Source organism: Mytilus edulis, chromosome 12 (genome assembly GCF_963676685.1).
Source record: "Mytilus edulis chromosome 12, xbMytEdul2.2, whole genome shotgun sequence".
Taxonomy (NCBI): domain Eukaryota; kingdom Metazoa; phylum Mollusca; class Bivalvia; order Mytilida; family Mytilidae; genus Mytilus; species Mytilus edulis.
The window spans coordinates 13941633-14013721 of NC_092355.1; the positions used below are offsets into that span (position 1 = coordinate 13941633).

The window sequence follows — 72089 nt, forward strand, 5'->3', positions numbered from 1 at the left end:
AAATGCAAAAAAAAAAATTACGAAAACTGAGATCGCGTTCGCTGCTGAATTAGGATTACTATTTAGTAGAAACAAATACTAGCAGAAAGATTTAAAATAGTCGTTTTAAAAAATATTAAACTCCTACAAACAGGTGTTTGAGAAACCAACAGGCAACTGACGCAAAATAATGATACAGAATATTAAAGAAAATAAGTGGACAATTGTCTTTTTATAAAACATACATGCCTACGTAACGGAATTACAATTTTGTGAAAATGTTTTGGATTGGTTCAAATGCCTGTAAAAATTTCAAGATCAGCCAAGTACAGGTGTCCTATAGTCCTTTTTCGTATATATTACCGGAAAAGCAATAAACTTTTGTATTAACATGATTAAGGTTAAACAAAATACATCAAGGCATTTTGTTGCCACGCAAAGGAAATTGGAATATGATTAAAACCAAAAGAATTTTTTTTTCTGACGACAAGCAACTTTTCAATAGAAATGAAATGTCAAAGAAATATTTTTTGAGGTATTAGACAAACACAAACAAAATCGGACAACATAAAAATCGGAGTTTTTGCCATTGTTATGACATTGAAAATGAAAATCCCTATCGTGGTAAAAACAAACACGTGCCTATAGCATCGAACTTATAGCAGTGTATATATAAGCAAAAATAATATAAATACTATACTAAAATACTAATATGGGTAAGACAATTAATACTTACGACTACAATCTACTGTTATTATGTTACTTGAAACAAGACCAGCTTCATTAGCAGCAAAACATATATACATCCCTTTGTGCTCTGAGCGTACTTCACTAATTACAAGTGATGGAGAATCCAATTTTCCACCAGTATACCCTGATGTCTCAATATCAGTAATAACAGCATGAGGAACTCGTAGCCATAAAATGGAAGTTGCTCTACCAGATAATGTACATTCTATTGTTTTCTTACTATCAGTTTCAATAGCGTTTTCTTGAAGCCGAACCTGCAGTTTTTCTGTTAGAAACAAGCACATTTTAGACGAATAATGCACATCCTGCTACAAGCATGAAATTTGGCAAAGACCTTCCTAAACTATTACTCTTTTAATTCAGATAAGGAGGCATTCGAAAAGAATGTCTCACTTCCGGTAAAATCTACAAACCTTTGATTTGTACTACTTTTGGATATATTGTATAGATAAGATGTCTTCAAAAAACCTTTTTTCGGTTAAATCCAATATGGCGGACATTGTACTCAAATCCGCTTACTTTTTGGGAGGGTTTTACGTTGCCCTACGTTGGTGCTTATCATTAAAACAATTTATGGGACATATGTCTTTTATACCCCAACTTCCGTTGATATCCAATATGACAAACCTAGAAATATCATGTTTTTATTTTATTATTCATCTTTTTTCAAAATGTAGAAAAAAACTTTTTTTTTGTGCTGTTCATTTAAAATGTAACTTTTGGATTTATGTAATCCTTTAAACCACTAATTCAAAATCATTTTGTGTCTATCATGTTTTAAATGTTTTAATACAAAGTTAACACTTCCGATTGAAAACAATATGGCGTAAATTTCAAAGATGAGTTTTCAATCCATATCCTCGATGTAGAGCTTTGGATAGATTAATTAAAACAAAATAAAGTCACTAAAGCACTAAAACATTTAAAAAAAATCTATTATTTGGCAACAAATACATGTTAAATCACAATAACTACACACAGTAGTGCAGGGGAGACCCGATATTCCACACTTACAACGACCGCAGCATCTTTTTCTTACATCCACAATGTACAAGCTCATTACAAGATGCATAAGAAAGATTTTTCTAAAGGGTTTACATGGATCCTTTGTGTCCCTTCGCCATTTATTAGCGCCTGGACTGGGTAGCATAATAGCCAATTCCTAGCTTGTTCCCCTAATCACCCGCCTTAGTTTATTGCACATTCTACATGCTGGAAAACAAGACCAAGTTGATAGAATAGCCTCAATAAGCCTTCCCTTTTGTGAAAATGGTTATTTTATTGCTTCGTTAACCCAATCTTATTCGTTTGTACGATCTCACATTAAAATCACGATGATTGAGGCTCATCAATCATCATTCTGCAAGTTAAAGTCACATCTTTAAATGTCATCAATGTCTCCTATGCAATCTTTTTTCCTTTTCAAGCAACCAGAGAACCGTATCATAACCGGTAAAGGCATGGATCAATGGAAGTGTGTGTGATCACTCGTTGTCTAGTACATTTGAAAAGTCATGAAAAGATATTTATTCAAAGCTTTTTGCCCCTTCCAAACAAAACCATAATGTGTCTACCCCTATATGACGAAATAGCGAAACAGTAATGCCAGAATCATCAGTATTGACTGTTCGAAAAAAAGAATCCTACAAGTTCGTGTTTTACTGCATCAGCCAAATGCATCATGCCATAGTGTCAGCCTCTTAATGTGAACATGGTCGTAACTTGAAACATCAGCATGTGATGGATAAGATAGAACATTCTAGGTATTTGTTGCTACATCTACAATAAGTATCTAAGATGTCGTTCACTCTTGTTACAGTTTCAATGTGTTTCTTAAGTTAAGGACATAATACCAAATCAGCATACTCGTCAGGAAACACATTGAAACTATAACAACAGTTGATGTAGTATCGGATGCGTACATAGTTTGAAGGATGCTACAAGAAGAAAAAGCTAGAAGGGAAATGAATACACAGACGGGTCCAGGGTAAAAACAAATTCCTCAAAATTGTCAGAGTTTTCTGAAGATGACGACCAGAAGAAATATGTTTTTTTGTTTTCATGCACAGCACCTTGTTCAATTACATTTAAGGAAAAAAGGAGTTGTAGCAACAAATGCTGAGGATGTTATGTGTTTCGCATCATGTTCACATGAAGAGGCTGACACTAGAATCATGATGCATGTGTCTGATGCAGTGAAACACGTACTTAAATGAGTCATGATTCGAAAACAGTCGATACGTATGATGTTGTTACTGCTCTTTCGCTATTCTGTGACATAGGGGAAGGCGAATTTAGGTTTTGGAGTGGGAAAGTTTTAAATATACATCTATCGATGACCTCCAAATGCAGAAGGCGTTGAGCGATTACACGTTTGCTGGAAAAGGAAAAAGACTGCGTTTGTGGCATGGATAGGGTTTGAAGATGTAACTTTAGCATAATGTATAATCTAAAAGGTATCGTCTTTTTTTTTTATTCAATAAAACATAAGAGATTACACAAGTTGAAAGTTTTACCTCTATCAATTCAGCAGACCAACGAAGTAAAGTACGGAATAGAATAATGAAATTCTATAGCAAAATCTATTTATTTAAGACAGAAACCTTTTATAATAATGTCCTCATGTTTTTCTATTTGTACAGTCACTACACTCGAAACACTTAAAATGTTATTACGCCATTATGAAATATATCATACACCTACAAAATGATGGAGTGACATTCATGGATACAAATAATATTAGCAGTTATATAATTTGATTAATGAGTTTGACTGTTCCTCGGGTATCTTTCGCCCCTCTTTTATATCATATATTGAAATACAATTATTGTTGGCAAGAGAGATTGAAAACCGGTACGTTATTGTTCCCGGGTATTTCCTGGCTAATTTGAATTTCAATTGATGAGTCATACAATGACAGGTAATATTTGGTAAGCTTTTTTAGGTTCCTCTCAGTCATTCTTATGTAAGTAATTTACACACAGGGGAATATAAAAAGCTCAGGTTCGGTTTGTGGGCTTGGAAAAGGTACATATTTTTTTGGGGAAAGTGCTAGCGATATCATAAGGTGATGCTCGATTTTGAATTGGGAAATTAGTAGACAACGAAATTAAAGGTTATACAATTGTGAACTATGTAAAATTGTACAGATATCATAACCGCATGTAAAAACAACTATAATTAAGCATGTCACAAATGCATTTTTCATCACCTTTTACGTGAATATTTTAAATGTGTACTTTAAGAAAAAGCGTGCGTTTGAACAGAAACAGCAAACATTGCCTCGATCCGAAAAATTGAATATTGAAGTGTGAGCACAACATATGCAATACACGGAGAAGCTACAACAAGCATTTGTATATACTACTCCGATATTGTTTTCTTTCCATAAAAATAAGAAGCTATAATATTAAAAAGAAAGACAGAAAATATAATTTGTAATTTATCATATGCATCAAAGCTTATGTTGGTGCTCAACAGTGTATCAGTATTCTAACGATCTAAATAATCAAAATAAAAAAGGCAAAAGGGTCATTCTTATCCATGACGAAAAGCATTTGAATATGAATTCCAACCCATTCGCCTATCACATTCTCCATAACAAAACTATTAGTATTACTACAGAAGGCACCATTCAATTTCCTTAAATACAATTCGCAATAGAATATGAATAATACTAAAGCTTAAATATCTAATCATTTGAAAATCCTATTTGGAAATAAAAATGCATTGTAATAACAATGGGTGTGACAACTATTTTTAAAATTTCATCTACTCTAACTTTAACTTATCGAGACGAAATACCCCTAGACATTTACATGACCACATCTAAGTTAGGGTTTGAGTTGCTATAATTGTCATCATGCCACATGGACATGCTACTAGGAATTATAAAGCAATTATTACGTAACCCTTTATTCGTTGGCTGAATGTAGCTAAACATTTACCCGTTTTTTTCAAATTATCGAATCAGCAAATTTTCGATTACTACAATATCATCGAAAATAAAACACTAACTCATCAAACGCTTTTTAAAGTGAATGCATGACGTCATGTTTAATTTGCAAAACTTAGCATGAAATTTGGGATATTTTATTCATCAATGATTTGTACATTTATTCAAGCCGAAAAAACGATGAACATTTCTGTAGTTGAAGAGTAGTCGTTGTCAAATTTCATTTGACGGTGGTGGCATATCTTCAACTACAGTATACTGTTCAACCTAAATTCTATAAACGTTTATGAAATTAACAGGACCAATTTTTATTTCAACAATTGATGTCTCTTTGGTAAGTGAAATTGCTTAAGTATCAAAAATGTGTTTTGATGCGAGAGGAAATGATGAATCCTGTGTAGTCGGAATATAAAGCTGATCATATCCAAGATGTAACCCGTTTTTGAAATCGACGATATCGATGTTTCATTTAAGCATCCATGACACACAAAGACATTCACATAATTCGACATCAACAATGTTGACTCCATATCAAATTCCTATCGATTTTTGCGTAAAACATCCATGAAAGATAAAGGCAACAGTAGTATACCGCTGTTCAAAACTCATAAGTCCATGGACAAAAAACAAAATCGGGGTAACAAACCAAAACCGAGGGAAACGCATCAAATATCAGAGAAGAACAACGACCAAGACAAACCAGGTTTTATACATAAATTAGGCTCTTTGTTTTCAAGTTCGATTCGTTTTACATTTGTTGTTTCTGTGATATTATATTCTACTTTGCGTTATGAGTTTTGTTAGTATTAAAGGCGGTGACGTATTTTTTTATGTTTTTTGTCTCAGGCAGAGAGTTGTTATTACATAAAAATGAAAACGACGAATATAGCAAAACATGTAAAAGGATAAACCATTTGTTAAATTTTTAACTGATGATTTGGGCATCATAGACATATATGTGAGATTGGATGTAGAATGGAAATTTAGGCCTAAATATCAATAATATCTCTTTGATTAATCTGTTAATTGTCGTCGTCAACTTCTTAAGCGGAGTGTTTATTTAACTTTAAACCATTGCTTTCGCAAGGAATAAGCATTAGATGTTTCAACTTCAAAGTTTGATATTGACAGATTGAATTTATAACTGTTGTCTTAAACGTACATATAAGTACCTGAAGTAAGCGAGCCAAGAGCAACTGTTATACTACATATAAATTTATTTTCCATTCTCAATTTTATTTACAAGACTCTTGCAAAAAATGGACACAAACAAATTAATAAAGATATAAGAGAGGGACGGAAGATACCAAAGGGATAGTCAAACTCATAAATCTAAATCAAACTGACAACGCCATGGCTAAAAATGAAAAAGACAAACAGAAAAACAATAGTACACATGACACAACATAGAAAACTAAAGAATAAACAACACGAACCCCTCCAAAAACTAGGGGTGATCTCAGGTGCTCCGGAAGGGTAAGCAGATCCTGCTCCACATGTGGCACCCGTCGTGTTGCTTATGTGATTACAAATCCGGTAAAAAGTCTAATTCGGTAGGTCACATTCATGAAAGGGAAGGGGATTGTAGTTACAACGCAAGGAACATTTCCGATATCATTTGTGAAATGGTTATTCCATAACGGTCAACCAACTCGTGATGGCGTCCGTAAAATTTACGAAGGGATGATTTCAACTTCACCATTTGGAAGTCTTGGTTTAATAGCTTCCTTGTAAGCAGCAACCCTCTATGAAGAAATTCATGATAGGAAATGCAAGCACGGGAATATCGTATCAATTGGGAGATATATACCCCGTATGCAGGTGCTGCTGGAATGTTGCTACTTAGAAATGGAAAGTTCACAATTGGAAAGCTGAAATCATCTCTTTTGTCGTAAAGTTTTGTTTTCAACCGACCCTCATTGTCAATTTCTAGATGTAAGTCAAGATATGAAGCCGACTTAACTGTATCTGTAGTATCCTTTATCTCTAGTTCGATGGGATAGATTCGTTCCACATAGTCACCAAATTTTGAATTGTTTAGTGAAAGAACATCATCTATATAGCGGAAAGTAGAGTTAAAGGATATTGCTAACTTCTTATCTTTCTTCCTAAGAAGTTCCTGCATGAAGTCAGCCTCATAATAATAAAGAAACAATTCGGCAAGTAGAGGGGCACAGTTTGTTCCCATTGGAATGCCGACAGTCTGTTGAAAAACACGTCCTCCGAACGTAACACATATGTTGTCAATCAAGAAATCAAGCATCTTGATAATATCAGTTTCAGAGATTTTTTTGTTTGAATCAGAGTGATTCTTTACAAAGTAGGATTTATCCCTCCCTAAGACAAGATACTTGTATCTACGTTGGCCATTCTTTTTTATGAAGCAAAGTAATACCAACTCTTTCAATTTGTCTTTTAGTTTGGAATGTGGAATACTTGTGTAAAGAGTGGAAAAGTCAAATGATTGAATACTGTTACAAGATGAAAGAGAGTTAGATTGTATATACTATAAAAGATCATTGGAATTTTTAAGTATCCACATCTGATTCACGCCACCTCTAGAATAGGCAGTTTCACAATAACTTTGAAGCCCGTCTTTGATTGCTGATAAAATAGATGTTAATAATTTTGAAAGAGGTTTCGATATAAGATGCACGTTTAAGATAAAGAAAAAGAACAAATACAGAATGAGATTTTGCGTAGGCTCATTTTGCGAGGTGAACTAGTCAAAATCTACACTTGCAAAAAACGTGTGCATACATGCATATTGAAAAAAAAACATTTTAACAAAACGAAACGAAAAATCTGATTTTGAATCAATATTAAAACAAATAAACAATTGTTTGAAATGAAAATCAAAACAACGCATCACACGGGAAATTCAAATTTCGACGATATCGACGATACTGACTCTAGTTTGAGATGAATATCACGTAAAATCTATACAAAGTAGAGAATGGATGTTGGACATAACAAGGAAAATTCAAAAGTTGATATCGATTCGATATCGACGCCATCTACAACAAAGTCAAAGAAATAAAACGACAATGGTTTGAAATGTATTGAAAGAACAGGACAGTTATTCACATTACGAGGAGAAATTTAAATGTCGATATCAATTCGATTTCGTGGATATCGTCGATATCGACATTAGTGTAAATGTATAAATAGTAGAAGATTCTAAACAACAAATGAGGATGGAAAATGGAATGTCGATATCGAGTTTATTTCGTCGATATCGTTGATATCAACGCTTGCAGAAAAACCAGTACAACTTACTGGTGTCCATGAAGTAGATAAATGGGGATTTGTAGTAGTTACCTGGGTTGCGTTCAATATCATAACAAATACATAAGGGTACATAGATTTGTGACTACTGAACTAGTAGCTAGCCTACCTGCTAAATAGATCTTTTTAGAAGCTAGGCTATCTACACGTTCTAAAGTCAAAAATCCATGTAGCCCTATTAAGCCTAAACAATATTGAACGCAACTCTAAACATCGAAATCCAAACAAACTGATGAACCAGGGCAACTGATGAAGTATATGAATGGGGTAAAATGGTAAACTTGATATCGATATCGTAACTACATCGTCTCTTGCATAACTGTATATTCATGACATTCACGAGAAGTACCAAATAATACGCTGGGCATCGTTGATGAGTTTTTACACTTCTCCTGTTTTGTATTTGCATTCTTTGTATAAAATATTTATCGTCAGTTATTATGATAAATAGTACTAACCTATACAACTAAGTTGAACTGTATTACTCTCTGATACCCCTGCAATATTTTCTACTCTACAAAGATATTTCCCTTCATCACTAAACGTGAAGCCAATTAAAGTGAGTGTAGGATTATCCAGGGTCCCTGCTAAATACTTTTCTGAATTTCCGCAAGGGTCGATTACTTCTTCTTTACCATTGTTACTAAACTTTGACCATGATAAACGGGTGGCTGGTGTTGTGCCGCTTATGTAACAGTTTATTCTGTGATCACGTCCGTTTGCAACGTATTCGCTTGACGTTTTAATGTAAACTTTCAAGGATTCTACAATAAAAACGAAAAAAACAAAATTCGAAATGTAAATTTGTATATTAAAAAAAAATAGTAATCGACGGCATGTACTCACAGTTTCTACACAAAAGTGTCCCACTTAATAATCGCCCGATTCTGATCTGGGCAATATTCGTTTGAATTTTGTTTTAGGTATATGATTATCATGGTTAATGTATGATGATGTCTCAGATATTTCTCAACCATCTGAATCTCTCCCAATAAAGACCAACCCCTCTGTTGTTGATTCATCATATTCTAGATCTGAGCATTTTTTTTTTCATATTCTGTTTTTTTCTTATGTATTCAAAATTTGTTTAATTGTTTAGACATGCACTGAATATTGTGGATTGAAAGAGTTTTTTTTTATTCATTGCTTTAAAATCTCGATATAAGAAAACAACTGTCCTCTTTCTCAAATGAATAATTCTGCGATTTTACCACTGTTATCTTTTGGGCAAGGTTTTAATTCTAGTAACACTAAAACACATTTTCGATGACAAACAGAAACATCAGCAATGTCTTTAATTTTTAGAGAAAAGAGTATTTATTCTTTTTTTTTATTTTTTTTTTTAATTATTTGTTGCAATTATGCATGTGCAAATGAACATGACATATTTTCTAAACATGAATGTTATGGTCATGCAGATGTTAATTGAGAAAAGCTAATAATCATGGTGTTAATGGAGATATAGTTATAAGCACTGTTGCTGTTGTTTATATTGCACCTTAAACTTCATATGTTTTTAACAGTTTTAACTTTTAGTTTATATTCAATTCGCTATATTTTTCAATCTATGTCTAACTTGATCAATTATGATACTTTCTGTCTTGCAGATTGGCAGTTTTGTTTGTTTTCATATCAAATATGTACCTGATCAAATTCATACAAATATGATTAAACCAGATTAAAGTGGATGAAAATATTGATATTTGCGACATTATATCATCTCTTAGATACTACATGGACGATAGGGACCAAAGATTAAAAAACAAAACATCTATAGGTTGAAGATAATTTTACAACGACATTCAAAAGAAAACACAAAATTTATATAATAGTATAGTGAACAACACTAACCAAAAACAAATACAGAGTAATATTTGGTGTCAAATACGCGTAAAAATTTCTACTCTAAATGAGACTCTTGTCGTATTACAAATTTAAGCTCAAATTCACCGATAAGTCCATTTCAGTGATATCAAATTCGAGGATTGTGGTATTGTGGTTTCGACAATCGGATTATATCAGTTGTCATAAGTGGAAAAGATATCTTATAACAGTCAATTTAACAGCTTCCTTGTATGAAACAAACCTCCGAAATGGAAATGTTGATAGGGAATTTAAGCATTGAAGTATCGTATCAATTTGATTATATCTATGCATACGCAGTACTGATAGAATGTTGCGACATGAAAATTGAAAGTTAAAAATTTGGAAAGCTTGAAACATCAGTTGTGTCGTTTTAAAAGTTCCCTAATTTCGATGGGCCATGAAATCATCTACTGCGTATTAATTTATTTTCGTGGGTACAAACTTTCGTTGATTGTAAAATACCTGTCTATTCGGGGATATTTGATTTCGTGGTTTTGACAAAGTGTACATTCAAACCTACAGAAAATGTGCAGTTCGTCGAATATTTAAAATTGGTATCCAACGATTGATAATGTAGTATTTAGCGAAATGTAAAGTAAACGTATAATGCTAGCTACGTTTTATTCTTTCTCCGAAGCTTAAGTATAGATTCTTGATTCAATTCTGGTTAGGGTTAGGATTAAGGGTATTGATAGTGTTGTAGCTAAAAATTGGAATTACGAGACATGCAATATGGTTAGGATTAAGGTTTGTGGTTAATGATTAGGGTAAGAGTAGGGTCTAATGTTGGGTCTTTTGCTAGGCTTAAGGTTATTGCTATTGTTAACGTTATGTTAACCTGACTAATGCAGGGGCCAGCTGAAGGACGTCTGTGGGTGCGGGAAATTCTCGCTACATTGAAGACCTGTTGGTGACCTTCTGCTGTTGTTATTTCTATGGTCGGGTTGTTGTATCGTTGACACATTCCCCATTTCCATTCTCAATTTTATTAGGATTAATGAAATGAATTGCTAGTAAGATAGATTCTTGATAAAATTCTTAAAATGACACCAGTCTGAGAAAAAAGTAAGCCAGAAGTATTAATAATCCGCACTTTAAACAAATTAAGATAAGTGAAAATGCAAGAAATGAGGTTAAGATTGGGGGTTGGGAGTTAAAGCTATGGGTGGGGATTAGAGATTGGGTTTGAATGACGTATAATATTCCATTTGTTAATTGTGAACCTTACCAATACAGGTTAAATGTACAGAATTGCTACATACATATTTGATGTCATTCTGAACATGGCAAATGTATTCACCAGCATCTTCTGAAGAAAAATTGATGATTGTTAACGAAGGATAAGGTAAAGGTGCGAATAAATATTTCCCTGACATTGACTTGATTAAATCGATGGTATCCCTGGTCCAGTAAAAATTTGAAGGCATTGATTTTTCTGGAAGCATCGCTGTTATTGTATGACTTGATCCTTTCATAACACTGTACGGTGATGAAGTAATTACAACCTCTGAAATAGCGGAAAATATAAAATGAAAATTGATGATGATGATGATGATGATGATGATGATGATGATGATGATGATGATGATGATGATGATGATGATGATGATGATGATGATGATGATGATGATGATGATGATGATGATGATGATGATGATGATGATGATGATGATGATGATGATGATGATGATGATGATGATGATGATGATGATTGGCTAGCCACAAAACTAGGTTCATCCCACCATTTATTCTCAAAATGTCCTGTACCAGGTCAGGAAAATGGCCATTGCTATATTATAGTTCGTGTCTGTAGCATTTTAGTGTTGTGTTTCTGTTGTGTCGTTGCTTTACTCTTATTTTTGAGGTGTTTCCTTCAGTTTTAGTTTGTTACACGGGGTTTTTTTTTCTTCTTAATTTCAAATAAAAATAGTTAGAAGACACAATTGTCAACCGGTCCGTAACTATAAACGTACTCTCATATAAATATTACTTACTTAAGGATCCTTTACGTCCTATTTCTACATGTTTCCACCAAATATTCTTCAACTCAAACACAACTAAGATAAATGAAAGCAATCGAAGCAGGAAGATATCCCACATTGATGATGCAATCAAACAGGTTATGATTGCAATAATATCAACCTGCTTTGAGGAATACATATTTGATCCTATTGTGTTGTAAGAATTTCAAAGTTCTTCGAAGAAGAAACGTGTTTGGGTGGGATTGTCTGTTTTTTTCCTTTCTGTATATTTGACATCATCACAAGTTCTAGTATGAATAATAAAAAAAACTTTAAATCTCATGTCACATATCTGTTATAAGAACACACTTTTTTTACAAATAAACAAAATTTTATTATTACGTCGTAACAGTCTAGAGAAATAGAGGGGCGAAATGTATATTTTTTACTGAATGATTGTTTGCAGAACTTTTAGGTATATGGATTATTTCAGTTAGCATATGACTTTGCTTTTTAAAATGTATCATCAAACAAATTTAGAAATGTGTAAGGTGTATGATGCAAAGGTGTAACATGTATGGTGTAACGGCAAAGGGTGTATGGTGTAATTGTGTTATGGTACATGGAGTTAGTGGGAAGTTTACACCATCCAAGGACTGTACCATGCACCAAAAGCCACACGCATTGCCAACATTAAATCTTCACTAGCCTCGACGATAATATAATTAATCATACCAAATAGTGTATTTAGGTTAGAAAAGATAAAGTTAAAATTAATTTTACGGTCATATTTAAGCAAGTGACTTTAATAGTCGCTTTGTGATTTCCTGATTTGCAGAGTTTGTTTATATAATGTAAAATGTGTACACAATTAACTGATATTATACCTCAGTCTGTCTAAACATGTAGAGATAGTAAGATTGCAATGCCGTTAAATATTTTACACATTTACGTTCAAGACTTGAAAAATTAGATGCAATAATAGTATAATTGCTAGGATATCTGAATTTCCGAACGAACACATACAGTTTTATACTGAATTTTTGTTTGAATTAAGTAATTAAGTTTTGTGATAAAAGAAAACTACACCATATAATTTTAAGTTCAATGTGAGATGAGAAATTTTATAACATTCTTTCAGATGAGAAGAAAGGAAGAAATAGGGTCACCATTTTAAAGAGGGGTAAATTACTTTCTATTATAAAAATCAGTTAATCTGAGTTTTCTTCTATACTATATGAGCTATCGCCCCTTATTGGGCAATGGTTCGAAAAAATATTAACTAAAAAAATGTTCGTTTTCTTTTTTTTAAGATATGTAAATAAGATAAAACACACGATTTCCTATATAAACACGAAAAGTTTTACACATGGTTACACAACACTCTCAAAATTTCGATTAACGATCTAGACCAATTGTCCTCTATTTCCAAATTCAGGATGGACTAAGACACACGAGCCACCTTAACATTCATTTATTTTTTTCACAGTGTTAAAGTATGCTTTATATACCACAAAGGGTGAAATCTCATAAAAAACGAATTCTGAGACAAAATTCAAAACAGAAAGTCCGTCATCAAAAGACAAACAAAAGGATAACATGAACTGTTAAAAAAATACTGAACTATAGGACAGACCACACGGATCACAATCTCGATTCCTTCTTGGGTTGAACTAATGTATCACTGTACATGTATCTAGACAACATTGGAATTGTATTTTCTTCATTAAGTTTTGAATGGAAATTCTTAATCAATGATGGAGTGCAATTTCATTTGTATTATTGTCATCATTTTTAAAGGCACTTTATTTTAAATTGTTTTAAGTTCTGTGACAATTTATAAATAAAAATTGTAGCTATTCAGTGAAAAACATAGACATCTTTCGTAGTCTTATGGGTACTTATTATCCCTTTGGTATCCCCACCCTCTTCGTGTTGACGTTACATAATTGTTTAGGTATTCCACTAGATACTGTTTTTCCTTGAACTATTTACTACATTGCAAGGAGAAATAGAATTAAAAAAATTGTGTTCAGAGGAATTAACCGCCATCCTTTATTGTAAAATATAAATTAACAATAGGTCTAGGTCTTTGCGTAATTAAGGAAATTTTTAAACAGATTGCAATACATGATTAATCTTTATGTTGGAATACTAGTGACTGATTGCATTATTCAGACGTAATGGTCAAATATCAATTATTAATGTTAGTTCGATTCAATTTTAGGTAGATAGCAAAGTGTGTATGAAGGAATGCTAGCAAACATTTCGAATTTGTGCTTGTTAAAAGAAAACAAGGTCTGTGACTCCATTTTTAATTTTTCATTTTCTTAAAGAATTTTTTTAAATCTATTTTCTCATATTTTAATTCGAACCTCTATCTCATAAACTATTTAACATTTTTTTTTATGAACAATCTATCAAAATTTTAGCAATTCTGCAAAACTTGCTGCTCTTAAGATTGCACGGTGACCAATACTAGTTTTTGTGTTTATGAAGAAAAAAAAGCATGAACAAATCACAATTTTAAATGTATTAGAGACATCTATTTCAGAAAATATAGACCTATGACATGTATGATCCACCTTAAATATTTCCCTAGTTATCTGTTATGTTTGCTTCTTACAATGTAATGCCAACTCTAAATTTGTGTTTAAACTATTGGTAGTCTATCATGACAAATTGCAGTTTCACTCCAATTATTAAAAATTGGAAATCAGATAAATACAAGATTTTTTTTATTCTATATATTGTTGTATCTCGAAGTACCTAATTCATGAAATCCTAAACATGTACATATTATATTTTTACCGATGATGAGTTTATTTTGTCAATAAAAAAAAGCGGCCTTCTTTCTACTTTTTAAAATCTTTATACCATTTCACTGTGAAAAAATAAAATATAAAAGTGAAGCAAAAGATACCAGAGGAACAGTCAAACTAATAAATCGCAAATAAACTGACAACGCCATGGCTAAAAATAAACAAGACAAACAGACAAATAATAGTACACAAGAAACAACATAGAAAACTAAAGACTGAGCAACACGAACCCTATTAAAACCTGGGAGTTATCTCAAGTGATGCGGAAGAGTAAGTAGATTCTGCTCCTCACGTGGCACCCGTCGTGTTTCTCGTGTTATTACAAACCCGGTAAAAGTATAATTTGATAGGTCACGTTCATGAAAAAGGAAATGGAATGTAGTTACGAAGTAAGACACATATTCGATTCCATCTGTAAAACGGTTATTTCATAACGGTCAACCAACTCGTGATGACGTCCGTAAAATATACGAAGGAATTATTTCAACTTAACTCTTGGTTTTATAGCTTCCTTATGAGCAGCAACCCTCTCTCAAGGAAATCATAATAGGAAATACACGCGCAAGAATATCGTATCAATAATGAGATATATAAGTGTCAAAAACTTACCGCTATCGTATTCATCAGTACGTTTCAAACCCAAGATAAATATTCAACTTATAGATACTACCAATCCGAATATTTATTACTCTATGTAACACCGACAATAATTTTGATAAGAAGATAATACGAATTGGACAAAGATCACTTTTTTGTTAACATTAAACGGTTAGTTATCTATCTATTTTCTGTACTTTTCATCAGGATCAGATCAGAGTATTAATCATTTCTGTAATGTCTCTGTTTATATTTAAGTTCTACACGTTGCAAATAGATCATCAGTAGAATTTACATCGTAAAAAAGGGACGAAAGATACCAGAGGTACTATCAAACTCATCAATCGGATAATAAACTGACAACGCCTGGCTAAAAATGAAAGAAGACAAACAGACAAACAAAAGAACACATGACACAACAGAGAAAACTAAGAATAAGCAACACGAACCCCACCAAAAACTAGGGGTGATCTCAGGTGCTCCGGAAGGGTAAGCAGATCCTGCTCCACATGTGGCACCCTTCGTAAGACAGTATACATAAATTCACATATTTTGTACCATAACAATTTTTTATCGTCAATTTGAAAAAGTTTCAAGCGTGGCCATTAACAGTCATACGTTACACCTATAGATAGAGTTGGAAACAGTTAAGCATTAATTTGTAACTTTAGTAATTGACTGTCACGAGTGCAGTTCTAACACGGTAAAGGTTCTCCTGACACCTTCAAAACTGTGTATGTCAGCTAATATTAAGACAGATCTTCTGTAGAAAGATCAGTTGCAGATTTACCAAAACATTCTGAAAGTTCTATATACTGCTATAGTTTAGGACAATTGTTTCTTAGACTCTTTACACGGTTATTGTAAGCTGTATCTATTTGATTTATTTTACTTTTATTTATTTTATTCTATTCAGTCCTTCCCGCCTCTCCTTCATCTCACTTTTGCTAATGTTGTGTTTTGAACAAATGTAGTAAAAAGGTTAAGGGGGATATGACCCACTTTGTAAAAAAAAAATAATAATTTTATTTAATTTTTTTTTCTTTATTCATTTATTTTATTGATATCATTTTGTTTATTTATTTATTTATTTTATTAATTTTATTTATTTTATCTATTTTATTTTATTTATTTTATCTATTTTATTTTATTTATTTTATTTATTTTATTTATTTTATATATGTTATTTATTTTATTTATTTTATTTATTTTATTTATTTTATTTGTTTTATTCATTTTATTTTATTTATTTATTTTAATTAATTAGTTAGCAGCCGGTTCGTTATTCGATATTCGATATTAAATATCCAAACGGCTGCTAGCTGTCGGTTGGATATTCAAAATTAAGTTGAAAATCATAAAAATATGAAATACTTAATAACATTAAAGCATGATATTCATAGTTAAGAGGACTGATAAGATACGTAGGAAATCGTTTCATGACCTCTTCTAACTGCCGTAAATTCAAATATAAACCCTTTTCTAACTACCTTATCTGTCTTTATGTAATATAGATTTTTGTCAATAAAAGATGTACTTTTATATATGATATTTCTTAAACCAAAAAGTAATCCGATCACCATATAACAATTTTGGAATATAAATAGAAATATTTATGGAAAGCCCAAAAAAGAAATTTATAGTGAAATCAACCTGAGACCGCTTAAATGAGGGAAAGAAACCTGATCTCTCAACCTGTCTAATAGTATGCAGACATTTAGTTAATAGGAATATACAAACGTGACTTAAAAAAAGTTTAGTACATGTATACGGAGCGCCCAAAGTGCCAGATATATATTCAAAATATATAGTGAAAATCTACCTGAGACCGCTTAAATAAGGGTGAGACCCCCTAGTCTTTCAATGTCCATAAAATTCAACTAAATCATATACCTTGTATATATGAAGGTTGTTTTAGAAGGATTTTCCAGAATCATGTCATCTTCGATATCTACGGAGGGCTTAGATTGTCACTTTTTAGCTAAAAAATGTCATAATTTTAGGACAAAGAGCACAAGGCTATAGTGAGAGACCCCTGATCTCTCAATCTTTCTAATAGTATGCAGACATTTAGTTAATAGGTAAATACAAACGTGCCTTAAAGGAATTTGGGTATACTTCCTGTCTTCCATGTATACGGAGCGCCCAAAGTGCCAGTTGGATATTCAAAATGTTTAGTGAAAATCTACCTGAGACCGCTTAAATGAGGGTGAGACCCCCTGGTCTTTTAATGTCCATACAATTCTACTAAATCATAGACAATGTATAAATAAAGGTTGTATCCAAAGGATTTTTCAGAATCATGCCATCTTCGATATCTACGGAGGGTTTAGATTGTCACTTTTTAGCTAAAAATTGTCAAAATATAAGGACAAAGGGCACAGGGCTATGATGAGAGACCCCTGATCTCTCAATCTTTCTAATAGTATGCAGACATTTAGTTAATAGGTAGATACAAACGTGCCTTAAAGGAATTTGGGTACACTTTCTGTCTTCCATGTTTACAGTGAAAACCTACCTTAGACCGCTTAAATAAGGTTGAGACCCCCTGGTCTTTCAATGTCCATAAAAAACTGGATCATAGACTCTGTATATATAAACTTAAGGTTTTATCAGTGTCTATAAATTCGTCGAATGTTATGTACATTGAAAGACCAGGGGGGAGGTCTCACCCTCATTTAAACGGTATCAGGTAGAATTTCACTATAAATTTTGAATATCCCATTGGCATTTTGGGCGTTCCGTATACATGGAAGACATAAAGTGTACCCGAATTCCTTTTAGTCACATTTGTATCTACCTATAAACTGTATGTCTGCATACTATGAGAAAATGTTGACAATTTATAGACAATCTAACCCTCCGTAGATATCGAAGATGACATTATTCTGATAAAACCTTTATATATGCAGAGTCTATGATTTAATTGAATTTTATGGACTTTGAAAGACCAGGGGTTTCACCCTCATTAAGCCGTCTCAGGTAGGTTTTCACATTATAATTTGAATATCCAACTGGCATTTTGGGCGCTCCGTAAACATGGAAGACAGGAAGTGTAACCAAATTCCTTTTAGTCACGTTTGTATCTAAGTATTATCTAAATGTCTGCATAATATTAGAAAGATTGAGAGATCAGGGGGCTCTCACCATTGTCATGTGCCCTTTGTCCTGAAATTTTGACAAGTTTTAGCTGAAAAGAGACAATGTTAGCCCTACGTAGATATCCAAGATGACATTATTCTGGGAAATCCTTTTGATACAATTCAATTCAATTTTTTATTACAATCTTTATATATACAGAGTCTATATTTTCGTCCAATTGTATGTGCATTGAAAGAACAGTGAAGTCTGACCGTAATTTAAGCGGTCTCAGTAGGTTTTCAATATATATTTCTGTTTTGGGGAATTTTCATATTTATTTCTATTTATAGTTCTATATGTTTCTAGAGTGATCGGTTTTTGATTTTGTTTTGAGAAATGTTAGATATAGAATAACACTTTTGACGTCGTTTTATTGATAAAAACCTATATATCATAAAGACAAATATGCAACTTACTTAAGCATTGATAAGGGTTTACATTCGAGGACAACGAGAGTTTAAGACAACATCACGGGGTCATTAGACGATTTCCTATGTATCTTTTCGCTCCTTTAAACTATTAAAATCATGCTTTTAATGTAATCAAATATTATATTTTTTAATGATTTTCAAGTAAATTTGAATATCCAACCGACTGCTAGCAGCCGGTTGGATACTGAATACCGAATAACGATTAACGAACCAGCTGCTAACTTCACATCCATTCATTTTATCGTTTTCAATATATTTTATATCTTTGAAATATTTCACTTTAAAAAAAAAAATAAGAATTGTTTTTTCAGTTCTATCAATCAACATAGTCTGTCTGTTCTATATTAGTTAAGTTTGTAAAACTATTCTACCGTAGACCATGTATTCAGTTTTAGTCGGTTTGATTTATTTATTTGTTTAATTGTTATCTTATTTTCTATAATCCTTTATAATTTTATTTTATTGATTTATTTTTTGAATTCATTTGATACTATTCTTTTCTATCTTATTTTATTTTAATGCTGTTTATTTATATTTTAATCTATGTTTGTGATGTTATGTAATCATGGTAATGTATGCAAAGGAACTTATTATACAGTATTAATATATCTCAACTTGCTCGATTCGCTCGGGTATGCAACAACGTATTTGATTTCAACGAATGCCATCTTCAGTTCTGTATCACTGAAAAATATTTTACCAGGGTTTTCAATATCACAAAGTAGTCAAAACATTATAAAATTTTATCATCGGGACAAGAGTTTCAATTGTAAATATAAATCAATATGCAAATATCCTACGCGTTCATTAATTTCAAAATCAAATCTTTCATGGAAATATTGTTTAGAAAACACAACAAAAAGTCAGCATTCGACCCAAAAGATAACCAAACCTTATTCAGAGGGGATATAGTTACGCTACTGTTGTCAGGTTCTTCAGGATGAAATTGAGAATGGAAATAGGGAATAAGTCAATGAGACAACAACCTGACCATAGAGCAGACAACAGCCGAAGGCCACCAATAGGTCTTCAATGCAGTGAGAAACTCCCGCACCCGATGGAGTCCTTCAGCTGGCCCATAAACAAATATGTATACTACATTTTTAGATCAGTCAAACTAAACTACACAAGAAACTAAAATTAAATTATACAAGTCTGAAAAAGTCTAGAGGCTCCTGATTTGGGACAGACGCACAAATGCAGCGGGGTTAAACATTTTTTTTTTTATATCTCAACCATTCCCCTATACCATGTATACCTTTAGCCAGTATAGAAAAAAACAAACACACAACAATTCGCACAGTAAAAATCAGTATGGGAAGTCCGAGGCCGATGTCAAAATAGGAAACAAAAGAAACTAAAAAAAATATAAAAAATATGAAAAAAATAACAAAAGACTATTAACAGTTAATGACATGCTAGCTCCAGACCTCAATTAAACTAATTGAAAGATTGTGGCTTATCATATGAATAGCAAGCACAATCCCTCCCGTTAGAGTTTAAGTATTATACCATCACAAGATGTATGAGAAGAACATAACCCGTGTCATGCCATCAACTGGTTTTGAAATAAATGTGCTTAATCCAGATACAAAGACCCTAAAAATTAATCATTATTAAAGCCAAAATATGCAATCTTTAATGACCTGACAACAGTATTGTTACTATATCTCTTCTTGATGAGTCAGTTTAAAGTTTTTGTTAGCTTTTGAAATGAATACTGACATTTTTGTGCTTTGTAAAGAATATTACCACAAGATTGGATGTGAAATACCTCAACGTATAAGATGTCTGCATGTTGAGTTATATTTACGAATGACATGAATGATGTCCTTGTACCGAAGATAAAATTTGGTAAATATTTTGACTAGTTTGTGATATCGAAAGTTCAGGTTTAATAATTTTTCAGTAATACATAAATATCTCTCGCTAAAATCTAATACGTTGTTACATACACGGCATATTTTAGTTTTAAACAAATTCCTACTGTCATTAAAGTGAGAGGGTTAGCGCTATAGAACCAGGTTAAATCCACCATTTTCTACATTTGAAAATGCCTATACCAAGTCAGGAATATGACAGTTCTTGTACATTCGTTTTTGATGCGTTTTGTTATTTGATTTTGCCATGTGATTATGGACTTTCTGAACTGATTTACCTCTAAGTTCAGTATTTTTGTGATTTTACTTTTTCCTAACCTATACCAGGATGAAAATTCTGTATTTGCGCCAAACGCAAAAGTTTTTGTCACAAAAAGATGCACCAGTGACACTCGAATAAAAAAATATTAAAAAGGCCAAAAAATAATGTACGTAAAAGAATATATGATTACCAAAAATTCCTAAATATTTTGCCAAATGAAGCCAAGGTAATCTATTCCTGAGGTAGAAAAGCCTTTAGTTTTATAAAAATTCAAAGTTTAAAAAACAGTTCATTTATAACAGTAGCAATGTTAATTCACTCATAGAAATAGGGTCTTTGCATCGGAAAAAAACCCAATCATTTTGAAAAAAAATTGTCATGATGTGGGTTATGTCCTTCTCATATATTTTATGATGGTATGATACTAAATCCCGAACGGGAGGGATTGTGCTTGATTTTTATTTTAGGAAGACATAATCTTCAATCAGTTTAAGGTAGCTCGGTGCCTTCCTCCATCTTGGATTTTGAAGTAGCAGATAACATATGTCTAGATATTTGATGATTTGTATGTAATTTGTGTACAAGAGTTTTGATGTAAAACAGAAAATTGTTTGTTTTATAACAATAACGGCTGTAATTTCTCAAAAACATCTCATTTTTGTTTGATTAGATTTTTTTTCAATTTTACAAAAAAAGGGGAGATAACTCAGATCAAGTAATTTTTATAATAGAAAGTGTTATGAATTTACTTATTTTGATATGTAGCAAGAAAATAAAAAAGGTGACCCTATTTTTTCTTTTTCTTATCTAAAGCATGTTATAAGAGCTTTCTTCTCACATTTTATCTTAAAGTTCTATCAAATAGTTTTCTTTTTATTACACAGAATTTGATTTTCCATGCATAACTATATAAAATCTGACAATTGTGCACAACCTGTAGCGTAAAAAAAGTTCTAGAATCTTACTTTATATTATATTTTTAAAAAAAGCACGACAAAAACTTAATTTTGACAGATTTTCAAACAAATCTATCAAGGTTAATAATGACACCACAGCCACCTTAATTGGCTCTGGAGCTAGCAAGTCAGTAACTGCTAGAAGTCATAAATTTATCATCGTCATTTTCCTTATTTTCTTTTGTAACCTATTGTTAAATCGGACGCGTACTTTTTATTAACTAAGTTTTTCTGTGCGTATTGCTGTTTGTTTCTTTGATCCATGTTAGCTAACGGTATTGACATATTGGACGAGGGTTTAGATCTCACAAAATATGTTAAACCCGACGATGTTTGTGCCTGTTTCAAGTCTGGACCCTCTGGCCTTTGTTAGTTTGTATGTTTTATAATTTTTGTTCCTATATATATTTTGGAGTTTAGTATGACGTCCATCTTCATTGAACTAGTATACCTTGTCATTTAGGTCCCTTTTCCTATACATAATTACTTATTTTTTATATTTTTTAAATTTCTCTTGTTTTAGATAAAATATTATGAATATCATTGAACCATTTCGCTCAGTTAAATATAGATCTTCAAAAGAACAGATTTTTGCATTTTCACCAATTAATAGACTTTTATAGTTCTACCCTAAAAAGCTTTAAAACAATTCTACTGCATATTATTATCAGGGAAGTCATGATTTTGTACAGTATTGCATTCAAACAAAATCGGTTGACTTGTATTGCAGGAACATTTTTTTGAAGGTTCTATCTTTTTTTCTAATGCATTTCATCTTCAAGTGTATCAAGTTCTGTGACTTTTTATCAATAAAAACGTAGTTATTCGGCAAGCAATTGTGATATCTCTTGTCGAACTATGAGTTCTTATTGTCCCTTTGGTATCCTCTGTCTCTTTTTTAGCTATTCCACTAGATATTCATGTTATAGATGTAACTAATTACTACATTACAAGGAGAAATAAGCAAAAACACTCCAGTAAAATATTTCCTTACTTACAAAAAATTACCAAAAAAATATCAACATACCTTTTTATTATTATTTTTTTCTTCTAAAATAGGAAACCATTAATATACACATTTTTTTTACAAATAAAAAAGCGGAGGTCTTTTTATCTATTTTACATATATTAACTGTATAACAACGAAATATAAGTGTTAAAAACTTACTGTTTTCGTATTCGGAAGAATGCTTCAGCACCAAGGTGTTGTGCAGCTTATACATGTATCTATTAAACTATCATAATTCTTTGTAACACCGATAATAATTAGATCAGATGATGATAGGAAGTGGACAAAGATCGTTTATTTGTTGACATTTAACGGTGATTTATCTACGTTTTTCTGTACTTTTCATCATAATCATATTATAGTTAAAAACCTTCATTTAATCGTTCAAGGTTAAGTGTTACCCGTAGCAAATATAATCATCAATAGAATTTAAATTGTAAGAGAGTATATCCCTACGCAAAAATGCATTTTATACAATGATAATTGTTCCCAATCGTCAATATTGAAGTATTGAGGGTTTGTAGCATGTAGGCATACTGAACATCTATATCTAAACTGTTGAGAACAGTTATTGCATCTTTCAAAATATGTCATGAACGTCAACAGTGAAGTTCTAACCCGGGCTATGAAAATATATGAAACAGTTTTCCTACTACCTTTCGAACAATTTCTGTCAGATCAGTGTAGAAATATTTTCTTGGAATACTGTATTTTGCTATTTTACTTTTAGCAGTTCTAACAATAAACATATTTTGACAGTTCTTCTTCAGAACATGTCAACCGTATACAAATTTAAAGGAGTCTAATCATATCATGAATGTGTACAGTATCTATTTAAAACAAATCTTGTGTCATAGATATCTGTTTTTGTCGGCTCTATTTGAGTATTGTATTAATGCTATCAAATTTATTTTCATCTATTCATGTTTGTTTTCTTTATGTTTAAAGTAACGAACTGTTGTCTTTTATTAAAAAAAATTACTTGATATTACGAATGTGCACTACATTATTACATTAGTAAGTGTGATATAATAATGTTCTTCTTAGGTAAAACAAAAAGACACTCCCCGAGATGCAGACATATTGTATAATGCAAATATTCGCATCATATAACATGTATGACAAATATACGCAACTTGATCTGTAAAACTGTCTTTTCAAAGGAGAAAAAAATCGGAAATAGTTATTGTTTATGCATTAATTTTGAAAACAATACGAACAAACGATATAGTGATAGTACCAGGATATATCCAGGTCTGTATATTTTTTTCACTTTTTTATCCTCCAATATTTATTAAATACCCTTGACAATAAACAGACATGTTCTGTTGACGTCTTTTTAGACAGCACGTGTAGCTTGTGATAAGCCATTTAATTCAATAGATTTAATATTGACACCTGTATCTCCACAAAAGTCAACGCACCCGTTGAAATGCTCTAAAAGAATAAACGACATTAAATTAATTTGACGTCAAAGTGACTTTCTATTTTTATCAAAACATCCTACGTAGCTGCTTCCTTTTAATCTAGAAAACACAATCTTGTATAGCTAGTCAAGACGACTAGGACATAGAGCCAACATTTAGACCACACGTTCGGAACAGATTTAGTTCAAGTTCAATTAGACTCTACTTAAAAAAGATGGAAGCAGTAGCTGTAGAAGATTCTTTCTGATCTTTATTTTCGACGACATCCAAGTGCTAAGCGATTGTCCTTAAGAAACTTTTACGGGTGTACGATTCGCAAATCAACTTACAATCATGACTTCTGGTGTAACAGAAAATGACAAACATACAATATGAAAAAAGATATGTGGTATGATTTCAAATGAAGAAAACACTCCACAAGATACTAAATGACACACACATTAACAACAGTAGGTCACCGTAAGACCTTCAACAATGATCAAAGGCCATACCGTATATTCAGCTTTAAACGGCCCCGAAATGACAAATATAAAACAATTCAAACGAGAAAACTGATGGCGAAATTTATGTACAAAAAATTAACGACAAACAAATATGTCACACATCAACAAACAACAACCACTGAATAACAGGCTCCAGACTTGGGAAAGACACATTCATACATACAGAATGTGGCGAGGTTAGACATGTTAGCGGGGTCCAAACCCTCCCCTAACCTTATGCAGTGGTGTAACAGTACAACGTAAGAACAAATTGTTAAAATCAATTGAAAAAGGCTTAACTCATTAGGTGGATACAATTAGATAAACATCTAACAAACACACAGAATGGACGTGGCAGGGTTGTAACAGGTTTAACTCTTGTCATGTATCTTCTATTGAATGTGCCGTCGAATGTTTTAAATTACTGGACAGGGACATAACTTTATGAAATTGGAGTTTTTTGTATTATTTATTAATGTGTTGTACGTACAAACGATATATAAGTAAGGAATGTTTAAAATTCGACACTTGATTTCATCATTCACCATTCATGCCTTTAAATGATTAGCACTACGCATATATCAGCATTTGTGTAGGTATGATAATAATTTTGTTATGTCGCATCGTCCTCAATAACAATCATAATATATTTGCAACAGAACGTTACGCAAGCAATACTCAATCAATATGTTCTGATATATTCTTACTTTACAACCAAAATAGTGTTTGCTTCTATTTGTCACAATAATAATTTTTGTGATTCTATCGTATCCTGAAGGGTTTCTTACTCAAATTTCAAAACAACAATCTCCAAACTATGTTTACTCATAGGCGACGCTATTGGTGTCTTTATAGCTTTTTGTCCTTCAATGATACCTAACAGCATTGTCGTATCAATTGCTGTTCCAAAAATTATCCAATTTTTATTGTACCAATAATTTTTCTTATTGAAAAGTTTGTCAGCAAATTATGTTGTTCGATTTACTCATATTATAAAGAACAAAACCGTTAAATGCAATTATAATGATTTTCAAAATATTACATTTCTTCTCTTATGTTGATGATTGAAAAGAAAGACAAGAAAGAAAACATTGTTACAAAGAGATAAGGACACATGTCATTAATTTCAAGCAGTTCGTCATAACAGGATTTTATTCCAGTTGACACCTGTTAACTTCAGATAACGTAAACGTTTTAGTTTTATATTTTTAATAAAGTCTTAGTTAGGGACTGGCACGTTCTTCAACTGGAAAAGAAACATGAGATAAATAAAAGAAGAAAAAAACATTAAGGAACATCAGAATTTCCCAAAATCTATCTGAACAGAAACAGTAGTACAAAAACAATTACATACATGGAATAACATATGTAATTATTAATGGGGAAGTGTGTTAGTGTTACTGTATTAATGGTTAAAATAACTGTGTTTATGGGTTAACGTCTGTTGAAGTATGGAAATACATTCCATTTGGACATGTTAAATGTTACGAAACTAACTGTACCTGAATTATGCATGCTGAAAAATCTGTATATTTCTATCTACGCTTCTTTTTCTAGATAGCAACCTAAATGTCATATATAATGAGTGGATACATGACAATGTAAACTAGTTAGAGTAAACACATTTGCATTTTCATGTACTCCAACTTTTGTATTCAATTCGGTCATTGTATCCAGAATTAAGACTGAGGTCGGCCAAAATATCAACCAGAGTCCTTTTTAAAATAAAGACAAATTACTGATGAATCCTTCTGTGGAGCTCTCTAGCGGTACTGTGGATGAATCATTTTTGGTTTCATAAATCGATATCCTGTTCAAGATAGTAAAGGCTGGTGATGGTTAAGATTTGCAAAATTTTAAGAAAAAATGAATCAATGGTGTCATTATTATTTAAGACAAATTCCACCAATTAGTGAAAACATTGGCATAATTTTCACACAATCATGTTTTAGGATAATTATGAAAATTCAAAACAAATAATTGTTTAAAGTAATTACTTTCTTCGGTCCACATCTTTCGTTTCTCTAAATATATTCACTCGTCTCCCATGCGATTTCATTTTGTAATTAATTTATTAAGTATCAGTTTTTATATACATAATGCGTTAATAAACAACCAAAAATAAAATCTGAAATTGCACTCATCATCAAAGTACTTTATTTAGAAAGCTGCAACCAATACTCCGGAAAATGACGAATAATATCGATCTCCTCCAGCATGAACAGTACTCGTACCCTCAGCAAAATGTCGTACATATACTTCGTCGTTCTGTTCCAGATATACCACAATCGTATGGCTAGCTATGTCGTAGTCATCGCCGTACAGTGCAGCAAGTTGTATACCATTCCGAACTATTTCTGTCCTTACGCCTTGACTCGGACCACTACAGGTTGTTGCTGAAACTATGTATAGTCCGTTTATAGGAACTGTAAAAATTCCATGTCTAGCATCATATCCGTTCCCTGGAAAACAAGAGCTTCTTACATCTTCTATATACATATTGACGAATAACATAAAGTGATTGTCAATAAATTTAATTCAAAAGCGTGACACAAAAATTGAGGCTGAAATAGAATGTCGAATGATAAATAAACAATAATTACATACTTTGAGAAACAGAGACTGCTTTTTTACTAAACATGTTAGCTATAAAAAGAATATTCGATTAACAGTCATTTTAAAGAACACGTTTTAAATCTAAATTTAGTCATAGTAATTACGTAAATTCACAAGCATGGTTTAGGTGTGTTTGAATTTTCATATTCATTGTTATTAATTAATAAACTCATCAGAGATACCAGGATAAAAATGTCATAACCAACTTTGTTCATTTATAGCACAAAATTTTAAATGTGTTATTGCAAGTTGAGTGCAGAAGTTTACAATGTTTTACATTGAGTTACATGCATTTTGATTCTGAAAACACATTCGAGGAGTTTTATTGTATCACTGCATTTAAGGTGGATCTTGTCTTAAAATGATAGCATGGTATATCTAGCAAGTCAGCTAACCGAAGATGCTACATTCACCTTCACACTCAGGTCCATGAGCTGTATCGTACATAAAGCATTGTCAAGTAATTATTCTTCAGAAATATCTAGCTTTTCTTTAATAGATGTAGGAAGATGTGGTGTGAGTGTTTTTTTTTTTAACTCCATATAAGACATAAGAGTGCAAATTATATCCATAGGGACCTAAACAGAACAGTCATACCCTTGTTTTGCTAGCAAATATTTATCGTACTTTTCATTTGATTTCCCATGATTATATACAATGTAACAGTATCAAACAATAAAAATATTGCTTTATTTTCAATCTAGCAAACAATCAAAAGATTCACTAATTGAATATCATGTGAAACTATGATTTATAAAGATTGATAACATTTACATTTTGATACAATCTTTACAAAACAAACTGAACATTTCAAAAGTTACTAACGTCATATGTATTCCTCTTGAAAAAAATTAAAAACAAATCTGCTTTGATCATCATATCAACAAGCTTATTGTTACTTGTGTGTATCTTACCTATGTTTGTATGAACCTTGTCATATTCGAGTGTCTGAAGTGGTCCAAGTGTTAAATCATGGGTCAAAACAGCAGTAAATCCAACCTGATCTGTTGCATTTGTTCCTGTATATGCAAAATTACCTATGTGTATATCAAACAATTCAAAACAATTAAATCGAAAGTAATTTGAAAGTCTATTTAAGTTGATTCGTGGATATCTTTTCAAAAAAACGAAGCCAACTTTTGTGGGTTTTTTTATCTAAAGATGATGTAAACGGTGTCATTCACAAGTCAGAGAAAGAAGAAATGTACGTCAAACAGCAAAAACAAACCATAGAAAACATACAACACAGGAATTTCGACATTTAAAATTAGCATTCACGAATACATCTCAGAGTAATGATAAAAATAAACAAGAACCAAATAAATTCCAAATCAAAGTAAAGAAGTTGAAGACGTCTGGCTAGTAAAAATAGAAAAAAAACATATACTCATCTGATCATGACATGTCTATCAAGTCATAAAAGTGTCTTAAACACTTTTAATGGTAAAACTGTTTTTTCTATATTGTGGGTGATCTTGCCGTTTATGGTTGAATAAATTTTGACATATGTATCACGTGATAGAAACATCACATGTGACGTCTCTGCACTATATTATATTACATGTAACCTATGCATGAAGCTTTATAATTTACATTACTTTAATGGCTTGAATTAGTTAATTAGTTTTGCAATTTCTGAACCCAAATAATTGCTCTTATTATGAATTCCTATTGTTTTTCTTCAATTTCGTGACATGTTGGATAGGTATAATGCACATCAACGCCACTTTTCGGTTTCGGTTTAAATGGAGTACTATTTATCAAATGCAAATGAAACTTCAATACTAAATTTATCTTGGATAATGAAGTGTGTTAATTCAACGACTAACACTTCGTGCTTGAGTAACTGGTTACGTTTTCAGTTTATGTTTATATATTAGTTTAATCATGCACCGGTGCAACTTCATATAACTGCATATACATGTATCTGGGGTAGAAAAGATGGCTAACACAATTTCATCTACTTAAATGACATCGTATGATCTATATTTCCATATGTGTCAGTGCAAGCTTCTCAGTAATTATATAAATCCAAATAAAAATCTCTCATCATAGAGAATCGCCTTGCTTTCAAAATTGAAATGAAGCGCTTTAAATAATCGAATATTTGCTTTAATAACACGTACATATATTTTGACTTGAAAATGTGTTAAAACATAATATGTTTCTACTTTTAAAACGTTATCGATCGTCATTGCTTTCACTTATTCGTCATTTTGCAATTACAGCAATACTTGCGTATGACAGTAAGAATGAACTACATTTTCTAACCAGATCTTTACTGTGTATACACTGATCAACAATATCAGGTAATACCTTTGTTTTAGATGTACCACCAGTTGCGACAAACGACCAATTAGTTGCGTTGAAGGCCCAATCAAAAACGTAATACAAAAAAACGAATCTCCATAATAAAAATAAAAAAGAGTATCAGAAACACAACGACAGTCGATAAGCGTGAACCATCATCTACTTCTTTTCATGGTCATATTACACTTTGTCGTCTTCTATTAGGTTGTGTATGGTCCGTGTATATCTGCGTCCATTCGTTTTTCGTTTTGAAATATCAAAAACAAAAAACAAAAAACGAAAGTGTTTTCATTTTTCGTTTTTGATTTCATAAAAACCAAAATGAAAAACGAAAGTGTTTTCATTTTTCGTTTTTGATTTCTTAAAAACCAAAACGAAAAACGAAAGTGTTTTCATTTTTCCTTTTTGATTTCTTAAAAACCAAAATGAAAAACAAAAGTGTTTTCGTTTTTCGTTTTTGATTTCACAAACAAAAAACGAAAAACAAAAGTATTTTCATTTTTCAATTTTGATTTCTCAAAAACTAAAATCGAAAAATGAAAGTGTTTTCATTTTTCATTTTTGATTTCACAAAAACAAAAAACGAAAAACGAAAGTGTATTTATGTTATCTTTCCAACACAGTTTAATTGTCATTCAAAAAATGACAATGTTGTCATTTGTCATTCATTTAAAGGTCGTTAAATTATACATGCACAGCGGTTGTCAGATCAATACTACTTTAATCGAAGATAATGTCGACGGATGCAATAGTCTTTAGCAATCGGAACAATATGGATGCGTGAACTTTATTACTTTTAAGTTTAGAAAGGTCGATCCAAGATTATTAGAATTGATGACCAAGATCCATCTACCAGTATTTTACGAACTACGAGGACGATAATGTATTTTGCCTGATTTAATATTCAAAATTTCCGCAATTTCACAATTCAAACTGGGATATTAAATTGGTTTGTCATTAGGAGCCTATAAGGTATTAATTTTGCTTATTTGTGAAGACTATAAGGTGACATTAACCAGAGGTCGTTGATGGGGGGTTATGGAATTGAGAACAGTGGTCAAAAATATAAATAATAGAGAAAATGGACCAAGAAATAAATAAAATAGCTAGAATAATGGTGTTAAAATGTAATGATACGAGAGTAATTGTCAAAAAGTATAAAGAATAGAGAAATATGGCATAAAATTTTAAAGAGTACAGAAATTAAGAACCCCGAATCCAGACCATCATACTAGTTGCCTTAATGAACGTTAGTTTGTCTCTGGGAGATTGCTATTGGTTATCATACGGTTTCTCTTTATTTCTATGTCTATTAATTCAGAAGCATGCTTTCATTATTTACCAACATTTTACATATCACATTATATAAAAAGACTATTATATTGCAAACTATTATAGATTTCCGGTAATTGTTCTGCATAGACCACACCACAGTGGAGTCCCTGTAAATTTTTGTTCAAGTGGACCGCAGTTACCCACCCTACCCCATCATTACATAAAAGTTAATAAACAAATGTCTACGGAAATACTTCTGTCCGAACAATGTGTAAAGGGGGGGAGGGGGGCTTGGTAGCTGATGTCTGCTGGAGAAAAAAATCAAGGTTGCTGTTTAGCTTATTTTTTTTCAAAGATAGGTCCAAAGTTGGGGTCGAACACCGAAACCCATCCTTACCGAAAATGTAATAAAAATTGTCCTCACTAGGTGCAAAGGGAAGCTGGGTAGCTGTCGTCTACAGTAGAAAAATCCAGGGTGTTGTTCTGCTTAGTTTTTTTTTTTCTAAAGTAGGTCTAAAGTTGTGGTCGTATACCCTACAAAAACCCTTACCAGACAGTTAATAAAAAAATTCTGCGGCAATATTTTCATCTGCTCTAGGTGAGAACGTAAGCTAGAGATCTAGGGCCTACTTGATCAAAATTACAAGTTAATTTATAGCACGGATCAATCTTTTTTAAGCTAATAAATAATTTATTTGCCCACTATACTTTGAATACAAAAAATAAACCTTTTGTCCAGTCATATTTAAGCGTAATCCACTAGTTCAGAGGTAGAATGTTTTGTAAAAACAGTTGTGTGTGGCAAAAAAAAGTTAAAGCACGAGTGCAACTTTCTTTTCATTTAATGCAGAATTATTATTACTTTTCATGAACTATTTGACAGGATGACGATAATAAGGAAAAATATTTCACCCAATAGTGCAATTTTGCCATCATTAAAAAAAATCATAATTATTTACGATTCTATAAACACTCCAAGTGTTGACTATTTAAAATGTAAAGCGGGCAGTACGCTGTGTAATATATTGAAAGCGATTGATTTTGGCTTTATATAACTAATAATAACACACTCAAGATGTATGTTTCATTATAATTCGTTATTCTGATTGGCTAACTGCACATCTCATGTTACATTACACAACGAAAATCATTATTCATGATGACACGAGTTCCGACAATAAAGTGCAAAGGTGAATTTAATAAAAACTTGATAAAAAATCGTGTTTTCATGATCCTAGCTAAAACATGTAATTATAAATATTGAATGCTTCTTTCTGTAGCTTCATAGGGTTGTAAAAGCGTTGACCGTGCGTACATTTTCAGAATGAAGCGCTTCCGCTTTTCATACAAAATGTATTTCGGTCATCGCTTTACACCTCAATGAAGTAACAAAAAAAAGCATTCAATTCTTAAATAAACCAGAAATGAAATTTTAAAATTCATTGAAAAGTGTCTTTGACTGCTCAATTATATTTTAAAAACTGATGATATAGTGGTTATACATTAATAAAAACATTTTAAGTACGTTTGAGTCTTATGCAATATTTGGTTTAATATATTTGAAAACTGACTGCTACCGACTGGTTGCTTCAGCCTGGTCTCACAAACTCCGCATTTTCATTACAGCCGATTACATTGAGTGTGTAGACAAAGGTAATATCTTTGGATCGCTTGTTTGTTAGCTGAACTATGAAGTAACTAGGTAAGATATACCACCCTCCTGTAGAAGGAGCCTAGTCCTACAGACAGATTGATCTGTTATTTGTCGAACTAGTCTACTCTTAAAGGAGGGTAGTTTACCTAACCTAATAATACAAGCAAGCTAACCAAGGATAGGCTACCTTTGCCTACACACTCAGTGCAATCGGCTGTAACTTTTTTACATTACAGGTTGCAACATCTTGCCAAATCATTAGGTTCCAATAAACGTTTGGAAAATTTAGTTAATGTGCTTTCCCATAGGGTTTTATGCAGAACAATTACCGGAAATCTATTATGGAAACTTGCAAAAACAATATCAAAATCTAAATCTAAGTGAACAATAAAGTTACTCACATTAAAAAAAGGTTGAGACATTGAAGGCCAAATATATTTTTTTTATTCTTGCGTGTCTTATTATAATCAGACGGTAATTTTAGAGTTTACAAAGAAATTTAATATTAATACAAACATTAATGTCGAGTTTCATTGGTGAAATTAACACTACAATACAAATAAAGGATTCTCAAATGATCATGACTTTTGCTTGTAGTAAAATGATCAATGAATGAATCAATCAATCAATAAATCAATCAATCAATCAATCAATCAATCAATCAATCAATCAATCAATTGATCAATCAATAAAATTGAGAATGGAAATAAAAAATGTGTTAAAGAAACAACAGTCAGCCTAACAAAAGAGCACAGCCGAAGGCCACCAATGAGTCTTCAACACAACGAGAAAATCCGGGCTTCAGCTGGCCTCTAAATAAAAATATAGACTAGTAATGTGAAAATGGACGTCACACTTAACTTAGACAAAAAAAAAACATAAAAAAACTAACAAAGATTAGAGTCTACTGTCTTGGGACAGGCGCAAAAATACGGCGGGGCTAAACATGCTTTGTTAGATCTCAACCCTCCCGCTATACAATTATATCTAGCTCATGTAGAATAAACAAACACACAACAATATGCACAGAGAAACTCAGTTTAAAAGAAATCCGAGTCCGATGACAAAATAGTAAACAAAAGAAACTACACAAAACGAATATGATTCATAAATTAACAAAAAACTACTAGCAGTAACTTGACATGCCAGCTCCAGACCCCAATCAAAAATATCGAAAGAATATATAGATATAAGAAGATGTGCATGGTATGAGTGCCAATGAGACAACTCTCCATCCAAGTCACAGTGTGTAGAAGGAAACTATTATAGGTTAAAGTACCCTCTTCAACACGAATCCTTGGCTCACACCGAATAGCAAGTTATAAGGATCCTCCAAAATAACTAGTGTAAAACCATTTAAACGGGAATATATAACTAGAGGCTCTAAAGAGCCTGTGTCGCTCACCTTGGTCTATGTGTTTTTGGTGATGGTGATGTGCTCGTAGATCTTACTCTACAAAACATTGTTGATGCTTACAATTATCTCTATCTACAATGAACTTAGCCTAGTAGTTTCAGTGGAAAATATTTTGTAAAAATGTACAAATTTATGAAAATTGTTAAACATTGACTATAAAGGGCAATTACTCCTTAAGGGATCAATTGACCATTTTCGTCATGTTGACTTATTTGTAGGTCTTATTTTGCTGTACATTATTGATGTTTACAGTTTATCTCTATCTATAATAATATTCAAGAAAATAACCAAAAGCTGCAAAATTTTCTTAAAATTACCAATTCAGGGGCAGCAACATAACAACAGGTTGTCTGATTCATCTAAAAATTTCAGGGCAGATAGATAATGACCTAATCAACAATTTTACCAATGTCAGATTTGCTCTTAATGCTTTGATTTCTGAGATATAAGTCAAAATCTTCATTTTACTCCTATGTTCTATTTTTATCCATGGCGACCATCTTGGTTAGTTGGCAAGGTCACCGGACACATTTGTTATACTAGATATCCCAATGATGATTGTGGCTAAGTTTGGTTGAATTTGGCTCAGTAGTTTCAGAGAAGAAGATTTTTGTAAAAGTTACGACGACGGACGACGGACGCCAAGATATAAGAAAAGCTCACTTGACACTTCGGGCCAGGTGAGCTAAAAAATTGAGAAGCGAGAACGACACCAGCAAACGACAACTACTGTTTTTTGTGTGATTTTTTTATTACTAGACCAAATATTTCATGATTTTTTATTATCTAGGACTATTTTTGATTAGCAATTGATAACCAAGTTTAATAAAATCATATGTGTGTATAGCAAACATATTAACTTTGGCTTGAAAGACGTCTATTTAATTGTTTTCGACTCGCTCTGCTCGGTCGGAAAAATTGACAAGAATAAAATCCTAAGATTGAACGCGTTCGTTCAACAATCTTATTAAAATTAATATATTATATATTAATTTTCTCATACACATAAGTATTACGAAATTAGAGATATACATTTTGATTAGATTAGTTCGTCTAATTTACAAATGTAGTGTTATCTGTAGTAAATTTACTGACTTCTTTAATAAAGGATTTGAATAAAAATGTGTCCATACAACATAAATGCCCCACTCGCACTATCATTTTCCATGTCTAGTGGACCGTGGAATTGAGGGTCAGAACTCTATATTTGGCATTGAAATTAAAAAGATCATATGATATAGAATATGTGTACTGAGTTTCAAAAAAAATATATCTGTACATTAACTTCACTTTCAAGTATAGAGATGTGATTTTTTTTCTGAGACAAGTGCTTGTGACAATCCAAAAGAACTTGCAGTCATTCGATGTTCAGTACTTCAGTACTTTGATTGTTTGAAAACGAGGTAAAAATACCCTGCCACATTCGGTATTTGTTTTTGTTAGACCTTTTTTACCCTTCTGTTTTGTATCGATCTCATACGTTAAGCCCTTTTCCACTGATTTGTATAGTTTGTTCTTATGCTGAGCTGTAACAAAACTGTCCCGGCTGTTTACAAGCATGTTAAACGCCACAATATATTGCATGTGCCTGCTCCAACTCAGGAGCATGTAGTTCAATGGTTTTCGTTTGTTGATGTCTTTTATATGTGTTTTTCGTAATTCATGTTGTTTTAAAATAGGCTGTTATTTTTCTCAATTGAACTGTTTCATATTTTTCAATTCATGGACTATTGTAGCCGATAATACCGTATGTTTTTCTCATTGCTGAAGATTATATGGTTGCCTATATATAATTGTTACATCCACTACATTTGAACTTTTTGAACTTTGTTGGATAGTTGACTCGTTTGCATTAATACCAAATCTCCTTATTAAAAGTTGAGGGGTGTGTGTGTTTCTTTGGAAAATTTCAATGTTTTTCTCCCAGGTCACCCAGTTTGAATAGAATATTTTGACATTTTGCTATGCTCTTGGATTTGAGTTAAGAGCCAACCAAAGTTCACGGCCTATTGGTGGGTAGTTGATGACTATATGGTAAGCTCTGGATGTCTTTTTGAGTATTGTATACGGTGATTTAGTGATGTCTTCATGTCATGCATTGTCCAATTACTTTATATAGACAGCTTATCAGTCAACCTGGTCTATCAAGTAGCTCTCCTCGCCTTTTGTATAATGAGACGAAAAACAAGATATAAACTGACTTAGCTTAGTATATACATGTTTATTGAATATACTCATATAAATATAAAAAAGAAGATGTGGTATGATTGTCAATGAGACAACTCTCCACAAGAGACCAACATAACACAGAAATTATCAACTATAGGTCATCGTACGGCCTTCAACAATGAACAAAGCCCATACCGCATAGTCAGATATAAAAGGCCCCAAAATGACAATGTAAAACAATTCAAACAAGAAAACTAACGGCCTAATTTATGCACAAAAATTGAACGAAAAACAAAAATGTAACACATAAACAAACGACAACCACTGAATTACAGGCACCTGACTTGGGACAGGCACATACATTTTGAATGTGGCGGGGTTAAACATGTTAGCGGGATCCCAAATTCAAGTCAAATTGATATTTTAAAACAACATAAAAGTTAAAAAGTGTAAAAAAAAAATATTTTAATAAATGTTGAAAATATTATTGTGTTTGTGAGTGGAAAACTACTTAAAATTGTAGAAATATTCAAAAGTAGCTCTCGCGTTTTTGTTCTGCGGCTACGTTATCGGAACATCAATCAAGTAATCGATCTTCATGACTATGGCTTCAATATTTAATGGTATAAAATATCATATTCTGCTTGTCGTAGACTCAAAAAGACTTCAAGTTGGAGTAGATCTACGAAGACTAAAGAACGTTCATGTGTGGTTTAGCAATTGTACATGCCCACGAAACCGACGTCCATATATTGTTCGGAAGATGTTTTGAGAAGTTCCGATGCGACCGGACAAGTTAAATTAAACTGTTACAGTATATTACAGCTATCTTTGCTGTAAATACAAGTTAAAAACCTGACATGGTTTACATTAAAGCTAAAAATCCCAATCCCACGGCATCAAATAATTTAAAAAAAACATATGACCTTTAACATTGGAGGTCTAAACTAGCATTGAGCCGTGTCCAGGTCCGAAATAGAAAATAAAGAGATGTGGAGTAAATGTACACGGGACAAAATCGCACACAATATATAGAAAAAATACAAATTATTAATGAACAGGGCTTTTATGCCTGTTCTTCATCTTGAAAGAAGCTGGAGGGTCTTCAACGAGGAACTAGACCATTGATCCTCATTATATATACAAAAGTATTATAGGTTAGTGCATCGGACTATACAAAAACATAAGTTCCTGGTTCGATCACCGTTTCGGTGAGAAAATTTCCAAAATGTAAATACTAAAAGTCTTACACTGTATCTATATATTTTGCTCCGAGACCAGAACATAATAAAATAGATAAATTAAAACTTGCGCTTTAGATTAAGAAAGCGTGTGAAAGATTTTGTATCATTTTTTCCAGTTCTTTTGGAGTCCTTGAGCCCTTCCCTCGCCAACAATATGTAGTTTGCTTTATTTGTAAAAGAGGCTAGTTATGCTACAATATTATCATCTTAGATTAACCTCTCAAAACTTAAAAGTAAAGATCACACACCCTTATTGTTTAGATTGATAAAGACTTTTGCATCCGTCGACAATACATTATCTTCGATTAAAGTAGTATTGATCTGACAACCGCTGTGCATGTATACTTTAACGACCTTTAAATGAATGACAAATGACAACATTGTCATTTTTTGAATGACAATTAAACTGTGTTGGAAAGATAACATAAATACACTTTCGTTTTTCGTTTTTTGTTTTTGTGAAATCAAAAATGAAAAATGAAAACACTTTCATTTTTCGATTTTAGTTTTTGAGAAGTAAAAATTAAAAAATGAAAATACTTTTGTTTTTCGTTTTTTGTTTGTGAAATCAAAAACGAAAAACGAAAACACTTTTGTTTTTCATTTTGGTTTTTAAGAAATCAAAAAGGAAAAATGAAAACACTTTCGTTTTTCGTTTTGGTTTTTAAGAAATCAAAAACGAAAAAGTGTTTTCATTTTGGTTTTATGAAATCAAAAACGAAAAATGAAAACACTTTCGTTTTTTGTTTTTTGTTTTTGATATTTCAAAACAAAAAACGAATGGACGCAGATATACACGGACCGTGTATACACTATTGAAACCTTTTATATATCAAACAAAAACCTTTTGGATTTTGTGGATTTAATAACGCAAGATTTTTTCAAACCAACGTACAAAATGTACTGAACATGAAAATAGAAAAAAAAAGAAAAAAATGTTCGTAGTGTTTGTTGCTTCTTAATCACGAATTTTTACAACTGCTAAAAACGCTATATGGTATATCAATCGTTTTGTTTGTACCATGATAAAAAAAAACATACCTCCTCCAATCAAAAGTCTTTTTCTTGATTTAAAACTTTAGTTATTTCTTTCTTTGCCAGCTTTTGTTGGATTCAAGTTTATTATCGTTTTGATAGATTTATTCATTTTGTCTACTTTCTCGACAAGAATTAGGTTTGATTTCTCCAGTTGCAAAGTCTTTGTACTCAATTTTGCATTTATTACTTCCAAACGTTGGTTTTCTTTCTCCAGATTTTCTAATCTTTTCAGCACCGCCTCAAAATTTGATGATAGCCTTTGCACTTCATCTACAACTTTTAGTAATGTTGAAAAAAAAAATATGAATATTTCTTAGTATAGTCGTTTATGTTAAAATTTGCCAAGTCAAGTTAACATACGTATGCAGTCATTAACCATGATTATATTTAATTCAAGTGTTTTACGTGCACATTAAGTGTTAAGAGTATCGCCTGCATGAATTTTATACGAGAACAAATCCAAGTCAAATAAACATGCATGTACTGTCATAAATCCGATTGGTATGCATCTACATAGATAGTAAGAGTGCCACTGGACAAAAATTGTTTGTGAGTTAGGAGCAAACATGTGTGCATTAAAACCACCTTTCGTCCTTATAACAATTGTTGCAAGAATAATGTAACGGTAACTGGAAAATAGTGCTTGATTGGAACTGACAAAAATGTGCTCCTTACAATAGACCCCTAAGGAAATTCTCGCAGGATAATTAAACGTGTATAATATGGAAATTCCTATAGAAGACGTTGTTTATAACCTTGGACATGCCTGTGTATTAATACATCCAACACAACCACTGTTCTAATAATTGGATTAAGATTTTCAGGTTATCTTTGTTATACTGCAGTCACTGCATAGCTGATTACTAACATCTGAGTTGAGATGAGCAAAATATATAAATATATGTAACAAATAATGTATAGATTATTTTGAAAAATATTTCGTTTTAAACACGTGTTATCGCGTATAATTCAAATACAAAAAAATATTTCAATAAGATGAAAACATTAGTTTAATGCACAATATACATGGTATGCTAGTGACCTAATACGATATATATTGGTCCTGACCCCATATATATCGTATTAGGTCACTAACATACTGTGTAACGAATTTATTTAAGGACTATTTTCACATGTGGTATTTAGACTAGCGGCCTATCAACATGATTTAAAAGACTTCAATTCTTACTTTTAAGGTGGCTCGGGCCTATTCGAAGTTTCTATCAGAAGTGCCGTATTTTTGGTTATTTTATTCTTTAAAGAAAATGAATCAAATTGGTCGAAAAAAATAGGGGGTCACGGACCATTTAAGATCAAAATTTTACTTTTAAACAGGTATGTAAATGGGACCATTTTTCAATGAAATGATAAGGAAAATACAGGTGTTGACATATTTTTATCGGAATATCAAAAAAACGTTCTATGACAATTTGTCCAAAACTGTTATATGAAAAGCTGGAATATAGCTTCAAAGAATGAGCCAATAAAAAACATAGGTCACCGATAAGGAAACAAATTATTTTGCAAAAAAACCCAAATTTTGGCGGGAAAATGGTGAAAATGGGTGAAATGTCATTTTGACCCTTTAATAAATACGGATAATAACGAAAATATTTTATAAGTCACATAACTACAATGATTTAACATTTCTAATCAATCAAAATATTTAAAAAAAATATATCGAATTTACGACAAATACTTTTGTAATTCATGCGTGAAATTATGCGCAGTCGAATAGTCCCGAGCCACCTTAACATATTTAAGAACCTACTTCCATTTGTCTTTTGAAAAACCAAATGCTAACAATAACAACGTGTTAGCTTAAAATTTGTTTTATGCATGTATTTCAATCGTTTTTGCCAGTTTCTTTGTATATTTAAACGTTTCAGATGTCATTTTTGTTTTGAAAGGGATGGTACTCCTTACTAACCCCATATGGTTGCTAACCCTGTATGGTAACTAACCATGTATTTTATAGGACACCCTATATGAAATATATATATTCACCACATGTAGTCGATTAACCAATCATATCCCCATAAATCTATAGAAGGTAAGATAAATAGCTATATACATTTTAGCAAGAAGAGTAAGCAAGGTTAGAATTTATAGATCAGTAATGTAAATGATTTAAACACTAAATAACTAGAACTGGGTCTGGACCAAGCATACCACTTATCAAACGCATGTTAACGCCGAGAGCAAGTATTACGGTTTTTAACTTCAATTTTCGCATTTATTAGTTAACACGTGTTTACTATAGTTACGTTTATGGAGTAAAAATGGAAGTAGCCAATGTCTACCCGATTAAAAGTACGTTTACTCTGTGTCTGTTTTGTCAGTATACGTAGTAAACGTGCATTCACTACAAATTTCACAAGTTTATTTTTACGTGCACTTGAATGTTAACGGTTGTTTACTATTGATTTCACATAGATATTTTTTAAATGCGCTTAATTAATTGTGTAAATTATAGATAAAACTTAAAGTACATTTTAGCATTTGTTTTTGTTAACATGTATTGTAACTTAATATTTTACGTATATATACAACCGTAGCAATTCAACAACACTATTAAACCGAAATATTATCATTAATTAATTGAAAAACAAAGTCCATTCCAATAACGATGAATATTTTGTTTTCTATATTTTACTTTTTATGTCTACTGATGGCCAAAAGTGACAGTTAAATTCTTAAAGTCCATGTAATGTAATGACTTGTAAGACCAAATAAATCAAAAACAAAGTATGCATTTGAATTTGAATAAAGTGAATATAAAATACGAACTTATTGAGTTGCTTTCAGTTCCTTCTGTGAACCTATAGGCTGAAACTAAAACTTCTAAAGAACAGACGAAGAAAAGGAAGAATACTACACAATTCACCATATTTGTGTAGTCAATTGTCAGATAAGTGTCTGATTAATCAGCCAGTTATGTATTGTACGTGTGAATGTGTAAGAACATGGCACATGGTAGGCACCAGCATAGATAAGATATACCTTAAGTATCTCATTATGATCATGTACTGTATATAATCAAATTAGCTGGTGTAATCAAATATAGTATAGCTTTCATCTTAAACGTTAAGGGCATACGATACAGTTACAGGAGAGGTAATGACGTTGCTAACGTAAAATGTTATTTTCGCGACGTCAAACTGTGACATATCGGGAAAAGATGCATTTTTCGACTGATTTTTATCATTAAACTGATTTAATTTGAAAACGAGTGCATGGACCCCTATTTTTTAAAATGACATTTTGTTTCATTTTGCAGGAAGATTATGTGGACCAAATTTTATTAAACTGTAAATTGTGCGTTTTTTTAAATTTTGATAAATATACAGCAAACAATGATGTTTTTTTTTCTCAATTGATGACACTTTGATAAATATGTATTATTTATGAATAAAAAATGCATAAATTTGTAAGATACTTATAAAATACAGAAATTACAAATTATTTAACGACAAACAATTTGTGTTTATCTTTAAAAGTTGTGGCTTTCTTTCGAAAGAGAAAATACGGCCACAAATCCGAATTATGAGCAAATATACAAAATTTCGACCTCGTTTAACTCAAAAAGTTGCACATGAAGGTATATTTTTTTTTACATATTTGATATAATCAGGTAAAAAATAGTCTATATGCAAATTTTCATCAACTTGTGAATACAGGATCAAAACTGTATCGTATGCCCTTAAGTTGGAACACATGTCAGATATTTCCGAAACTTAAACATGCTGAAGACGACTGATTTATGAAAATATGATTACATGAATTCTTCCTTGACTGCTGCGAAAACTATACCAATATACATTTTGTTTTGATATGGACGTTGATCATATACAAATTTAAGTGTAGATTTGGTATAAATCAAGGGAGAAATCCAACTTTCATGTCCGTAACTGTTGTGTTGCATTCCTACTGGCCAGCCCTAATATTTTATAAGCGACATGTTTTTCGACATCCTGGATCTACAGATACCATATAAGTCGTCTTACCTTCAATTTTTCCGATTGTGTCCTATTACCGATTGTGAAATTTTGACTGAGCATGGATTAACACAGCGGATAATTTATGCACAGCAGAACACGTTACCTGTGAATGCAATCGGCTTGCTCCTTTTAGAGTTCATATGCGATATCTTGAGTTTTTGTTTGTTTTCTTTAGTTGTTTTCTTCCTCGCTTTTTGATATTTGAACCTTGGTAAACAACTGTTGTCTTTATTTTGTTATAAGACGGGTTGGCGTGTCTTGAAGGTTGAAAGGTACTTAGATTGTCACTCAACCCTTTGTTTAAAGTTAGTTGTGAATTCTGATATCTTCCAACCTTTGTTTAAGTTGTGCATGTAGTGTAGCTGGCTTAACGTACCCGAAGATGATTGTGATATGTTTTTGTGAAGTAGAGGAACATAACCAACCAAGACACTTAATATTCTCTTTTATATAGTATTAAATTTTCAATACGTTTTATGAACTATTTATTAAATTATAATTATTATTCTATAAAGTTACATTGTTTTTGTTGCACTTCAGTGTTTCTGTTATTTCGTTGTTTTTCTCTTATAGTAGTGATTTGTGTTCTCTCAATCGATTCATGACTTTTGAACTGTTACCTTTATTTGTCTCATCTTTACTCTAAGTATTCATTAAACAGACATTATCATATATCATTAAATGCCAGTCAGACGCGCTTAACATCAATTACATTTACAATTGAAAATGAGACAAAAGGGAATAACAACAACGTATCAGTCAAATAGAAATCGACACAAAAAACAGTATAATATAGTCTCAATTCGGCCTCTAGTAAGTGTTCTACAACCAATCGTTCAGTGCTTTTTAAAACTAGTTTCTTAACTATTATCAATAATTAAATTGTGTTATAAACATATACAAAAAGTAGAAATAACTAGGGATTTTTTTTTAGTTTTTTAATTGATCCTTTTGGTGTTCAAACTACAGTGCATACATACATTGTTATTCTATTACTATTATGCGAATAAGACATAGTAAAAGTTAACAAGTAAATGATGTGAATACTAAGTACTCAGTACTAGAATATGATATATCTTAAGAAAACTTTGGAGACCATTAGATATATAATCATAAAAAACAAAAATTAATAACTTCCACAAATCCCCCCTCCCTTATCTGTCGACAAATGAATAAAAATAATTAATATAACATTTTGCTTGTAGTATACAGTAATTTAAAACTAAGTTATCAAAATTCAATACATCAAAAATGACGTTGTTTTTATTCATATATATGAATATTTTAACTCCAAAAATCAAATACCACCATTTAGAAAATTCCCTCCAAAATTGTTTTATTTCTGTACATTTAAAAAAATGTATGGTCTTTAGTTTCTATTTCTTTACCACTTGCACATTCATTAGATAAGGATAGTTTATATTTTTCAAGAAGATAATTATGTGAGACTAATCTGTGTAAAATTTTAAATTGGAAAGCTAGTAGTTTGCTTTCTATAGAACATTTAAACATGTTAAAAGATAGTGAAAAAATATTTTCCATTTTTCGTTACTAGTTTCTATTATATTTTAAAACTTTCATCCCACCTTTGTTGTGAAATTGGAGAAACACTTCCTCGATCGATAAAAAATGAGTATACATCTTTAGCAAAGGCATATTTTACTTCTCATGCTCACAAACGAATCCAAATGAGTTGCTGTTATGTGACATCTGTTGTTGTAATAACAAATCTTTCCAGTCACGTGACATAGCAAGTTTAGTAGATAGAATGTCTACAAAAGTAACATTCAGGTAATATTTTTGGTTAATAGCGTCGTGAGACAAAAATTCGCTTTTATCATCTACAATAACATTGATGAACCTTACGCCTTTCATGTACCATAAAAAAAAACTCTAATTCACATCTGCTCATAAATAAATCTTCTGAGTAAAAAAGGTAGAATAATACTTTGGAAACTTTTTACATTAGTAGTCATGTTCTGACAGAAATCTTTTTACCCACTTAATACAATTTAACTTTCGGAAAACTACCATTCCATAAAAAACTATTAATTTCAAGTTGTATTATAATTACATAAAATTTTGGTACATGTGTAAATGAAATGACATAAATAAGCTTCGATATTGCAAGTGATTTAAGAATTACAATTTTTATCGAACAAGGAAAGGTTTCTGATTCTCCACATTTTGATTATTGATTCCATTTTTTCTATGCATGTATCTAAATTAGAATAAAACATTTCTTCAAAAGCATTAGATTTTAAAGTTAAGGTTTTAAAACCATCTGTCCATCTAATAGGAAGGGAACCTTCTTTGTTAAATTTATTTCTTCCAATCCATGTTTCTTCGGATTTAATAACAAAAAGAGAGACTTTTAACCCTGAACACTTCTCCAAATCGTTATAGGAATCTAATAAAATTTGCGCGGAAAATACATCTTTCAAAAAACAAGTGGTATCATCAGCCAACTAAGAAATTTTCATTTCAATATCCCCAATTTTTATACCAAATATCAGATTGTTTTTACGAATAATTATTGCCAACAGTTCAATGGCCAAACTAACAAAAAGGGGACACAAAGAACACCCTTGTCGAACACCTCTCTCAATTTTTAATGGACTACATCTAAATCCATTATTAACGACAAGACTAGATATTTTTTTAGTATAAAGTAAAGACCAATTTCCGTAACTTGCTACAAAAATTAAAACAAACCAATGCTTTTTTAATAAATTTCCATTTTAACGTATCATACGCCTTTTCAAAATCGACTAGTAATAGAAGCCCTGGATAATTCTTTAAGTAATAAACAATATAATATCAGTAATGAATCGTAGATTTTCACCAATATTTCTACCATCCACATGTTCCGTCTTGTCTATACGTTTTGAAAGAAATAATTTCATTTTTTCCGCAACAACTGGTCGATGCCAATGCTGGTGGACGTTTCGTCCCCGACGGTATCACCAGCCCAGTAGTCAACACTTAAGCGATTAAGTGTTGACATGAATATCAATAATGTGGTCAATTTTATAAATTTCCTGTTTACAAAACTTTGATTTTTTCGAAAAAAACTAAGGATTTTCTTATCCCAGGCATAGATTACCTTAGCCGTATTTGGCACAACTTTTTGGAATTTTGGATCCTCAATGCTCTTCAACTTTGTACTTGTTTGGCTTTATAAATATTTTGATATGAGCGTCACGGATGAGTCTTATGTAGACGAAACGCGCGTCTGGCGTACTAAATTATAATCCTGGTACCTTTGATAACTATTTGGCTAATAATTCGTAATAAAAATTTGAGAGAAAAAATCCGTTCCAAAACAAACACTGTATGACTTCACGGCGAAAGATGCCAAGGAGATATTCACAATTCATCAGTCGACGAAAACTTAAATGCAATGTTAAAATGATAACACACTACAACAATGTACAAATACACAAGAAAAACTACGAAATTCTAGCAAAGTGATCCCCCCCCCCCCCCCACCCCACCCCCCCCCCCCCCCACCCCATTCCGAAGAGTTTTTCAAACACATATTATTGGTGATGGATAACATGAAAAAAAAAGCAGAAACGAAACTGAATCACTTCCGTTTTGAATTTTCCTTGGACTCTACTACTATTATTATTTTACTGTTTGTCATATAAACACCTGAAAAAGTCAAGAACATAAAACATTTAAACAAAGTTAATTCCAAGTATCACTTAATTTATTTTATTTCCTTAATATGTATCTAAATAAGTGTAAACACTTATATTATTTATCAGTGTATCTCTAAGTTAAAATGATGAGCAAATGGAAATTTGTACATGGAAAAATACATTAAATTTATAGCCGGAAGAATTTTCTTCCTCGTTAGACTGTTTCATAAAATGATAGAGGTTGTAAAGGTAGAATGATGAAACGATTGTTAATGATCCTCTACTGAAGAAAATGTAAGTTTTTAATTGCAGTAAATAAAGGCAACAGTAGTATACCGTTGTTCAAAAGTAATAAAACGATTGAGAGAAAACAAGTCTGGGTAACAAATTGAAAAACCGATGGAAAAGTTATCCAGATGTAAAATTTATATTTCATGCACAACATTGCTCATTGTTTTATAAAATCTAAGTTTAATTAATTTAATTTAATTTTATTATTTAAGAAGTATGCACACTTGCTTCGTTTTGATATAACATGGATACTTCAGTGTAATGTAATGTGTCAATCATATATCACATGTCATCATGAAAGGGTAAAAGATATACTTTGAGAGATATATGGATAATTGAAATTTTAGTTAATGTATATTTTTTAGACTCTGCAAAATGCATTCCCTTCCTACCCTTTACAACAAATGGCACTTAAATGAAAGTTGAACCACGCATTTGATGCTTTTTCTTCTTTGTTTTCCGATTAGGACAGACGTACAAAGTTGACGTCATCAACTGTACTTATCAGTACGTATACTCTTATATATCTTTCTTTCCTTTTAAATTGCCGCAAAATAAGCGGTTTGCCTCGTTTGTTAAAGACCCTGACGTAGGTGATCATTATCGCCTTGTATACAGTCAATGTGTATTTTGTATTTTTATATTATTATTAAGTATGATAGTGTTGTTTTTTTTTGTGTCGAATACAGGTGTAATATGTAATATCACAAAAATGCCGAACTCCGAGGACAATTCGAAAAGAAAAAGTCTAAAATTAGATGACAAAATCAAAAGACCAAACAGCTCAAACGAATGAATAACAATTATCATATTCCTTACTTGGTACATGTATTTTCTTGTTGAGATAGTGTTGAATTGAACATGCCTTTATAGGTAGGTGATCGTCGTTTATTGTTCTGTAAAATATTCTTGATCAAACTGAAAGTCCTTTTATAAAAAATACTTTTGACTCTTTATGGTTTTTCCATTTCCTAGAGGAGAAGGATATGGGTGTTTTATTTTTGATAATTCGTTTTGTCCTTTTCATTAGCATGACGGATATCATGCTGTACACATGTATTTGCCCACACAATTAGGTGTATATTAAGACAATATTTAGGCCTTTACATGTCTTGTGTTTTCATATCCTTTCTGCTCATTTTGATAGAGCAAATGATGACCTATGATAGCTCAAACGAATACTGTTTGCTGCATGAGTATTTGTTTCTTTGACATCCATACAAAAACCATTTAAACGTGTCTCCTATAGACTACTGATATTAGAAAGAAACGTATCAGGTATCAAAACACACAAAATTACCAAGGCTCATTGAGTCAAAACATTTTCCTACCAAGAAATGTATTTATAAAAATAAACGAGCGAGGTTTCCGAGTGTGAGTAAGCGGATAGTCGAGTTTCAATTTCCGTTATAGTTCAAACATACAAGTGATTTATACTTTTCATCAGTAGCTTCCTGTCTCATTGTTTCAAGTCAAACAATAGCAGATAAGATCAGGACGTCAAGTACTTGAACATTTGTTCATCAGGAATTTTTATAGCATCCTTTAGCAACTGCTTAAAATAAATCACGTTATATTGGGATATCTAGCAACGAATGTATACCCAGGTCCCAAATGATAGCACTAGGTAAGTTTTTGCGGTACAACTTATCTGGCTAGACATATATCATCGACTAATTGAAATAGACCATGATCACATTCGGGAGGTTTCATTTGCAAAAGAGAGCCGAAAGATACCAGAGGGACATTCAACCTTCATGCAAAGTATTCATATGTTCGTCAAGTTTAGATATTGCCTATTTTGTTTTAATCCATGTTATCAGATCATTGATAATGCAGTCTGAATAAAGTTATGATGCCATTTGCTTAAAGCTGTAAACATATTTTCCAGTAGATTTTGATTAAATTCAATGCTTGTATGAACATTTTCTATAACATTAAATGAGAGTGTTGTTTCAAGCCTCCTATTATATTTCTCTGATGCCTGTGTACTACATTAGTGATGATTCAACTCATTAAAACATCTTATATAATAAATATATTTTTTTTTTGCAATCAACGTTGTGTCGAAGAGTCTGACATAAATAATTTTGATTTGTTAATGTTACCATTCAATGTGTCTCTGTATTGAAGTGTGTTTTAATTTCACTTTCAAGTTCAATATCCCTAATAATTTTTCTTTCAGATTCAGATATGTGCAAATAACGGGTATTTAAAAACATATGAAAATTCATTGGACTGTAACATTTTACCATCAAGTAATGAATGTAAAACAATGAAGAGAGGTTTCAAAGTGTCATTCATTAACGTTGTGTCTCAACTTCCTTTGACGCTTTTTTTATAGAAGTGTTTAATAGTAGCTTTCCATCTCCTCTTTTCTCTATGTGTTAACACAAGCCATAGCAGATATGATGTGGACATTTACCTGAGAATTCGTTTACCGGGATGTTTTTTCTCTCTCTTTGTTTCAGCTTTCTTACACAACTGCTTTAAATATTTCAAGTGATATAGAGATTGCGCTTATTACAGATATCCAGCATACAATTGACACCGAGGTAACATACATGTCATTACCCATGTCAGTTTTTCTTCGACTTATGAGTTTGTATATTCCTTTGGTATCTTCTGCTTCTCTTCTCAAATTAAAATGTCGTCTCTGTAAACCCAAGTCACTCTCTTTAAGTGCATAATCCAATTCAAGAACCTTGTTCCGTGTGGTTATCGTTTTATCCTGTCTAACATATTTGTTTTTCGTTCAGTGATGTAATAAAAACCGACAGCTAGTTTTTAAATTGTATCTTTACACATTTTCTCATTTCGAAACATTTGAGAAATCATTTTTCTCATTGTTGAAAGCTTTATGGTGACCGATTTGTTAGTTTAAATGGGTCGACCTTGCTTTGTAGAAATTGCCTGAGCAGACATTTACATGTTAAAGTTTTCACTACTATAAAACGTCGGACACAAATCAATTAAATGAGCAAAACATTTGTCCAAATTATTTGGAAACATTAGCATACGACCGCTATGAAATGTATAGATAAAAATGTAGAAATACAGTTAGGGTTTGGACATTTCACTAACATTTGATTTCCTTTAAATGATTTTAATAGATGTAATGTGTTAAATACTTTTGATAAAGCACTTTCCATTTCCCTGATCTACATAAAGGCAACAGTAGTATACCGCTGTTCAAAACTCATAAATCCATGGACAAAAAACAAAATCGGGATAACAAACTAAAACCGAGGGAAACGCATTAAATATAAGAGGAGAACAACGACATAACACTAAAATGTAACACATATAGACAAAATCCCACGAGAATAACAAATATAACATATATATATAACATCAAAACCAAATACATGAATTTGGGATAGACAAGTACCGTGACACGTCTTATCGCAATGTGAATTTACACTCAAAAATAAGAGAAAACAAACGACACAACGTAATAATGTAATACACACAGAAACGAACTATAATATAACAATGACCATATTCCTGACTTGGTACAGGGCATTTTTAAAGGAAAAAATGGTGGGTTGAACCTGGTTTTGTGGCATGCCAAACCTCGCACTTTTATGGCCATGTGAAATATAACATCAAAATGACAACACAGGACTACAATATAAATAAATTGGAGAACACAATTGACAAAGAATCACACGAACAACAGCCAACAAAAGGCAACAAGTTCAAAATTTTAATACGCCAGAAGTGTATTTTGTCCACACAAGACCTATGTGTGACGCACAGATACAAAAGTTTGAAAGCCGAAACGAGTACAAAGTTGAACAGCATCGAGGACCAAAAGATCAAAAAGGTTGTGCCAAAAACGGCAAGGGTTTTCCGTTAAGTTACTACAACACACACAATGAGTACATTCTGTTTATCGGGAAGTTTGATTTTTCCTGACAATTTAAACATACTTTTTACAAAAATGAGTGTAACTGTTCCCGGATGTCCGGAAGTATAAACAAAGGTGTTACTCTAACATACTATGATGATGTCCTCAGTCTGTGTGAAGCAGTACTTCTACTGTCAAAACTACCCTTATTATCAGGTTCACTCGAATATATAGGATGTAAGCATGTGGTTATCACGTGACAGACCATCATCAATATATATCTTATAACGAAATTAAAAGAAAACATTACAAAATGCATTCGGCTTCATATGAGTTAATTTACGCAATGCTCTTCAACTTCGTACTTTATTTGACCTTTTTGACTTTTTTGGATTCGAGCGTCACTGATGAGTCTTTTGTAAACGAAACGCGCGTCTGGCGTATATACTAGATTTAGTCCTGATATCTATGATGAGTTTATTTACAACCACTGGGTCGATGCCACTGCTGGTGGAGATTTATTTCCCCGAGGGTATCACAAGCCCAGTAGTCAAAACTTTTTGTGCTGACATGAATTGTCATTGATATAGATAAAGGCAGATGTGGTGTGAGTGCCAATGAGACAACTCTCCATCCAAATAACAATTTAAAAAAGTAAACCATTATAGGTTAAAGTACGGCCTTCAACACGGAGCCTTGGCTCACACCGAACAACAAGCTATAAAGGGCCCCAAAATTACTAGTATAAAACCATTCAAACGGGAAAACCAACGGTATAATCTATATAAACAAAACGAGAAACGAGAAACACGTATATATTACATAAACAAACGACAACTACTGTACATCAGATTCCTGACTTAGGACAGGTGCAAACATTTGCAGCGGGATTAAACGTTTTAATGGATCCAAACCTTCTCCCTTTTTCCGAAACAATAGCATAACATATGGTTATATTTATAAATTTACTGTTTACAAATTTTTGAAATTACGAAACACGCGTCTGGCGTATATATTAAATTTAGTCCCGGTATCTATGATGAGTTTATTTACAACCACTGGGTCAATGCCACTGCTGGTGGAGATTTATTGACCCGAGGGTATCACAAGCCCAGTAGTCAGCACTTTTTGTGCTGACATGAATTGTCATTGATATGGTTATATTTATAAATTTACTGTATACAATTTTTTGAATTTTTTGAAATACTAAGGTTCTTCTACATCAGGTATAGATTACCTTAGCTGAATTTGGCAAAACTTTTAGGAATTTTGGTCCTCAATGCTCTTCAACTTCGTACTTTATTTGGCCTTTTTAACTTTTTTGGATTCGAGCGTCACTGATGAGTCTTTTGTAGACGAAACGCGCGTCTGGCGTATATACTAAATTTAGTCCTGGTATCTATGATGAGTTTATTCACAACCACTGGGTCGATGCCACTGCCGTTGGAGATTTATTTCCCCGAGGGTATCACAAGCCCAGTAGTCAGCACTTTTTGTGCTGACATGAATTGTCATTGATATGGTTATATTTATAAATTTACTGTTTACAAATCTTTTGAAATTTTTGAAATACTAAGGCTTTTCTACCTCAGGCATGGATCACCTTATCTGTATTTGGCAAAACTTTTAGGAATTTTGGTTCTCAATGCTCTTCAACTTCGTACTTTATTTGGCCTTTTTAACTTTTTTGGATTCGAGCGTCACTGATGAGTCTTTTGTAGACGGAACGCGCGTCTGGCGTATATACTAAATTTAGTCCTGGTATCTATGATGAGTTTGTTAACAAACAAATTTGCCAGCATGGGTGCACAATAAATATCCATTGGAATGCCTATTATGCCACTGTCTGCTGACAGATCAATTTGTTTTGAGTAAAAACAATCAAGCATTTCGATGATCGCATATTACTGTGCATGTGAGGAGGAAATATCTATTATCAAAAAATAAGATTGTGTGCGTTTCTATGCAATTATACAAGTTGACAATTTGTCCGACTCTCAGTTTAAAAATTACTTGTGATCATTGTATCGAGCATCGCCGGAAAACATTAGCAACCTTGTTAAGGCATACGGTCTATATCTGCTTGTTCGATTGCAGTAGCCATAATGTTTAATTCATAGAATTGCCAGCTTTTTGTTTGGATAAACATAAGTTAAGCCAACAACAGTGCACAAAATTAAATATCCAATAATGGGGATCATCTTCGAATAGACCGATTGATAACTGAAAGTTAAGATTCAATGTATTTTATTATCTATATTTAGATTCATCATGGACAGAAATTACAGAAACCAAGAAAATGACGACGGTGAAAATGTGTATGGAATGAGAAAAATTACATACTTGGAAAAATATGGGGTTAAACATTTTCCTTACCGTGGAAGACGTAAATACACACCATCAATGTCCCAATCTGTAGACACTGGAATGATGATCTCAAACGATGTTTTTGGATTGACAATCAGACAGTTTGAACGAATGTATAAAGAGTGTCTTCATAGAAGGAAAACACATGAGCAGTGGATACTAAACCTTAGATATCCTGATAAATCTTCAAATGAATATCTGGAATACTTAGAGAATTGTACAGACTTCAATAACGGTAATTATTTTGTAATTAATTTCTCTAGACAATGACAATTCTCTTCTATGTGTTAATGTTAAACAAATGAAAAAAAAAGTTAAATATCAAAATACCGAACCTCCAGGAAAATCTTAATTAGAAAGACCCTTATCAAATAGCAAAATAAAAAGCATCAAAAGAAATGAAAACAACTGTCATTTTCTTGACTTATTAAATTTTTTTCTGTAAAAATTGGTAGATTAGATTTGGTTGTATAGCTAGCTAAAACTCTCGGTTGTATGAGAGTCGCAAACAATTCTCAGAAATACCCTTATCAAATTGACCAATTCAAAAGAAACAAACAGTCTTAAAAGTGGAAATATAGCACGATTTAATCAAAATGCATATTCCAAAGTCAAACAGACAACACCATGACCAAAAGGAAACAGACAAAGAGATAAACCCACGACTAAAATAAAGGAAATGACAAAGAGACAACACTATTACAAAAGTATGGAAAAAGATACAATGAAATTCACAAAATACTTCACAGGAAAATAAGGACTAAGAAATTGAAACTCTACAAAATCCGGGTTAAACTCGGGAGCTCCGGATTGTAACAATTCCTGTCCCACTGGGGACCGTGCTACTCATGACAAGACACATTGGTATTAATTCGCATTCGGTTATTTACAATCGAAGATCATCGGAGGGTATGACTTACATTGAAACTATGAATAATGTCTGTAAAGTAAGATCTGTATTCTCGTTGATATGTCTTCCTTGCAAAAAGACCTAATGCCAAGGTATGATATTTGGCAATAGTACAATACGTTATTTTGACAATCACATTAATATTCAAAAGGTTTCAAGAATGCATGCTTCGATTCGCAAAACTTACATAAAATGCAAAGTCACTCAAGCATTATGGTTGCGATAAAATGTATCTAAGGCATGACATAATTCGTTATATCTAATCTGAGTGTAAACCGCTTATATAAATTTACCTTAATTGGAAGCGGTCCATCTCGAAAATGAAAAGCAAAAATAAATTGAAGGTAATTTATGCCGAAGGGTTCAAAAAAAAACTTTGCGTTTTTTTATAATGCTACACTTCAAAAATAGAAAATTTTCAGAAAATGAACGTTTCAATGATATTTCATTTCATGACTTAAAATTTCGTTACCAGTGAATTGACTACAAATGACCGAACGGTTGCATTATGTATGTTAATTTCAAAACAAAACAAAAAACTAGGCCGATAATACCCAGAGCGAAAAAGACAATGCAACATACATTGCTGTAAATTTTCTAACAAAGCATGAAATGTACGACGCGTGAATTCAATTTTGTCTACAGAAAACTCAAAATTGACGCTCTATTGCGATTGTTCGGAAAAAATATCGGGGAAATAACTGTTTATGTCCAAACGTCATTATACAGTTTGATAATAGATAAGTAATAAATACATTTATTTTTAATAGATTACTTGCTTTGTCTTGAAAATGACCCGAGGGAGAAATACTTATACAAAAACCTAGTAAAAACAATTGGTACTGAAATAGATATACGAAAGCGACAACGACTTTTTATCATACAAGATATGATCCACAATGCTTGTTTCGCTGATCTTCCAAAAATATCCAGTGGAAGTTTGGCAGAAGGACTGGACTTACCAGGCAGTGACATAGATATAATGTTCGTAGAACATCTCATTGACGTGGTACAGACTGAACTGAATATCAAATACCCAACGCGTCGTACTACACTCATTATGGAGGCAGATATTGATCACCCTGGATTTACAAAACTGAGGTTTATAGCAGGAATAGATGGAAAAAACCTCATCCATACCCAATGCGATTGTAATACACATACATGCAACACTAAGTGGTATTTGAAGATATCTCGCTTTCTTGATGATCGTATAAAATTATTTCGTAATGCATGTTTACACGGTCCATGTATATCAAACGCAAAGAAGACTGTAGATACTGCATACTGCCTACGGAGTAGATATATTCCTCACATTGCAATTCCATGGGTATCCCGTCATCGATTGCAATGGCCACCTGCTTTCGTTATTGACAGGATTATAAATTACGGATGCTTGTTAGTACCTATTGGTCCAAAGACATTATCACATACATGCTGTGACCATTTATGGAGAATTTCGTTTTCAGTTGCAGAAAAAACACTTGTACATTCGTTTAATTTCACCCAACTCCTATGTTACGGTCTACTCAAATTAACGCTCAAGAAAATCATTAACACGAAAGATGCAGTCAAAGATTTATTGTGTTCTTACTTTCTGAAGACGGCTTTGTTTTGGGTTTCGGAAGAAGTGAATATTGACACATTTCAGTTATCTAAACTGTATTATTGTTTTTCTCTCTGTCTTGATAAATTAATATCATGGGTAAACAAATGTTACTGTCCGAACTATTTCATACCTGAACACAATATGTTTCTAGGAAAGATCAATCATAATAACCATAAGATACTACTAGATGTACTTGAGAGTATACATTGTGGGGGGATTGATAGATTGATACAGTATATATTTCCCCTTGACAATGACAATGAAACTCGCCGTTTATTAAGTACACATAGTGAATTTTCGTTCGCTATGTTAGACTTTCTTTTTTACAGGATTAATATTCATATAAATGACTTTGTACCAGAAGACATGTTTAGTTATTATAAAGGACGTGCATTAATTGAGTCTTTACTTAAGTCAGAAACGTCTTCATTTATCATTGATGTATGTAAATATAATTATGTTAACATAAGTCAACTTGCAGTACAACTACTACCACCGCCAAACACATTATGCAACAAGAACACCATGCACAAATGTTATCAAAGACATTTACAAGACAGCATCAAAACAGATGCTGTATCGGGCTGGTTGTTATACGCGTCGTTTTTTTATGAAACAGGACAGTTCAATGTTACACTCAGACTAACAGATTATGTTTTATCAAAATGTTTGCCTGGTATGGTGTTTAAATGCACTGGACACAGCTGTGGACATAGAGATATTTACAAACAAAATGTACATTTTACAATGACATTAAATGAAAAGATGAAAATAGCTATTATAAGTAGTGTCAGCTTCTTTCCGCACTCGTCATTACTACCAGCAGAGCTACGGCTAGAGGACAAATACTTTTGCATACCGCCTGTTGTACTGTCTCACTGCCTTAGATTTCTATGCTATCATCATCTTGGTGATGTTTTCAATAGACAGCAAGCTTTGTATGATTTATATTTAACAGTGGAAGAGGGATATTTCATTCCATATAGAGCCGAATTATCTGATTCATTTACAATTGTTGGAGTATGTTATGATATATCAGGTGCTAAAGACATGGCCTATCAGTGTTATGAAAAGGCTTTGCAATTTGATGGTAGACTATCTAGTACAGCAAAAAAAAGAATATCACACAGAAATGGCAACTAATACGAAATTCGGTCGTTTCAATGACACATTGAGTTGAACTTTATCCGTATTCACACCTTCCTATTAATCATAACATTTATCTTGGTGATACTGACAACAAAGAGTAGGCATTGCATTGCATATACCTACTGGACAATAAGACATATTTCATTTCAGTTAATTAATTATAGGGTTTATTAATTGACACACTTGGAGTATGTTAGTTTTGAAATGTGACGTCATTTTTGTGATGTTTCAGAAATTCATGTGACGTAATTTTTGTACCTTTTCACCATTCGTATGTGACGTCATTTTTATGATTTTTTGCGTTGAGGCCTGGACTAAGTCGGGTGTGTCTTTTTTTCTGTGTTGGTCTTTGCATTATTTATTCTTGTTTTGTTTTCTGTAGTTAGTTAATACTTCAGTTTAATTATGTATATCTTTTATACATGTTATATTCATTTGATAATATTTACTGTTTGCATAGCATACATTGTTCTAAATAATAAGGATGTTCTTATCCCAAGCATAAAAACATAGCCGTATTAAACACAACCTTTTTCAACTTTTGATCTTCAGTGCTGTACAACTTTGTACCTTTTTTCACTTTCGATCTTTTATATCTGGGCGTCACTGGTGCGCCTTGTGTGGACTAGGCGCGTTTTTGGCGTATTGAATTTTAAACCTGATGCCTTTTCTTATCTATTAATCATGTGTTTCTTTGTCTAATACGTTCTCCTATTTATTTGTATTGTAGTCCTGTAATATTATGTTGTCATTTCAATGTTATATTTAACATTGCCATTAAAGTGCGAGAACAGAACTTTTCACCGGGGTTGTACTTACATGAGCAACACGAGGGTTGTCACATGTGTAGCAGCTGAGTGAGATCATCCCCGGTTTTTGGTGGGTTACCTATTGCTTTTTAAGTTGTGTTTTGTGTGTTTTACTACGTTTTTTTGTTTTTTTTTTATCTTTTTGTCTTTTTTGTTTTTTTTTATCCATGGCGTTGTCAGTCTGTTTTCGAATGTCCCTTTGGTATCGTTCGCTTCTCTTTAAGTAAGATAAACACGCTACATCAAACAAACAATACAGAGCGCCTTAATTATTTTCACATAGATTATGACGGCATCATTTAAATGCCAAAATAATAAATATCGAGAGCTATACCAGCTAATTTTTAACAGAAATTCGGTAAACCTAGTTATTTTGGTTCAAAATTCACTAATGAAGACAATGACACATGAAATTGCCACTTAATTTTTCTGGTTACTGTTAAAGAATTTTGTAATATCATTAATCAAAGTAAAAATAAAGAATGTTTTCCTTACTGATATGAATCAAAATTGTTTTATTAATTTAGTATTTAAAATTTAAAAATAACTTAATATAAAAAAGAAGATGCGGTATGATTGCCAATGAGGCAACTCTCCACAAGAGACCAAAATGACACAGTAATTAACACATATAGGCCACCGTACGGCCCTCAACAATGAGAAAGCCCATACCGCATAGTCAGCTATAAAAGACCCCGAAATGACAACGTAAAACAATTCAAATGAGAAAACTAGCTGCCTAATTTATGTACAAAAAATGAACGAAAAACAAACGACAACCACTGATTTACTGGCTCCTGACTTTGGACAGGCACATACATGCAGAATGTGGTGGGGTTAAACATGAAAGCGGGATCCTAATCTTCTCGCTTACACGGAACAGTGGTATAACAATTCATCATAAGAACGAAATATAAAATTCAGTTAAAAAAGGCTTCATAAGATGGATAGAAATACAAGTGGACTGTTTTACATGTCTAGCTAACAGACTCCGTCCTCTTTCATATGAAACAACTGCCTCATATTACTAGAACACGATAAAGCCATTTAGTCTTCTATGTTAGGCTGGGCGACTCATTACCTTAAAAACGACCAACCAGCAGGGACCTATTGTAAACCAGAAGTAGCTTTATATTTACTTATTTTATTTTAAAGTATCAAGCAAACATACATTTTCAGAATCATTGTATTTCTCAATCAGTGTAATGAAAGCTATCATGTTACATCAGAAAATAAACCCCATCATAAATACCAGGATTAAATGTTGTATTTTCTCCATGCGAGCGTTTCGTCTACAAAAGACTTATCAGTGACGCTCGAATTCAAAAAAGTTAAAAAAAAAAAAAAGACAATATAAAGTACGAAGTTGAAGAGCATTGTGAAGTGACATTTAGACATCGGAAGTAGACAATTATTTATATATCTTTATAGAGAAATACACAGAATCTATTTTTGTTTTTAAAGTAAAATATCACCGAAAGTGACTATTTCAAACCAGAAGAAACTGTTCATCTCCAGTATTTCAAAGAAAAGAACAACCAAATACATGAATTTATGTTAGAACTTTTTTAATTAAAACAAAAAATGTATATCTGTATAAAAGTACATGTTACCCAAAATTATCAACATGTTAGATGCAAGACATTTAATTATTCTCTGAACATATTATTTCATTTTCCCCCTTTTCCTTTGATTTATTGTTGTGTAACAATTGCATTTCCTTTTTTTTTTGTCGTATAACACACCAAGGGGTATCAGGATTCATCAAACGAAAGACCGCCGTAGGAAAATCTGTCTTCGGGGAATCCTGACACCATGACAAGAAAAACATTTAAAATATGCATTATATGACTTATATACCATTTAACAAAGTATCATTTTTTGTAAAGATTTGCAGTATTTCCATCCCATTTTACCGACCACACTAAAGTGAGATAATATTTCTGATGCGTTCAGATTACACACGACCTACATCTACTTTATAATGTTGAAAACAAACTCACTAATTAATCTAAATATAAACTTTAGAAATCATTGTTCAACGGCAAAAATGTTCTTCATGTATTGGATAAAGGAAGATATGTAGGTCTGTAAAACTACAACGAAATATAGTCCTTAAAGGCGATGTATCAACTGATACCAAACTCACCGTAGCTTTCGTATGCAAATCTACACTTACTGAAGTATTTTGACCAAAAACCGAACAAAAAAATGCTGGAAATGTTCAGTGAATAGTCATTTGAGATCTTTCTTATAAATCTATTATTTAGCATTATAAAAAAACTTGCATTAACAATTTACTATTTAACTTTCGTCAACATGCTTAAATGTTGACAAATTACTGAATCAAAGACTTTTGTTTTGACAATGAGTTGTTTTGGCTATGTATAATTGTATCAAGCTAAAATATCCACTAGCATCTTGTAAAATGAATTGATCACTGGCTATAAATATTTATAGATTATCGTTGATCATATCAACGAAATTGATCTTCTCGCTAAAGCCGGTACGGCGAACATGAGAAATGTAATCGTGTTGAGATGGCCAGTAATCATCTGTTTATCGCTATTATACATATGACGACATTGTTAATTTCATTGACAACGGTCACGTGCGCCCTCGGTTTCTAGCGATATTTCTTCTTATCATATACTAAGACTAAAAAACATATGATTTTTACTGTATGATAATAACATTGAATTAACGTAAACTCCATATTTTTCGAATTGGTGCTTTGCGGGCTGATATATAAAGTTTATCACATGCTTCGATTGTTATCACATGTCTTTCCGTAACGTTATCGCATGGCATTCCGTTGATACTCGTCAAATTCCGGAAAGTACACACCAATGCTACGTTTTCAGTGGAAAACATTACAAAGTAGTGTACAAAATAATTATTTGGATACTGGAAAGTATAGTGTGCAAACAAAAATAATAATAAAACAAAATTTATCAAATATACGCATTTTTTGAAAGTTTCAAACATAATTTAGAAAGTTTCGTTAAAAAAAGTTGACTTTTTCAAACACGGTTCATTATGTATATTGTTGAATTATATATTTTGTCGATTCGTCCATATAGAAATATTTTTCTTCTCTGTTAGGGCTTATGATAGGAAGATTTCATATCGAATGTACTAAATCTTGGGTCTGACGTCAGTGAACTTTTCAATCTTTGAACTTCTATTTTGGAACCAGGTAAAATGATAATTTTCTCTATTGTTGAAGCATATGATAAAAAGATCATGACATGTCAATTTTCATATCTCATGCATTATCAGTCCTCGGTCAATATCATCCCTCGAGCCATGCGGCTCTTGTGCTGATATTGAACCTAGGGCTGATAATACATGCAAGATGAAAAATGCCATGTAATAATCTGATAATATCACTTTAGTGTGCTGAGAAAGGAAATTATCAGTCAGCTAGATCAACTGAAAATTTTGTAAAATAGCGATGAATATAGATATCAGCAGCATATTTACAAATGCCTGGATCACTTATATATATATATATATATATATTTATATTTTGAAATATCTGCTAACATTCTAACAAATGAGTTTACCATTCGGTAAAAATAATATCCAGATATTCGCTAAAATTTAAAAAAATGAATTCGTAGTGCCCTTAAGCTTCAAAGGGACAGTGTTTTATATCTCCCCAATCTTTCTTTAAAGAAAACAACTCAGAATCTGAAATACGACAAAAATTGTCTACGTTGTAAAATGTTGTTAACCGACATATTTTTTTCATGTACAGGAAATTAATGTACATAGTTTTACATAGTACGGGAAAAAAGTAAGTAGTTAGTCCTTCTTAACATTATATAAAGTACATTAGAAATAACACATTCATGAATAATTACATTATATGTATGTTTCATTATAATTCGTTATTCTGATTGGCTAACTACACATCACGTGTTATTCCTTTAGCAATTGCATTACACAATAAAACTTATCATTCATGATGGCACGAGGTCCCATTAAAAAGTGCACAGATAAATTAAAGAAAAACTTGATGTAAATCGTGTTTTCATGATCCTAACAAACAATGTAATTATAAGTATTGAATGCTTCTTTTTGTAACTTCATAGGGTTGTAAAAGCGTTGACCGTGCGCACATTTTTAGAATGAAGCGCTTCAGTTTAAAGGAGTATTCTGACATCGACGCAACTGTCATCGAATTTATACTTGTTTACCGAGTATAAGAAACTATTTTGGATATTTTCATAATTTTTTATAGTCTCGTTTGATCTGAATGGAGTATGACAGAGTTGACAATAGCTTTGATTGTACTGATGTGTATTGATGTTGTTTTAAACATTGTCCAATATGGGAAAAACTTGTATGATGCAGTTATGATGATGGAGGAAGATTAAGATGTAGATGGAAACAATGGCCAGTGCGCATGCTTATTATCTTTTTGTCCATTTTGAGTAATTTGTTTGAAGTGTTGATTTATTGATAGGGGTTATACGAACAAATTGAGATACCTTTCAAACCAACCAAGATATGTATTACACATAAAGATATAAATTGATTGTTTGATTGATTTTTGTTAGCTTAAAGTCGAGTGACAAATATATCATGCTTATTAAGGACAATAACAAATCGACAAAAAAAAAACATCCACTAGGTAACGTTGCAGTGTGGTCTAAACGTAACGAAGGACGAGTAGTTTTGAGGCCACTTCAAGAAGAATGACTATAGGATATATAAAAGGCATTTGTTTTGCTTGCATACAACGTTTACAGATGTTGAAAATTTATATTCCAAGCATTTATTACCTCATAATGTATCGAAATTCATATTGGAGACTACACCTCTCAACAGGATGCGGTGTGATATATTATATATATTCAAAACATTGCAATCTGACGCCTTTCAAGTGTAAGATTAACTGACGAACTGGAGAAATCATGGATATCAAATGGTTATACCTCCAGACCACCTCAAGGGTCTTGCTTACCAAATAAAAACCTTTAGGGGGTTATAGAGATCTGTATAAATGCTTTGGGAACAATACTAAACTTATTTCATATTTTACTGTAATAGGCGTTTAAATTACTTTCAATAGTAAAGTATAACGATTTAATACAAGAGCATTTTGTTGCTATTCTCAATAAATGAACAGTCACTTAAACACTTACATTATATCATGACCTGATTAATCTGATACTTTTCGGAAAACTATGTTGTTTTTACAATATGGTCAATAAAATAGCGTTCCTTGTCCTGTTTTTCTGTTGTTTTCAATAAAATTATAGTGTTGTAATCCAAAGGGGCGATCGATGGAAAGTTCTATAAAATGACAACACGTTATACATTTCATGCGTCTGCAGCGCTTTCTAGATTTCCCTTTATCAAGCACACTTAGCATGCTGTAGAAACTTACAAAACCTTTGAATAGACTTATTAAGAAGGGATATAATTACGATACTGTTGTCAAATCATTAAAGATTGCATATTTTGGCGTTAATATTGAGTCACTGAACATCGAGTCTTTGCATCGGAACTAAACACATTTATTCTAAAAACAGTTGTTGGCATGACACGGGTTATGTTCTTCTCATATATGTTATGATGGTATGATACTAAACCCCTAACGGGAAGGATTGTGCCTGATGTTCATATGATGAAATCATAATCTTTTAGTCAGTTTAATTGAAGTCTGGAGCTGGCATGTCAGTTAACTGCTAGTAGTCTGTTGTTATTTATGTATTATTGTCATTTTGTTTATTTTCTTTGGTTACATCTTCTGACATCAGACTCGGACTTCTCTTGAACTGAATTTTAATGTGCGTATTGTTATGCGTTTACTTTTCTACATTGGTTAGAGGTATAGGAGGAGGGTTAAGATCTCACAAACATGTTTAACCCCGCCGCATTTTTGCGCCTGTCCCAAGTCAGGAGCCTCTGGCCTTTGTTAGTCTTGTATTATTTTAATTTTAGTTTCTTGTGTACAATTTGAAAATTAGTATGGCGTTCATTATCACTGGACTAGTATATATTTGTTTAGGGGCCAGCTGAGGGACGCCTCCGGGTGCGGGAATTTCTCGCTACATTGAAGACCTGTTGGTGACCCTCTGCTGTTGTTTTTTATTTGGTCGGGTTGTTGTCTCTTTGACACATTCCCCATTTCCATTCTCAATTTTATGTATTTTATCAAACAATAGGTGATTTAAAATGTGTAACTGAGCGGGCCGCATCTAATGAATTTCATGTATAAGTTTATTTTCCTGTCTTCTGCAAAATAAAAACATGCACAGCAAAAAAGTTTTTGATTTTCTGAAATATAAACTATATATAACTTTTATATATCTAGGTCTTTAAAACTTGCACATGTTTGTTTGTACACAGACTGAAATGTGTGGTGTAAATACGACCATATTTGCTAAAAGTTTATGACTAACCTTAACATTTAAAAAAGAATGCTCAAACAATTCCTGCTCAAATTTGTGCAATCGAGGTTAACATAAGTAAAGAATCGGGAAGTAAGTGTATACTTAACTATTTTTTCTTCATTTTCAAATACTAAATCCCTCTTTTATTCGATATGTTTACATTTTGAAAGATACGTTAATTTTAGAATAGATGACCATTTTATCGGATAAACGTAGACTCTTAGTGTTGTCGATAAAATGCAATACTTCTCCCTTTACATTTGTTCGTACCTTTCGTCAAAATATAAGAAAGCTCTATTGTAACCGGGACCAGTTCATATGTAGAATAAGCTTGGTACTATTTGTCCATATTCTGACCTAATCGTACTAGCAAATATTTAACATCAGCAAAGAATATTGACGTGAGTGATTTTTGGCCAGCATCCAATCAAGATAACGTAAATAGATTCTTGCTGCCAAAGGGACATTTATGGTTTCTACACACAGATCTTGTTGATTGTGTAGAACGTCAAAGGTCCATTGTAACGTCATAATACTCAGGGGCACTGACAAAGTCAAAAGACGGTGTCAAAAGGGCGATTTTGGCGGGAATGAATCAAACTGAATAAAATGCTTTAAAAGTATACTTAAAACGGATGTCAAGAAATGATACAGGATCATATGCTTGTAAGTACTATAATACCAACTTATTTAACGTGTTTACTTATTATCTAGTTCGTCATTTTCATGTAAAATGTTGCATTCTTTCGAGAAATTTGTTTTACGTTTTTTTCGTACATCTATCAATCAGAATATCTCATATAAATCAAAAATCTTATTCCTGATAAATAATCATAAAAAGGGTAACTGTTAAACTTGATTACGCGAAATATTAATATGCATTCACAATACACCATACACGCTTTATTTAAAAGAACTGGATAATATATTTAGGTCTCAAATACCACGATTGAAATCTCAATTAGGATTTTTTGTTGTTAGAAAATTACACACATGTTATCCAATGTACTTGTATTGCCATACGATATATCAATACATTTTAAACCTGTTTCATCATGGAAGCACTGACTTAAAAATGTTTATTTTCATTCGAAATCATGGGGGATGTTAAATTAGTAGGAAACACAATGATTTCTATTCCTATCATATATATCATAGGAACCACTGAGCAATAGATTTATTGTATATTGAATTTCAGACGTCCTTAATATTGCATGAAATATTTGCCACTGAACGTTGAAAAGAGAACAATTTATCAATTAACAGATTTTAAAGATATTTCGTGTATGTCAATTGCAGTGTGTACTTTATCATAGTAAAAGAAAATGAATTATTATTGATTCAGGTTCACTTGTAGACTATAGAAATTCATTTTAGAGAATTTCTTCCATCGTTTTTACTATGTTTGTTTTTATTCGTATTCTCTAAAAAGTGGTCAACAAAATAATAAATAACATGATTATAAAATAAGCACAATGAATATGGAGATTAATTTGTATATAAAAAATATTTCCTCGCCTACCGAAACAAGGATTGAAATCATGATAATTTTAATTTGACACGTTTGATACCTTACAACAAGAAGTTGTTCATTGAATCTTAGAACAGCTGCTCGGAGATTTTATTATTTTTTATAAATTTGTACAGGTTTTGTTTTTATCTTTATTTTCATTGGGTGCCGTTGTTTTGTCGTTTATATATAATGATTTGAGAGTTGTTTTTACAGTATTTACCACTTACCTTATAAAAAAACGAGAATAAATATTTAAGTATTTTATAGGTGGTTAAGAATCGTTTATGCATTTCACTTGACAAAGATAAAACAATGTCGCCTTCAAAGCTAGTATAGCATTTGGTATATTATTTTCACTTTATTTTAAGACAAGAAAGATAAAAAAAAACATATTCCAAGGTAAAAAGTTGTATTTTTAAATAATGTTGTATTAAAAACACCGTTTATGACAATCTTTGAGCAATAACTTCCGAAAAATTACTTATACATCGCATTTCATAATTACGGCTACATTGACGCGGGAAAAACTATTGACGGCGGGAAAGCGCAGTTCTACAGAGAGGCACAAGTTTTGCAACGTCACAGATAAGAAACGTCAAGATGCTTTTGGCGCGACAAAGCAAGAAAAAAACTCGGCAGCAAGAGGGTTAAATCGAGTAAGAGGACAAAATAAAGGTAACAAATAATAAACTCCAGAAATGGCATGAACTCCAAAAAGGAACAAGACTAGATGCATCGATGGAAAGCGTGTACTACTGTGAATACATCATTCTAATGCAATTTTTATGTAACAATTTTTTTCATTGACTAAAAGTTGCCGTCAAATCCATAGTTGACCAGGCGTAACTAAGGAGGGACCCGCCATTTTGAATTGATTGAATCAACAAATGTTCGAATACTGCTACATAATCGAAAATAAAAAAACACCTACCTCGAATTCGCCGTTTTAATGTAATTTTATCCGAATTTGAATCGTACAGGTAACGTAATAACCTCGAGTTTGTAAGTTTTCATTTGTATGACGTCACGTTCACCCATGACGTCTTTCCGCCAAAATCATTTATAGAGTTTCGCGGATTTTTTTTAATTTGTCAAATTTAGACATTTTATCAAGTTTAATCGTATTATTTCTTTTTGTAATGCATAAGAATCGGAATAACAGTACTGTAGCTGAAGAGTTGCCATGGTCAATTTTGATTTGACGGTCGCAAATCTCCGTTTTACTGTCTCCGCTACGCATCGCCAGTAAAACTGCATTTGCGACCGTCACATCTACCATTGACGGTGGCAACTCTATAGCTACAGTACTGTTATTCCTTAATTCGTCATGTGAATCCATATTCAGTCAAAATTGCATAATCGGTAAATACAGATCAGACGACTATTCTGGTATCTCTAGATCTAAGACTGCGAAACATGTCGCTAATATGTTACTAGATAGATATAGGAAGATGTGGTGTGAGTGCAAATGAGACAACTCTCCATCTAAATAACAATTTATAAAAGTAAACCATTATAGGTCAATGTACGGCCTTCAACACGGAGCCTTGTCTCACACCGAACAACAAGCTATAAAGGGCCCAAAAATTACTAGTGTAAAACCATTCAAACGGGAAAACTGTAGGACTGCTTAGTAAAATTGGTAAAATACATCTTTGACAAAAGGAGTTTGATTTTCCTCCTTAAGTTGTATAGAAGTGTACTTAATATACACGTTGTATATGATTTAACGTCCACATTCAAACTGGATATAGCTGAGTATACTTTTCGCAGCATCACAGTCCAGGAAGAAGTCCATGTTACCATATTTCTATAAATATGTCACCTTGGTCGTGTATAATCTCAAGAAATAATGTTTCTGATTAAAATTAAAGATGACACTTATTCTACATTTTATTATAACAGCTATTATGATCATATACAGCACACATATACAGTTAATTACACATATACAACTTATCTATTTTGGCGTAAGCCATATTCCATGTTTTGACACTTCCATAAGTACAATACATAATTACATAAATGATCTGCAACATATCTGAACATTTTACCTTACAAATATCACGAATCAAGTAGTATTTTGGGTTTGTTTCTATTGTTTTCAATTGGGAGTAACATAGGTGTCAGCCTATAGATACACGGGAGCAACTGATAGAAAGTTAATAAAAAGTTCGTTTTTTCCTCTCTCTTATGTTTATATTTATATTTAACTAATTGTTTGTTTTAAACGAATTATAGTCATTTATATGAGCTCATGGAAGTATATGTTATTCCATTTCGCACCTCATGGTAAACGAGCACTTATAAAATCATGAGGTAAAACATGAGATAAAAAACATGAGATCTTCTTCACTACATTTGTAAATGTCTCATCTATAAAGCATTGCAATTAATTCAGTGTGTGCTTAGAATATTGCACCTGTTGGAGCTTTTTTTTTTAATTGACCTATTAGTCATCTTAACACAAGAAAATAGGAAAGAAGTGATAAAAAAACTATCCCGGATTCAGACTCAGGACTTTTTGATTTATTTTTACTAAGTTTATAATGTTATTTTTGTTTCATATATTTTTTTTCCTTTGCTTCAACTTTTCTAAGACATTATTGTTGGTTATTTTTTTTTTTATTGTTGGTAAAAACTATACAAAAATATGATACGAAATAGCTTACATGTATTAAGTCCAGGAGGTACGAAATGGTAGATGCATTTGGCCCTTTGGGTACACAATGGATAATCGTGGGTACGAAATGGTAAATGTTGGGTACGAAGTGGCAGATTTGGGTACGAAATGGCAGATTTGGGTACGAAATGGCAGATTTGGGTACGAAATGGCAGAGGTACGAAATGGTCAGGGTACGAACTTACTTGCTTCCGTTTTAAACATACTTATCGTTTTAACTATTGTCGAAAGTTTATTAACATTACATATGATGTAGCTGTTTTGTCATTTAATAACAAGTGTATAATACTCAAAAAAGAGGATTTCATAATTTCAAAAAACTGGAAGTGCCCATCGTGTAACAACAAATCATGAATGTGACACATTTAAATAAAACTCTACAGTCCCTGAGTAAATTTTTTAGACATATGTTTTCATGGCACCAAAGCTTATCTATTTGACTGAGGAGCTCAACACAGTTATGTTTTCGTTACTGAAAAAATGATACAATATTGATTTTTAAATTGTTTCCTGACTCATTCCATCTAGAATGTTTAGAATGATAATATCTTTGTACCTGTTATAGTTCACACTATACACGGAAATACATAATTGCACATTTTTGTCGAACATTGAACTTATATTTTCATGCAATTGAACTGATTTTTAGTTGCTTTCCAATTAGCAACAATTGTGTAAATACACTTATTATTTTAAACCAATCTAGCGATTTAACAATTGTCTTTAAAATGTACTCACCTGCACTTTCATCATTGCCAAGTCCAGACATTGGATAAGCTTTCAGTAACTGGGAGTTTTTATGAATATCCACTTCATTTTTTCTCTCTAATTATTAGTCGTATTTATGTTTGGACCCACTTTGATTTTTCATTTTTAACTGGTTTCAATAATATGTTCTTATGCTCTTATGTTGTGCTTCTAATGGGTAACCATTACATATTTGTTAAATGCCTGGCCCAATCCTGCGACAAGTATTTCAGTGTGTGTTATCGTTTGCTGTCTGTCATATTGTATTTTATTTTATTGCGTTATCATATATAAGTCTGTCGATCTTTTTGTTTGACATGTTTGACGTTTTTGTCATTTCAGACCTTTTTATTACTGACTTTACTGCATAGTTTTTGCCCATAGTTGAATTTCAGTGCGAGCAATCCATGCCATTTATCCTGCTTGTGTCGTTGTTTTAATGACAAGCGTACCAAACCTTCTGATGTTTCCAGTATAGACATCTTTTCATCTGGACTTCTTATGTCCGCTAGTAAATCTCATGTGGCAAAATGAATTGATAGGCAGCATAATTGATCTGCTAATTATTGGAACGTTGAGTTCAAGGCCTAATGATAATGTTAAATTCATATCCACGTCCGGTTTAATTAAGGAGCTTGGACCAAATGCCTCTTGTATCATGTGAGCGACACAGGCTCCTTGAAGCCTCAAGTTTATCCTGTCTCAAGAAAGGAGCCTCTGGCCTTTGTAAGTCTGGTTTTTTTTTATCTCATAAAATTGAGAATGGAAATGGGGAATGTGCCAGCAGAAGGTCACCAACAGGTCTTCAATGTAGCGAGAAATTTCCGCACCCGGAGACGTCCTTCAACTGGCCCCTAAACAAATATAAACTAGTTCAGTGATAGTTTCAGTTCATTTACATGTTTCGAAGAGTACTGTGTCATCCATTTTCTCTGAACTGGTACACACTATTATTCAGTGGCCAACTGAAGTCCACCTCTTGGTATGGGGATTTTTGTGTAAGACCTATTGGTGCATGCCTTGGGATATTTTCTGTCCTTTGTTCGGGTTGTTATCTCTTTGACACATTCCCCGTTGCCGTTCTCAATTTATATATGTTGTTTGTTTTATATGACAATAGAGTTCAAATTAAAGTGTGGAGAAAACCTGTTTATCGTTTAATTGTATAGATTTTAATGCATAAGAAGCAATAAATTTAAAATAAAAAAAGACTTTATACATGTGTTGTGTCCAAAGTGCAAAATGTTAAATCAATAGTTATTCAAGATTTAACTCATGACTGATTCAGTACTAATGTATACCACAAACATTACTTTGTTCATATGATTCTACGCAATAATCAAGAACCCTGAAAATAAAAGTAAATGAAAAATAAATCACATGATTCATATCTTATGAGTTGAGTAATTGTTTGAGGACATGGCTGATGTATATCTTTTAATGTACAACAATATAAAATAAGGTGATTCATAAAATAGAGAATATGTGGTATGATTGCCAATGAAAGACTCTCCACAAGAGACAAATTGAGGCAGATCATTAACAACTATGGGTCACCATACGGCCTTCTACAATGAGATAACCCGATACCACATAGTCAGCTATAAAAGGCCCCGAACGTAAAATAATTAAACGAAAAAAATAATCCCCTAATGTATGTACAAACTAATGAACGGAAAAACAATATGATACATAACAACAAATAACAACCACTGACTTATAGGCTCCTGATTTGGGAAAGACACATTCGGAATGTGGTGGTGTTATACAATGTATTAGTTTGAAGGCGCGAACCCTCCCCCTAAACTTGGACAATGATGTAACAGTACAACATAAGAAAAACTTAACAAATATATACAAATAGAAATGTGTACATCTAGAAAGTAAAACAGAGGGGACGTGGCAGTGTCCTAATACATTCCCACAACAAAATTACACTAAGTACATATCTAAGAGTATTCATTGTTATTGAAAGCTAATTCAACGCAAATAACAACTAATACGAAAAACTTATGCATCTACGACTAAGATACCAATCAGTGCACATCCACCATCCAATGGATTCAGTGTAAAGATGTCATCAACAGTCATGAGAAAAAAGACCTTGAGTAATACAAAGTTACAGGTACATATATTGTGTAGTCATGCATGTGGAAAGGTATATAAAAACAATGTGTATGTTCATCTTAATTTAATGATAACAAAATCTATATTCAAAACAATATTCAAATAACTAATTACAGCTTTTATCGTTAAATTTGATTTGTTCAAAGTAAATTCCTTTGAATTTAACTTCGTCAGTATATTTAGAAAACTCTGGATTAGTAAACGAAAGAGTACAATCAAAATAACGGTAAGCATGGTAAGTGTTGTTGAATTTATCAATCAAATGCAATTTAGACGTGTCTTTACTGAGTTATTTCATAAACTGTGATGCATAACATTACTTTTTTGCAGTGTGAACACATGTAAACAGTTATCATGCATTTTCTTATTACAAGAAATTTGATCGATTACAATGTAAAAAAACAGGTGTAATATTAAGCATTACTTTTAGATTACTTTAAGATGACATTCAAATGATTACTTTCTGAATGCAAATTCTATAAATAAACAGACCGCCAAAAGTTAAGCACCACCTAAATATAGATGGCAGTATTTTGTAACTAATTCGAGAAATATATTAATGTTTGGTGTTTGCTTTTAACACACAGTAACAAAATTCATTACGACCAAAAAGATTGAACTCTGATAAACCCGTCAAGCAACTTATTATAAAAGTCATCTTCACTTTCACATAAACACGGTTTCGATACCATTAAATCATCATTCTACTGTCATGCTTACACGTGAAATTTGACCTCCAGCAAGTCATTGTGTAATATGGTTAGGTGTAATTTATATGTGGCTGAACGTTGACAAACAATTGGTATGTCAAATGCCGGTAGGAGTATTAGGAGCATAGGTTACTATTTCAATGTGAATCATTGTCAGACTTTTAAAGCGTCATGTTGACACAGGAACTGTAAATGATACACCAAGGTCCTGAAGATCCTGTTTAACTACCTGTCTTGATGACATACTGTTTATTCGTCGTGCTAAAGCCAGCCCATTTATTCTGGCCAGCAACTTAGACACCACTGGCCCCTGGGTGGTCGTATTAGTGTTCGCACATTGATCTGTCGACTTCGTAGAGATATTGTATTAGCAAGACGTGTTGTCAAAACACCTGCACTAACAGCCATAAGACCATTATACAAGGACAACAACGCTAGACCACACTGGATAAAGATGGTAACCGATTTCAAAGAGCAAACAGCCATTGACACTATTTTTTGTCATCATCCATGTCTCAACATGAACCCTATCATACATGTCTACATGTATGTCCCCATTAACTGATATAGAATAAATAAAGGTAACAGTAGTATACCGCTGTTCAAAACTCGTACATTTATGGACAAAAAACAAAATTGGGGTAAGAAACTAAAACTGAGGGAAACGCATTAAATATAAGAGGAGAACAACGACACAACATTAAAATGTAAAATACACAGAAACGGACTAAGCA

At 32.2% G+C, this 72089-nt stretch overlaps 1 protein-coding gene and 1 long non-coding RNA gene across 3 annotated transcripts; one reads left to right on the top strand and one right to left on the bottom strand.

Annotated features, from left to right (window-relative positions):
* Positions 1-26935: 26935 nt before the first annotated feature.
* Positions 26936-41486, bottom strand: LOC139497192 (uncharacterized). The gene is made up of 4 exons (XR_011657712.1): positions 41320-41486; positions 38533-38805; positions 28337-28441; positions 26936-27268 (listed from the first exon to the last, which is right to left on the bottom strand). It is a non-coding gene; the product is annotated as an uncharacterized lncRNA (long non-coding RNA).
* A 4794-nt stretch (positions 41487-46280) lies between these two features.
* LOC139497193 (uncharacterized) lies at positions 46281-57675 on the top strand. 2 transcript variants are annotated; one of them, XM_071285285.1, is made up of 3 exons: positions 46281-46471; positions 52586-52923; positions 54369-57675. In XM_071285285.1, the coding sequence occupies exons 2-3, from the start codon at positions 52593-52595 to the stop codon at positions 56348-56350; spliced, it is 2313 nt and encodes a 770-aa protein (XP_071141386.1). In that variant the 5' UTR covers positions 46281-46471; positions 52586-52592; the 3' UTR covers positions 56351-57675. The 2 variants fall into 2 exon arrangements, with proteins under 2 accessions (XP_071141386.1, XP_071141387.1); XM_071285286.1 differs by lacking the exon at positions 46281-46471 and adding an exon at positions 47223-47341.
* Positions 57676-72089: the final 14414 nt, after the last annotated feature.

What these genes read in the sequence shown, in the direction of transcription:
- LOC139497193 (XM_071285285.1), top strand. Translation starts at nt 52,593, where the DNA reads ATGGACAGAAATTACAGAAACCAAGAAAATGACGACGGTGAAAATGTG. An exon ending in TTGTACAGACTTCAATAACG is followed by an intron (nt 52,924 to 54,368) that starts GTAATTATTTTG and finishes TATTTTTAATAG; the next exon opens with ATTACTTGCTTTGTCTTGAA.